Below are 60,948 nucleotides of genomic sequence, written 5' to 3' on the forward strand. Positions count from 1 at the left end.
AAATAGAAGCTGCTATGAATGAGTTCTTAAAGTGCTCAAAAAATGGAAATTCAAACATGCCATTGCAATAGTCAGAGAACACTCGTTGTAAATTGTACAGTTTGTGGTTAAACATATATAGCCAGAAAGTCCTCATTGGACATGTCTGTTTGCATCATGCTGGCCACAAAATGTGGCAATGAAATATTTTCCTAAAAACAAAAAACAGTCCATGTGAAAGGATCATTAATCCCTCAAAGGAATTCCTCTCTTCACCTTCTGACAAGCTAGGGACCCTTGGTGGAGTTGGGGGTTAAATGTTTTGTTGAGGGATATTATTTTGTATTTTTGTTTATATTTACAGTACAGTACATACATTCATAGCTGTCTATATCAGGTCTTATATTATACGTTTATACATCTTGCTGGTGTTCTGTATATTACTTTGCCTTTTGCAGCATGTGTTTAAAAGGACAAACCATTGTATCTTGAGTTTCACAACATCACTGGAGAACCAATGACAGCATTCACAGAAAAAGACAAAGGTAGAAAGGTAGAATTCAAAACCAATTGCTGCCATCATTATTCCATAATACATCAGTTTTTAAATAAAACCTACATTTTTATACCAAAGAATCTATTTTTGCACATCTGTCAACCTCTTGACTCTATTTAGCGAGCTGGATTAAAAATACTTTACATGTCTTTTGCTTCCAGCCTGTCTCTGCTCACTTTCCTTCACTCAGTCCCCTTTTGATTTTGGCAGGACTTTGATAATGTGAATGATCAGATGAGCTGGGCCTGTGAGCCAGCCTTAAAATCTGGCTATTCAGCCAGTAAATCATTTTAACATGTCTGTGAAGAGGGACGACTCCGCAGTAAAGTCTGCTTATATTACAGACTGAAGCACTCAATCTGAAGAAGATACAGGCAAAAAAAATTAGATAGAATTGCGCTATGAGTTTGAAATATTATAATTAAATTACATTATGAAAAAAAACTTGATTTTTACCTGATAGGAGAGGGACACATGAAGCCAGTTTGACATAATCTGGTATACTACAGTGGTTTTTGTCCACAAACATATTGTGTAGACAACATATGTGCAGTTTATCTTAATAGAGACCTCATGGATCTGCTCCTGCATACTTAAACTTTTAGAATACCTAGCATTGGACATATCTGGCACAGTACCAACCATTTTGGCTTTTTTTCAGAGTTAATCGACCAGTCATTTCATTTTCACATCTGTTAGCTGTTAAACTGCGTGCACCTACTGCTGTTTATATCTGTCTCAGTAGGAAACACCTGCACCACAGTTCCTTTTCAAATTGACAAGATGTGACAATGATGGATATGTGCAGTGGTCTTCGGATGAGTCTGGGTGACCGGATAACGTTTTTTTTTTCACATCAGGACTTCAAATACTATTCTCAGTATGATGGATTAACAGCAATGAAACATTTATATTATGATGTTACCTAAGTAACTTTAAAATAAAAACCTAATACATTAAACTTTACTGAGGTTCTAGTGTATCATCTGACGTTGATTGATGTACATATTTAGAACAGCTCATAGATTCAACACATTCTCTGAGAGGAATAACAGTGAATGGGAGCACATTGCATGTTTCTGTTTCTGGAACAGTTCTATGTGTGTTTGCGTTAACATCCATAGCCTTAGCATTTGTGAGAGAAATGCAACATGAGCATGGGATCTCGGGCTACTCTTCTCTCTTTCTCTTCCTGAGCTGGTGAGAGAAAGAAGACAAGATACAATGTGACAAGCATTCAGAGCCAAGAATATAAATGTAATCCAAGATTACAGATGAATGAAAAAGAAGCAGATGACTGACATGGATGAGATGAAAGAATTGTTAAAGAAGCATTCTTGTGGGACATATGCAAGGAGAGAAAAAGGGAGAGTGATGGATAGAGTGAGAAACAAGATGATGGAGTAATAGATGGAGTGTATGTATGTTGTGTAATTGATGAAGTGTAAAGAATTCCTACGGTAAGTATTATTTAAATATGCCAAGACTTTCTCTTCACCAGAATACATCTAAGGATGCAGAACACAGCTCACTGTCGAAGGACAGTTTCATATGTGCTTCTGCGTATAGTTTTAACTTTAACCCCTTTAACTTTACTTCTTTTGTACAAAAACTAACCAGAAATATTATTTTTAAATGTCCTTGTATAAACTACAGAGTAATCAGACCACAAACATATACCACATTATCATCCTGAGGGCACCAAATTATTCACACATTTATTTATACAAAAAGGAGTAAAAACATGAAGGTGGTGGGATGATATTTGGATATATATATTAGGTTAATACACAGCAGGCGTCCAGATGAAGTTGCAGAGCTGTAGCAGATGATTGGGTACATGTGTGCGTAAGTACATGTTTAATACATAAGTGTGTATTACAACTACATAAACAAGCCTTGGATTAGACTTCAAAGAGCGAGAGGATTAGCACATAGCAGCATTCCACTCGCAGCACAACATGTAATGTATTGTTGTTGTTGCCTTTATCGAAGAGTGGCAGAGATCATTTGCATTAATAATTATGACCTCTAACTAATTTGAAAATGAATCATTTAAAACTTCTCTATTTGCAGCAATATATATAATAATACGATATATTTTATCTTAACATATTTTCTTATCATATTGAATTATTAATTATATATAAGTATGTTTTTACAGTAATAACCAAGTGTGTTTGTTTTCGACTCATGGTGCAGTAAATAGATAAAATTGACTTGCCTTCCTTTGGACTTTTTCATGTTTTATATTATGCAATTTGAAATCCCAGTAGAGTAATTAACAGAAGAAAAAAAGAAACACAGTTGCAAAGGTAGAAGATGGAAAAATTGCATCAGATGAAATAAACAGGAAAAGACGACGAAGCAGAGGAAGGCAGAGGAGACCAAGAAGAAGCAAAATAAGGAGAGGAAGAAAAAAATACAACAAGATAAGTTATCTGACCAGCAATCATATTGACTGTCTCTCTCTCTCTCAAAGGAACAACCACCGAGTTTGAATCTAGCAGGCTGAAGTCTCACTGAAAATATTAAGCAATTGAGCATCCCAGAACAAAAAAAAAACAAGCAGGTTAAAGAGGGAGAATTGTGGCAGTGTTGTAGTACTCGAGATCGGTCTTGATCCCGAGACTGGTCTCAAGAACACTTTTTGAAGGTCTTGTCTTGGATTCGATCGCTTTTTTACTCAGTCTTGTCTCGGTCTCAGATAAAGAGGAATCAGGATTTTATTTCAAGACCACAACTGCCTTTTGATTATTTTATGAAGACATTTCTAATGATACACTTACGGCAATAAAAGAGGTGAATGAAGAAGAATCTTAATTTGTTTTCTGTGGGTGTTTTTTTATGGAACTGTGGATCTTTCAGATCAGTTTGAGTAGTGCCTATGGTTAGCATTTTCCATATTTTATCGTCTCATGCAGTGTGGGACTCTCGCACTGGTCTGGACTCGACTCAGTCTCAACCCCTCAATGACTTGGTCTTGTCTCAGTCTCAATATACTCCGGTCTTGGTGATGACTTGGTCTCGGTTTAGGTGGTCTTAAATACAACAATGGATTGTGGTGATGATGATGATGATGATGATGATGATGATGATGATGATGATGATGATGATGATGATGATGACGACGACGACGACGATGATGACGACGACGACGACGACGACGATGACGATGATGATGATTAAAGAGACGAGATGGAAGAGAAAAGTTAAAATTAGATACAGAGAAGCAAATCATCTGTCAGATTAGATGTAAATTTCCAACTTTAGGGCCTGAATCTACCAAGAAACCCCAAACAACCTTAACAACCTCAAAAACTCTCTTGACTACTACTGATACTGTACCACACTGTAATGCTCAGTTTATTTGATGTCCATCTACAGTCTTCTCTAACACAGTTCACAGCAAGAGCTGTCAGTTTATGTGTGTGGTGTCAGAACTCAAGCTCAAAGAGACACTGGACCTCTGAGCAGAACTTCAAACCTGTCAGTCCTGTACTCAAGGCCAACTGAACTGAAAGTACATTTTTAGATCTAATATGCTTTGCCTTTGTACACCTCCCGTGACTTACTAAATTGTTTCTCATTTAAATTTGATGTTCCTGGGCTTAATCCTCTGTTTCATTGGAATTGAAGCCCTCCATAAATCAATCTTTATTTTTATTTTTATAAAGGTTTAAATGTGTTTGCCAGAAAGCCAACAGCAAAATCACAGATGAATGACTATTTCGGGGCAGCACTAAATAAGCTGGTTTATTTGAATATCAAACACAGCAACCCGTTGAGAACAGATGTAAATCACTGTTGTGCACTAAGGCAAAATGCTTCATTTTGAAATTCTTTAAACTCTAAAAAACAATATCTAAACATAATTTATTATTGAATTATGTTTTCATTGTGTTCTGGTGTCCATTTCAGAAAGCAGGTTTAGTGAAAACTCTGAGTTTGTTAACCCTGAGATGAGGGAAACTCTGGGTTTTCCGTTTCAGAAAGGGAGGTTAATTTAACCTGAGAAGGAGGGGTTACTCCAGCCTGTTTCAGAAAGAGAGGTAACTTAACTGAACCTAACCTGGTTGGGAGCATTCAAGAAACCTCAAATTTCTCTCAGTCTCCTCCCTCTGACACAGCACTCTTTCATTTCCTCATTCAATCATTCATTCAGTCTGTCTCAGACACATTTTAGTGCAGTGTTGTCATCTGCATGAATAAAAAAATGTGTTGGTTTATTAACTGTGTTAGGCAGACTATAAAATGTTTTTTTCTCGAACATGGCATGTCCTTTTGTCCATGATCCCGTTGATGAAGAAGCTGTATTACTTCACAGAGAGTTAAACATACGTCGGAAGATGATATTGAGGCCCGACTATAGATGCATTTTCATTTCCAGATAACTACCTATTTGAGAGGTATCGTTTTTCTCCACAGTCGATCACATATGTAGATACCTTATCCGTCCTCATGTCACGTCACCCATCGTGGACATGCTTTCACATTACAGCAGATTCTTTGTGTCGCATTATGTTTTTTGAAAATTACAGTTTTCTTTGCAAAAATTGGTGATGCGGAGCATAGTCCTATTAGTAAAGCCACTGTATGCAGTTCCAGAGGGGTAAAGTATGCCGACAGATTTGTTTGTGGTTGTTGCCATGGTGAATCATAGTTTTGTGGGTCCATTCATGATGCCTTTTTATAGTGGTGGTGCATGCGCTTAACTCTGAGTGAACCTACTCTGAGTTGATTGAACCAATTGAATCAGCTGTTCTGGAACAGAAAACTCAGTTTCCCATCTCAGGGTAAATCAACTCAGAGTTCAGGGTTAGACTCAGAGTTTGTTAAACCTCCTTCCTGAAACTGGCCCCAGGTTTGCGCAATTGTACTCAGGTTTTCTTAATGTTTTATGAGATAAATGCCTTATTTTTTTCAAATAAGTGCAACCCTTTTCTCTACACCTTCTCAAAGTGATTGTACAACTTCAAGTCTTCTTTTTTACACATCTATGAATTCTGTTTGCAGAAATCTTTTTCTACATACTCAAACTTTAATTTTAGTTTAAAACAGAAGGTGATGTCTGATCTGATCATTTCACAAGCTCAGAATCCTTTAGAGCCTGTTTTGATCACATTGCAGTGATTCACACCCTGCAAACCCCCACAATTTCTGGACTCCTCTTTGATACCCAGTAATAAATCTGACTACTGTCACCATTTATTACCATGCCATTTGTCATGATCCTAGTGGTTATTGCCCATAGTTGAAAATCTATTGTCTGACTGAGTCAGTGTCTGAGTAAGTGAACTTCAGACCTTGCACTATATGACACTTTTCAGCCACAAAAAGAGATATGAGATAGCCAATCGTCCAAATGTATCCCACAACTCTCATACCACTCAGTGAAGTGTCCTTGCGGTGCACTGGGCCAATGTACAATATATCAAACCTACACATCCTTTTACAGCTTGAAATGAAATATAATCCCTGCTTCATACAAACATCTATAAAATGCAATTTTTATGTAAATATTCATCTGCCCAAACTTTGCTGTTAACTGTTTCACAAGGCCACTTTGCAGCTACTATACTGCGCATACCTCTAAATCTGCACTCTACATCTCTTGGATCAGATCCTAATTTATATTTTATGGTTGCCTTTTACCAGCAACTTTTTATCGATTTACAGGTTAGCCAACTGTTGCTTTGTTGCTGGTTTCCTTGAACATTTGAATGTTTACTTTGTACTTTAAACTGTTGGGCTGAAATGTATGGAGGATATATTTATTCATAATTCAAATTGAAAGTCCAAAGAGAAAACGAAGCAAGGTCAAATTAAAAATATTATTATTTTACTACACTACTAGGAAAAATCATGCCATAATTGAATTTAAAAAAGAAAAAGGAAATTGAAAAAGCAAAGTTGAAATGTAAAATGATAATTTGAAAATGTAAAGTGCAATGTAAAAAGTCAAAAGTCAAATTTAAAATGCAAAGCTTAAATATAAATGCTTAAACTGAAATTTTTGAACTCTTTTATTGATTGAAAATCGCAATGGAAATAAGAAAAGAGAAACATCAAATATGAAACTCAAAATATGAGATGGAAAAGCTTAAATGGAAATACTTGAATTAAAATCTCAAATAGAAAAAAAAATTATTTTATTTTAGGGTCCGTGTACTTTTTCGTTCATTCGATTTTCATTTCATAAACAGGTATTAAAAAACAAAAAACGAATGGTTATTTGATTTTCGTTTTAAAACATGACATTTGAAATTGAAATACAATGCGTTTTTTCTTTTTCATTGTCGAAATGGGATGGGAGAAATTTAAAATATGCTGTGATTTTCATTTTCTATTTTTATATACCAAAATATCTTAAAACTCAAAAACAGAAACGAAAAACTTTGTTTTTTATATTCAGAGACCGGATGTTGTCATTTCCAAGGCAACAGCGCCAGCCTAGCCTACCAGTGTTCAGCCCAGGCCAAAATTACTTTGGAAACCTAGCTAGCTATACTCTTGATAATCCTTGGGGGGAATTTTTTTTCATAATGTCACATGTATTTATTACCCTCTCTCCCTGCCTCCCTGTCTCTACCCACCGCAGACAACTTCGCCCGAAGAGAGTTGAACCAGCGGAGCAAATAGACTTTCGGTTCACGGCTGTAACGTTACCGTTACGCCACCGTTAACAATCCCAGCAAACGTTCTGTTGCTGCCGTTAAGCTTGCTGATCTGGCAGAGAGTCACCGGGGGTTCGGGATCAGATCATAGGGATCAGACCTCCAGTGCTGGGTCTAATATTCTAATATTAGCTGTTGCTGCAGCTAGCTAGCAGCTAGCCACCAGCCCTGTGACCTCGGTCCCGCGGTTCGCTCCCCGGACTGACTCTGCAGAGCTGGCGTTACCTCGCTCTATGATCAATGAGCAATGATCAAGGATTACCAAATTTCTCTCTCATATTGCTCCTCATAACCACTGAAAAACAAAAATCTAACCCAAAGTACAATTATTATGGACGTTAGCTGACATTAAGGGTTTCTGCTTCATTAAGGGAAATTAGTAGGAAAAAGCTTAACGTGGTTAACCATTAAGCTTTTTTCACGTTAAGCGATTTTTTGATCACTGTTTATAAACAGTGATCAAAAATCTAACCCAAAGTCGTTATGGACGTTATCTGACTAATAACTGACTGATATTTGATTGATCATTGTTTAGGTACATTAAAGTTAAGCTTTTTCACGTTAAGCGTTTTAGAATGTCCGGCTGCAGCTGAGGGAATCTGTAGCCTATAACTTCCGTTTTTGCCCCCTTTACATAAATATACATATGGCTATGAAATAGATCATGAAATACAGGCTTTAGTCATAATATTACTACAATAGCCTAAATACATGTATGTTTTACTATGTATTTCGAGGGACTTTTATTTATTCCATCTATTTATATGCACGTTATATTTAAGGGAAGTTTGGTTATCTCACAGACTCAGACTAAAAGCAGCAGCAAGCCTGCCTGACATCAGTGCATCATAGCATATCACTATCTGCAAATAAAATAAAATATGAATAAATCACGAGCGCGGCAGATTCCCAGCTCAGCTAGAGCGGGTAACGCCAGCTCTGCAGACGGACCAGAGTCAGTCAACACCGGGGAGCGAACCGTAGGGACCGAGGTCACAGGGCTGGTGGCTATTGCTAGCTAGCTGCAACAGCAGCTAATATTATAATAGACCCTGCACCGGAGGTCAGATCCCCATGATCTGATCCCGAACCGCCGGTGACTCTGCCAGATCAGCAACAGAAAGTTTGCTGGGATTGTTAACGGTGGCGTAACGGTAACGTTGCAGCCGTGAACCGAAAGTCTGTTTCCTCAGCTGGTTCGATTGGGGCGAAGTTGTCTGCGGCAGGTAGAGACAGAGAGTCAGAGGGAGGCAGGGAGAGAGGGGAATAAATACATGTGACATTATGAAATAAAATTCCCCCCCAAGCATTATCAAGAGCACAGGTTTCCAAAGTAATTTTAGCCTGGGCTGAAAGCAACACTGGTAGACTATGCTGGCGCTGTTGCCTTGGAAATGACAACATCCGGTCTCTGAATATGAAAAAAAAACCTTTTTTCATTTCTATTTCCGAGTGATTTTATTTTTGTTATATGAAATAGAAAATGAAAATCACAGCATATTTTTAATTTCTCCCATCCCCTTTTGACCATGAAAAGGAAAAAAATGCCTTGTATTTCAATTTCAATTGTTGTATTTTAAAACGAAAATCAAATAACCATTCGTTTTTTGTTTTTTAAGTCTGTTTATGAAATGAAAATCGAATGAACGAAAAAGTACACGGACATTTTAGCCTTTATAATTTTCAATTTTATCTTTTGAATTTTACATTTGGCAATTGCCCTTTGACATTTTAAGATTCACCTTTTCCATTTAGATTTAACATTTGGCTTTTCCATTTGGATGTGACAGATGTCAAAAGCGTATGTAAATGAGGAGGCGTGGCCCAAAGGCTGGTGGGAGGGTGATTCTATTGAGAGACTTCCAGCAGGGTCTGTGAGCATCACTGGCTGGCTGGTGAGCAAACGATCCCAGCCGCCACCAAAATAAAAAAGCAATCGATTCTAGAATCTAGATCGGGAGTTTGCCGTAGTAGCAGCAACCAACAACTGGAAACATTTTACAATTTCCGTCTGCTATTTAACAACTAAATTCCCTTCTGAGATTTTTTTATGCGAGAAATCAACTGTGTAGAGTTTGAATATGGGCAATTTTACAAAAATGTATGGCCAATTGCACATTTGCTCCGATGTTGTCGGACTTGAGAAGCTACAGTCTGACGTGATAGCCAGCTGGCGGCAGCCGGAATCGCTTGCTCGCCGGCTGGCCAGTGATGCTCACAGACCCCGCTGTCAGCGAAGTCTCTTAATAGGATCATGGACACGTTTATTTCCTGAAATATGGCTTGTTTCCCATTTGAAAACATTGTCATCAATATTAACAAGGTTTAAAATGACCCATTTTTCAAATTTGGATGTAGTTTCAAAATCGGAAATCAAATGAACAAAAAAGTATGCTGCTCCATATACAGTAACTACATGAAAACTTCACTGTTGTTACATGAAATGTCAATTGTGTTTAATTCAATTCAATTCAATTTTATTTATAGTATCAAATCATAACAGAGTTATCTCGAGATACTTTACAGATAGAGTAGGTCTAGACCACACTCTATAAATTCCAAAACCCCAACAATTAAAGTAATTCCCTCAAGAGCAAGCATTAGCAGTGGCTATTGCGACAGTGGCAAGGAAAAACTCCCTTTTAGGAAGAAACCTCGGCAGACCCAGACTCTTGGTAGGCGGTGTCTGATGGGCCGGTTGGGGGCGTGATGGACAGTGGCACATAATAGTCACATTAAAAATAATGGAACAGTGACTTCGAAGGTCATCGTGGAAGTTCATGTCATGTCGGATGCGGCGGACGCAGCAGGACGCAGCAGGATGCAGCCGGGAATTGCAGAGAATCGCAGAGCATAGCTCTGCGAAGAAGAAACTCCCCAGAGTAAACTCCCCAGAGCTAGGTTAGTAACAAGCATTTCTGGGACAGGATGCATACAAAAGGAAACAAGTAGAGATGAGAGAGCAGCTCAGTGTGTCACAGGAAGGAAGGAACTTCCCCAGCAGTCTAGAATTATAATAGCATAACTAAGAGAGGCAGGTTAAAGAGAGGTGCCTGGTCGGGCTAGAACTCTCCCCAACCGGATCGGGCTGTACTGGCCTGCCTCCCTCTACTCTCGCTATATTATTGATTATATGATAAATAAAACTGATGACTACGAAGGGAAGCAGGTGGGCCGGTTAGGCGGACGCTGCAACTCCTCACTCCTTAACTATAAGCTTTATCAAAGAGGAGGGTTTTCAGTTTACTCTTAAATGTGGTGACGGTGTCTGCCCCTCGAACCCAAAGTGGGAGCTGGTTCCACAGGAGCGGAGCCTGGTAGCTGAAGGCTCTGGCCCCCAGTCTACTTTTAGAGACTCTAGGAAGCACAAGTAGCTCTGCATTCTGGGAGCGTAGTGCTCTACTAGGACAATAAGGTACTAGGAGCTCTTCCAGATATGATGGTGCTTGACCATTTAGAGCTTTGTAGGTCAGGAGGAGGATTTTAAATTCGATCCTAGATTTTACAGGAAGCCAGTGCAGAGAAGCCAATACAGGAGAAATATGATTTCTTCTCTTAGTTCTCGTCAGAACACGTGCTGCAGCATTCTGGATCAGCTGGAGAGTCTTAAGAGACTTATTTGAGCAACCTGATAGTAAGGAATTGCAGTAGTCTAGTCTAGAAGTAACGAATGCATGGACTAGTTTTTCAGCATCGTTTTGAGACAGGATATTCCTAATTTTGGCAATGTTACGAAGATGGAAAAAGGCTGTTCTTGAGGTTTGTTTTAAGTGGGCGTTGAAGGATATATCCTGATAAAAAATAACTCCTAAATTTCTGACAGTAGTGCTGGAGGCCAGGGCAATACCATCCAGAGTAGCCATATCTTCAGATAATGAAGTTCGGTGGTGCGTTGGTCCCATCACAATAACTTCAGTTTTGTTTGAGTTTAACATCAGGAAATTGCGGGTCATCCAGGATTTTATATCTTTAATACACGCTTGAAGTTTAGCTAACTGCCCACTTTTGTCTGGCTTAATTGAAAGATATAATTGGGTGTAGTCTGCGTAACAGTGAAAGTTAATTGAGTGTTTCCTAATAATATTACCTAGAGGAAGCATATATAAGGAAAATAGAATTGGTCCAAGCACTGAGCCTTGAGGAACGCCATGGCTAACTTTAGCGTGCTTGGAGGGTTTATCGTTAATGTTAACAAATTGGGATCGCTCAGAGAAATAGGACTTAAACCAGCTAAGTGCGCTTCCTTTAATGCCAACTAAGTGTTCCAGTCTCTGTAACAGGATGGTATGGTCAATAGTGTCAAATGCAGCACTAAGATCTAGTAAAACAAGAATGGAGAAAAGTCCTTTGTCTGCAGCAGTTAGAAGGTCGTTAGTAATTTTCACCAGTGCCGTCTCTGTGCTATGATTCTTTCTAAATCCTGATTGAAAGTCATCAAATAAACTATTGCTATGTAGAAAATCACATAACTGATTAGCAACTACCTTCTCAAGGATCTTGGATAGAAAGGGAAGGTTATGTATAGGTCTATAGTTTGCTAAGACCTCAGGATCGAGGGTGGGTTTTTTCAGAAGAGGTTTTATCACAGCTATTTTAAATGACTGCGGTACATAACCTGTTAATAAGGACATATTTATCATATCTAGTAATGAAGTGTTAACCACGGGTAACGCTTCTTTGAGTAGTCTCGTTGGGATGGGGTCTAAGAGACAGGTAGATGGCTTAGCTGAGGATATCTTTAACATTAATTGTTGAAGGTCTATAGGATAAAAGCAGTCTAAGTATATGTCGAGAATAGTCGTTCTTTCTAGCAGTCCTGCGTTTAAAGGTGAACCGTTAGAAGTTGAGGGCAAAAGGTGATAGATTTTATCTCTAATTGTTATAATTTTATCATTAAAGAAGCTCATGAAGTCATCACTACTCAAAGCTAGAGGAATAGATGGCTCAGTAGATCTGTCAGCCTGGCTACAGTGCTGAAAAGAAACCTTGGGTTGTTCTTATTTTCTTCTATTAGTGATGAGTAATAGTCTGATCTGGCCTTTCTTAGGGCCTTCCTATAGGTTTTGAGATGAGATTCTTCCACTTTGGTGGAACGGCATTTACTTTCGATGTTTCGCGAGATTTGTTTTAATTTGCGAGTTTGGGAATTATACCAAGGTGCTAGTTTCCTTTGCTTAATTATCTTATTTTTGAGGGGAGCAACGGAGTCTAAAGTCGTCCGTAGGCAGGTCGTAGCACCACAGAATACGGACCTGGAGCCCTGTAAATAACAACGAATATAATTGGCTGTAATGTTTTCCATTTTGGATGTTGAAGATTAAGAATAAGACTCTGAAACAAGTTATAATTTAGTTTAGGTTTAGGATTAATTAACAGGCTTGAATCAAAGATGGCTGCAACTCCCCTCCTCGGCCTGAGCCTCTAGGAATTTGAGTATTAATATGACTGGGAGGAGTCGCTTCATTTAGACTAACATATTCTTCATGGCCCAGCCAGGTTTCAGTAAGACAAAATAAATCAATTTTATTATCTGATATCAAATCGTTTACCAATACTGCTTTAGAAGACAGAGATCTAATATTTAATAGTCCACATCTAATTTTCCTATTTTGTTCTATCGTTGCAGTCGTTTTAATTCTAATTAGGTTGTTAAGTATAGCGCATCTTTTGTTTACCTTTGATTTAACCGATCTGAGCCGGGGGACAGACACCGTGCTTATTAGACTATGAGTGGGCGACTGCTCCAACGGAAGCACAGAGGGGCGCGTAGCACTGCACCTCTGATTACCAATATCAAACTTGGGTTGTCATGGTTTATGACCGATAATAGACTCAGTCAGATTTTTTGATATGAGAGCGGCTCCGTCCCAGGTGGGATGAATGTCTCTCCTAATCAGACCAGGCTTTCCCCAGAACGCCCTCCAGTTATTCACATAGCCCACATCATTAGCTGGGCACCACCCCGACAACCAGCGGTGGAAGGATGACGTACGGCTGTACATTTCATCACTGGTCAGGTTTGGCAGGGGTCCAGAGAACACTACAGAGTCCGACATTGTCTTTGTGCGATACACAAAGTGACTCAACATTAATTTTAGTGATCTCCGATTTACGAATTACTACCCCCTACGCGGAAGTATGATCTTACTGTATTTACGGTTCTTTTAGCCAGCAGCTTTAGATGGGATTCTATATCGCCCGCCCTCTAGCCCCGGGGACACATATGACCGCAGCCGCTGGGGCCGCCGGCTTCACATGTTGCAGTATAGAGCTCCCAATAACCAGAATTGGCTTCTCAGTGGGTGTATCACTGAGTAGGGAGAAACTGTTAGAGAGGCGAAGATGATCCGGTTTAGAGCGACCGTCATCATGTGCACTCCCTGGTTTAGATCTAACGCTACGCTTCCCTCGGATAGTCATCACTTGCCCGGCTGCTCAGGGCCTACCGGGGGACAGCTAGCAGAAGCTACAGAAGCTACAGTATGTTGGCCTGCTTCAGCTACGTGGCGCTGGCTAGCTACGGAAGCATATGATTCTGATTCCATGATGCGTAGCCGTGCCTCACACTCACTAAGCCTTGCCTCCAGAGCAGCGAATATAATACATTTATTACATGTATTGTTATCACTAAAGGAGGCAGATGAGTAGCTAAACATTTGACACACAGAGCAAGAGAGAGCAGGAGAGGGAGAGGAATTAGCCATTGCTAATGGCTAAGCTAAAGCGTTTTAACAACTGTAAGATCGCAAGGCAGTCGCTGTAAGGGAAGCGAAGTATAAGTGCTTGAGTAGAACAACTGTAATTCAAATGCAATCCAGGCAAATAGCTGCTAATTTAAACAATAAAGCAGAGTTGAGTAAGTTTTTGCTGGAGCAGCAAACTAGCGTTTGGAACCGAACACGGGAACTCCGGAAGTGACAATACACTTACCGTACAAGTCAGCACGTCAGCCTACATCATCAGTTTCTATCATCTAATGTGAAACAAGAGTCTATATCAGCTTCGCTACCAGGCTGGCTTGATGTCAAGCCCCGCTTTCCAGCAGGCAGCAGCGAAATGCTCCTCAACTCAGTGTACTTCCCAGCAGTCACCTCCCCCTGCTTTCCATAAAGTGCCTCTGCACCCCTTTCGTTTTAGACGCTCCCACCAGCCTTTGGGCCACGCCTCCTCATTTACATAGGCTTTTGACATCTGTCACATCCAAATGGAAAAGCCAAATGTTAAATCTAAATGGAAAAGGTGAATCTTCAAATGTCAAAGGGCAATTGCCAAATGTAAAATTCAAAAGATAAAATTTCAAATTGAAAATTATAAAGTGCAAAGGCTGAAATAAAATAATTTCATTTTTTCTATTTGAGATTTTAATTTAAGTATTTCCATTTAAGCTTTTCCATTTCACATTTTGAGTTTCATATTTGATTTTTCTCTTTTCTTATTTTCATTGCAATTTTCAATCAATAAAACATTTCAAAGATTTCAGTTTAAGCATTTATATTAAGCTTTGCATTTTAAATTTGACTTTTTACATTGCAAATCAAATTATCATTTTACATTTCAACTTTGCTTTTTCAGTTTCCTTTTTCTTTTTTAAATTCAAATATTTCCTAGTAGCATAGTAAAATAATATTTTTAATTTGATCTTGCTTCATTTTCTCTTTGGACTTTCAATTTGATTTATGAATAAATATACAGCGAAAGTATTCGGCCCCCTTGAACGTTTCGACCTTTTGCCACATTTCAGGCCTCAAACATAAAGATATAAAACTGTAATTTTTTGTGAAGAATCAACAACAAGTGGCCCAATTATGAAGTGGAACAAATTCATTGGCTATCAAACTTTTTAACAAATAAAACTGAAAAGTGGGCGGAAAATTATTCAGCCCCTTTACTTCAGTCAGCAAACTCTCCAGAATTCAGTGAGGACTCTGAATATCCAATGTTGACCTAAATGACTAATGATGATAAATAGAACCAGCTGTGTGTAATCAGTCCGATAAATCACCTGCCTTGATAGTCTCAGAGTCCGTAAAGCGCAGAGAGCATCATGAAGAACAAGGAACACACCAGGCAGGCCGAGATACTGTTGTGGAGAAGTTTAAAGCCGGATTGGATACAAAAGATTTCCCAAGCTTTAAACATCCCAAGGAGCACTGTGCAAGCAAATATTGAAATGGAAGGAGTATCAGACCACTACAAATCTACGAAGACCCGGCCGTCCCTCTAAACTCAGCTCATACAATGAGAAACTGATCAGAGATCAGCCAAGAGGCCCATGATCACTCTGGATAACTGCAGAGATCTACAGCTGAGGTGGGAGACTCTGTCCATAGGACAACAATCAGTCGATACTGCACAAATCTGGCCTTTATGGAAGAGTGGCAAGAAGAAAGCCATTTCTTAAAATATCCATAAAAGTGTGTTTAAAGTTTGCCAAAGCCACCTGGGAGACACACCAAACATGTGGAAGAAGGTGCTGTGGTCAGATGAAACCAAAATCGAACTTTTGGCAACAATGCAAAACGTTATGCGTAAAAGCAACACAGCTCATCACCCTGAACACACCATCCCCACTGTCAAACATGGTGGTGGCAGCATCATGGTTTGGGCCTGCTTTTCTTCAGCAGGGACAGGAAGATGGTTAAAATTGAGGGAAGATGGATGGAGCCAAATACAGGACCATTCTGAAGAAAACCTGATGGAGTCTGCAAAAGACCTGAGACTGGGACGGAGATTTGTCTTCCAACAAGACAATGATCCAAAACATAAAGCAAAATCTACAATGGAATGGTTCACAAAAAACATATCCAGGTGTTAGAATGGCCAAGTCAAAGTCCAGACCAAACCAATCGAGAATCTGTGGAAAGAACTGAAAACTGCTGTTACAAACGCTCTCCATCCAACCTCACTGAGCTCGAGCTGTTTTGCAAGGAGGAATGGGCAAAATGTCAGTCTCGATGTGCAAAACTGATAGAGACATACCCCCAAGTAACTTACAGCTGTAATCGCAAAAGGTGGCGCTACAAAGTATTAACTTAAGGGGCTGAATAATTTTGCACTTAATATTTCAGTTTTTATTTGTTTAAAAGGTTTGAAATATCCAATAAATTTCGTTCCACTTCATGATTGTGTCCCACTTGTTGTTGATTCTTCACAAAAAATTACAGTTTTATATCTTTATGTTTGAGGCCTGAAATGTGGCAAAAGGTCGAAAAGTTCAAGGGGGCCGAATACTTTCGCAAGGCACTGTATCCTCCATAGAAAGGATGCTGTACACCAAGTGTTGTTTGGGCTTAAACTTTACACATGCCACTCCCTGGCTCCCAGCAGCTGTTTGTATTCATTTTACAACACTTTATTAGCCTACAAAGTGACCAAGGCTATGCCATTGTATACCTTCATGCCGTATCTCCTGGCCATAATTCCACCAACATGTCTTCATACCTGGAACAACAAAAAAGGTGTGTTATCCTTCCAAACGACTTATATGACTGTTACAAAACATTATTCTGTATTCAGAGTATATTTTTTATCTGCTATCTATGGTTAAGATTTGTTGAAGTTTAGGCACCGAAAAACTCATTGGTTAGGGAGGTTAGCAATAGATCATGGTTAAAGAAACTGTGACAATGCCAACCATTGGTGGCTGTTAAAGTCTTAGTATGCTTCAAACTTACTAGTTTTTAGTGTTGATATCGGTTTCAAATAGTCACACTTAAAAACTGTCGTAGAAAGGGGAGGAATGGGAAAAGTCTTATGAATGGGGGATAATGGTGCACACTTGTGGACAGTCTCTCCTTGAAAGCATGGTATTGCACTCAGTTATAGGCACAAAATGTGACCAAAGTAATGTGAAGAATGGAAAAAAGAGAGCTTGAGAGAAGCTCAAACACCCACTTCCACACTTGTTATGATTTGAAAAGTGATCCAACTGAAATTGTTGGGTCAAGTCCTTCCATGATTGCGCCTTTGGAAAGGGGGTTTCAGATATTGTTACGAGCACTTCTTTTCAAGCATAATGACACCTTTAGTAGGAGATGGGAACTGATGTCAATGTCAGGCAATCTGTACTGTTAAGCATCCACTCTGACCTCCTCCTAAAAGGTTTTACAGTGCGACAACATCAAACGACATGCGCATTGTCTGCCTTTGTTTCCGAATGAGGAGAATCATATCCTCATGACCACAAGAGGTCGCTTGTCAGGAGAATGTTAAGATTGTCATTTAAGTGAACAAACTGCAGATGCTGTAGTATTTCTGGTGAGGACAGTGTCAATTCAACCCATACTCTCTTCCCCACAACTGTACTCAGTCCAGCCCTGACTCCCATCTCTCCTCTCACACTCCAGTTCCTTTTGCACTTAATTCAGTGGTAGGGTCTCACTCTGTTCTCTGGCTCTCTTCTGACTCCATCTAAGCTCTGACTTACTTCTCTTTAAAACATACTTTCTATCATGCATTCATACTCTATTTCAGGTTTACCTTTTCTCCTGAGACTGCAAATCAATTTGGTTATCAATAATTCTCTGCACCAGTGTCACTGAGTCACTTTCCACGTTTTGTCACACATGATCCTATTTCTAGAAAACTCTTCAGGGAACCGGATTGCAATCCATTTGTCATGTTGAACTTTGCCAGAGATCATCTCTTGGTTGTAATGAGATTGCATCTCCATGGACTATAAATTATTTCTGAGAGTTCTCAGCTCCCATGATATAAAAATGCCAGCCTAGCTCTTAAGGGAGCAACATTACAATCAGTTTTCTAATGCTGAAGTGAAAATATCAAGAACCTTCAATGTTGATTTGCCCAAAGGCCCCTGTGGTTCAGTTGAAGCTCATTATAATGTGTACAGATATTAAAAAACTATAAAACTATACTGAATCTAACACTGATGTCTGAACTGAGTTTCTTTCTCGCTTTTATCCCAAAATAAAAGCACTGGTCCTCCACAAACTCTTGTTTTACATAACAGCATGATAGAGAGGTGATTTATGTGTCATTTTGTATTCCCAAAGGACCAATTCAATAAAAGTAAGGAATACGAGGGTTGTCAGTTAAGTCTATAGTAGCACAGATGAAGTTATGACGACATTGCAAAATGATTGCAATGTTGTAAGTCCATGTGGGATGGCCACTTGTGCATGACAATACAGTTAAATAAATGGATAAGTACTCAAAGAAAGATTGGAAAATAATGGCCAAAGTGATCCATGTACAGAGAGACGCATAAGCTGATATGGTTTAATAATGGACAATGTGTATGACTTTAGGATTTATGCTAAATATTGTCACCTATGTAGCCATTATTTTACATTCATTTCTTATTCTAATTTACAGTAGTTATCCAAAGATGACTTAATAATTTTTTATCTGGAAATGCATTCTAGTGACTTGCCTTTAAATTATTTATGTGCATACAGAAGGACTGCCTTTATTTAGGTTATTTATGATTACTTTGGCCTAAAACACAATATATGATTGATACAAATGGATATTAACTGCATTTTTAATACATAAGACATACAATTCTTTCATAACTTCAAAATGAATGTAAATCAAAACAATGAACTGAAAGGCGCTAAAACAATGTATAGAGCTGAGGGGAACTGCAGAAAAGTTTTCTTTTGGTTTGTTGATGAGGAGCGACCCCTTTCACATTACACTTAGTCATTAGATCCATTGTCAGTACAAAAAAAGTGCAGCTTTAAGAAACACATTTATCTAAAATGTATGACTTGTATGTAGTGTGTATGTGTAGGCTATATACAGTACATAATATACAGTATATATAAGTATGCTGGTGAGTTGTACTGCTGTTCAACAAAATGTACCACATAGTTTAACTTTGTCTGTGAACACGTTTTATATTTGTTATTTTAAAGGCCCTTGTAGGGACGGACATTGGGAATTAGCTATAAATGCTGACAGAGCCGGATTAACCATTGGGGCAACTGGTCACTTGCCCAGGGGCACAGGACATCTAAGGGGCCCTGGACTCCGTCAAATAGGCTATTATGTTAGATAACATTATAAACGCAGTCTTCACTTTTCTAATTATATGAGGATTTTTGCAACCCGTTCCATCAAAATATTATGTTAAATCACATCAAAAACCGTGTCTGTAGCTTTCTGCATAGCGAGCGAGGAGAGAACGAGCTGTCACAGATGGTGGTAAAGTTAGTTTTATATCGGAAGGTCAAGCTGAATAATATATTTTTTTAATGTGTCGAATATCCAACGTCCAATATAAAACCAACTTTACCACGGTCTGTCACAGCGAGTCTACTGCGGTGCGGTGGCCCTGCATCCTGGCAAACACTGGAGCGACTGAGCTGCACCCCGAGCCTATGACAGTGAAGTCAGTATCCCCAGGTGAAGCTTAAACACACGTTTAATTTAAAATTTAATTTGTAATGAATGTAATGTATGGTAAAGGCGAATCAGCATCAACAACAGCGCGTCTATTACGTCAGCCAAAAGTCAAATCGCTCCCTCATGATTTGTAGAGCTCTCAGCCCTTTGATTAGTTTTGATATTAGTAAAGACAAGAACAGCATAATACAAAATATTACAAACTGGCATGTTTGAATTCATAACGTTTACAGAGGTTCGCCGTTTCGGTGGCGTTACGTTACAACACACCACACAGTGCTTGCTGAGACCGATCATTTGTATTCAAATTCTGAGTAGTGCACAGGAGGAAGAGAAGGAGGGAAATGAAGAAGGAGAAGGCAGTAAACTGGAGAGACCAGGCTGGTCAGAGCAGGAGACCACAGAAGGAGATGCAGAAATAAGTGAAAGAGAAGAGGGAAAGGAAGAATTGACTGTGAGGGAGGAAGAGGAGGCTGTAGATTCAGAGAGAGGGACAGAGTGAGGAAGAGGAGGCTGCAGATTCAGAGAGAGGAAGAGGAGGCTGTATATTCAGAGAGAGGGGAAAGAGTGAGGAAGAGGAGGCTGTAGATTCAGAGAGAGGGACAGAGGGAGGAAGAGGAGGCTGCAGATTCAGAGAGAGGAAGAGGAGGCTGTAGATTCAGAGAGAGGGACAGAGTGAGGAAGAGGAGGCTGCAGATTCAGAGAGAGAAGGGAAAGGCTGTATATTCAGAGAGGGGGAAAGAGGAGGAAGAGGAGGCTGTATATTCAGAGAGAAGGGACAGAGGGAGGAAGAGGAGGCTGCAGATTCAGAGACAAGAGGAAGAGGAGGCTGTAGATTCAGAGAGAGGGACAGAGGGAGGAAGAGGAGGCTGTAGAGTCCAAAAAGAGAGACAGAGGGAGGAAGAGGAGGCTGTAGATTCAGAGAGAGGGACAGAGGGAGGAAGAGGAGGCTGTATATTCAGAGAGAGGGACAGAGTGAGGAAGAGGAGGCTGTATATTCAGAGAGAGGGACAGAGTGAGGAAGAGGAGGCTGTAGATTCAGAGAGAGGGACAGAGTGAGGAAGAGGAGGCTGCAGATTCAGAGAGAGGAAGAGGAGGCTGTAGATTCAGAGAGAGGGACAGAGGGAGGAAGAGGAGGCTGCAGATTCAGAGTGAGGAAGAGGAGGCTGTAGATTCAGAGAGAGGGACAGAGGGAGGAAGAGGAGGCTGTAGATTCAGAGAGAGGGATAGAGGGAGGAAGAGGAGGCTGTAGATTCAGAGTGAGGAAGAGGAGGCTGTAGATTCAGAGAGAGGGACAGAGGCAGAGAGTGATCAGGAGGATGAAGATGACAGGGAGGAAGAGGCCAGTTGTAAGGCCCATTTGTTAAAATAAAATAATAAGAATATATAGTAGCGCATCAACATAAAATATATATTGATATAGTTGAATGTGAAACAATAAACCTGATGTTGACTTTGATCTACATGCTACAGTGTAGCCAATGGTTGACTATGGGGGGCCTTGATTCTTGTTGCCCAGGGCACATGGAATTGTTAATCCAGCCCTGAATGCTGAGATACGTTGCATTCAATAATAGTTATGCAACTCGCTACAGTATGTATACTATACATATTTGCCACTATCAAATAAACAATAACTAAATTGAATGAAATAAAAAGAAACTGTCCTTTTGTGTTGAAAGGAATATATAATTAGGTTTGACGTATACTTGGATTGGCTGAGTGTGTCTTCAGTGTACCATTTATTGTGTTTTGCAATAAAATAAAGCGGTTGCAGTGTGATCCTGTTACAGTTTTTTTACAATTGCTTACACACTAAAATTAAAACTTTCCCACAGTTAGCAAAACCTTACACTCAACGAGCAAAACACTAGCCTAGATTTGCACAACTGTAAGCACATTGTCAGCTTCACACTTTTTGCAAAACATCACACACAGTGTTTGCAAAACACTAAACACACTTGTATGCATTTGACACAGAAATTTATCATGATGTCATTTCCTTGCAATTTCAAAGCAAAGGCTTTCAAATGAACACACATATGAACCAATTGGTTACAGTAAGCACTATAAAATACAGCAGGTAAGTTCACGTGCCTTCAACCAAAATGGAAGGAGTCAGAAGAAGAAGACTGAGAGTGAGAGGGGGAATCCACATAGGAGGAGAAGGAGGTAGATGAAGAGGAAAAGGCCCAGCCAGAGGTAGAGGCAGAGGTGGAGGTAGAAGAAGAGGGAGAGGGAGAGAAAGACCTGAAGAATATGCTCAAAGAAGAAGAGGACCAAATTTCTCAAATGAAAGTTGCGCAACACTAGTGGACCATGTTGTGAACCACGGATTGACGCTGAGGGAGGCTGGACTAAGAGTTCAGCCTCCCTCCCTCATCTTAGCAGATATACAGTGGCATCATTGAGGACATGTCATGAGGACATTCAACAAGGAAACAGGTAAAAGAAAATCGGTCTACAGTTACAGTAATCAGCTCCTCATTGTATGCACCATATCAGCACTTTTGATACCCCTCCCTGTGACATTTGAGGATTGAGGGTCGAGAACGACAAGGAGGCCCATATTCACGCAAGGGTTTACGATCTCCAGCCCCAGGCTCAGGTACCCCTCATTCAGGCCATGGAGGACGCCTGTGACCAAGTCGACGCCGCAGCTTTGCAAGGATGGATTCGACATTCAAGACGGTTGTCTTGCCAATGAGGATATTGCCTGTGATGTTGATGAAATTCTCTGGCCAGATCCTGCTAGGCGAAGAGATAATGTCTAGTATTTTCTGTACTTTGTCAGATCATTTTTTTGTTTGTTGTTGGTTTTTTTGTAATTGTAACCTGTACTGGATACCGTATTTTATGTTTGTCTGTTGTTTGCTGAGCTAGCAGTGTTATGCACACTACTGTAGTAGCAAGAAAACTTGTGATTCTCCATGTTGACATGTTGACTGATTTGGGTATATGGAGAGAAATAAATTATATTTTCCTCTTTCTGCAGCATTGGTCTTGTGTAGTGTTTGGTGAACTTATTGTTAATTTCTCTGTGTACTTCATTTACAGTACTCTAATCACTGAGAAGTAGAATTGCTAAAAGTGTTTTAGGTTAGCAACAGCAGTGTGTATCTGGTTAAAACTTAATAAAGTCAAATGAAACGTGTGTTTCATATGGTAACAAAATATGTTTTTTATAAATTAGTGTATAGTTTTTGCAAGAGTGTTTCATTTTGCGAAGGTGCAAAGGTGTTCTGCTAATTGGGTGTGTGGTTGTGCTAATTGTGTGTAGTGTTTTGAAAAAGACTGTCCCTGTTTTCAAAATTGTGCTTAAGCAATTGAAAAAAACTGTAATGCTTTTAGCGAGATATTCTTCCTCCTCCTGGCCTACATTTAAAGAATACACTGGAGCTGTGGTTCTTTCTTATTGTATTTCATGGAAGCCAGGTCATTTCAAGCAGAATGGCTATGTTAATATAACTGCCTCACACCCCTTTAGGTGAACGTGTTTTGCCTGAAGCCCATCATCCCGGCCGAATTAGGCGAACTAGATCCCCTCTCCACCTGTCTGATAAATGGCTTGGGCCCAATTCCCTCGCTTTGCTTTTTAATGCTGTCGCCTGTCTTTGATGTCATCAGATAATTACTCTTTTTAGAACTCGGAAAGGGCCACTCAGCGCTCATGGGATGGAAGAGTATCCATGGTGACAATTTTTGTTATTCCACACTGCAAACAACTGTTTATTGTGCCCTGGAGGAGGAAAACGCTTTCGTGTGGAGATACTGCACATCTGGGGCCAGGGAGAAAGGGAGATGGAGAGACCGGGAGAGACACCGAAATAGAAAGGGAGAAATGGAAGAGATGAGACGCAGAAGATCACATTTGTGTGAGTGACAGAGAGAAAGAGAGACAGGCACTTAATGGATGGTAACTGCTCAGGGAGAGAAAGGAGAGCTTGGTGAGGGCTCAGTGAGGCTAGGAAAGAAAAAAAATCACTCAGGATTTTCTTTCCTGTGTTCACAAAGGATCTTTATGTGCAAAGCATTGATCGTAACCAGGCAGGAGGGATACTGATACCCATGCTGGATAAATGGATAGATGCCAGGATGATACCTGTAGATGACAGATTGTAATAACGTATCTCAAAATAAACATATGATGTATTACAGCCATTTTTCTTGTGTACTTCTACCAAATGCTTTAGCTACCCTTTTCCTCACATATTATTATTGATGAATACACACACCCACAATGTATGATTTCAGCTCAGCCATTTGTATGGCTATCATTCTGCTGTATCCCACGGTCCCATCAGTCTCCCTCTCTTTTCCTGTATTAGATTTGATGACTAAGCTATACGTCAAAGCACTTTTAATTACAATCCTCTTCACACTCCAGTGCAACAACGAAATTAGCCATCTCACATTTTTACCACTGAATACTGCCAAATGCAATTATGGCAGAAATGCATGGCTTCCAGGTATGTGATTGACCTGCTACCGTATAAACTTCATTGTAACTCTACAAGGTAATGAGAGTCATTTTATTAATGTATGTGATTAATTTAGGAAGCACATAGTCTCAGTTTGCCAGACCTTTCTCCACAGCGCTGCGGAGGAGGGTCTGGCTAGTCCACACAGCATTCCTGGATGGGAGAAAAACGTGCTCTGGTTTATTGGCATTTCTTTAAACCAATCACAATCGTCATGGGTGGTGCTAAGCACCGAGCAGAGCCACAGTGCCGCTGCAAAATAGCCTCGGGAAGGAAAGTTCAAAAGTTGTTTTAGTTTTGCAACAGAAAACTCAGATTGGACATATAGTCTAGCTAGCTGTCTGGATTTATCCTGCAGAGATCTTAGGAGCAGTTAACCATAGTCCTCATAAATTGACCAGAGTTTAAAATTTCAACATCAAGAAAGCGTAAGGTAACGGACAGCTGGTCGAAAAGAGTGAAGTCCGGCAGAATTTCCGGCGGCAAAGGAGCAATCCCGGAAGTGGAACGTTGTGGATATAGACTAGGAAGCACATAGCTCCCAGTAAAACAAGTGACAGAGCTAGGGACTATTAGATGGCCTTTAGTATCATGTATTTTGGGAAACTTTTACTTTTTTCTGATTTTACATCTATATTGCAAACCCAATTTAGCTCCATACAACAGTTATTTTAAAGACAGAAAGAATAACTGATCAACTGAGAATTTTGACTGTAGTTCACAGCAGGTTTAAAATTATAGGTCGATGTGATGGATTTGTTTAAAGAAAATAAGACCTTCACAGAACAACACATTTTGAAAAAGGGGATGGATTACATATTTCCTGTAAACAAGTTTGAAGCCGTATCGTGTGAAATTGCTCCCTGTCTACAAAAAACTGCCCACTTCATGTTTCTTGTTGTGTATGCGGAACCATTACCAGCAGCACTTATTTCAGTGGATCCTCAAAGATATCCCTGGGGTCTGGAGCAGCAATCACTTTCCAGCACTGCATCTTAATGACAGAGGAGAGGAGAGATTGTGGCTCTCTAAAGAGTTGGGAAGAGGATTGTGCTGAAATAGAGTGCAGTGGATAGGAGACAAAGTTAGAAGAAGGATGGAGAAGAGAAGAAAGGATATCTCGATTTTGGATCTTCACCCTCCAGCAGACTCAGCCTTACCTTTTGTCTCTCTGCCTCTTTGTTTTCCTGAGATTTCTTTCTTTATTTCCCAATTAAAGGTTGATTTTTGAGACTGTCCTTAGAAAAAAAAAAAAAAACTGATGTCAGGTGACATTGTTATAGAGCAGATGGACAAGGTCGGGGTAGATTGGCAGGTCAACAGACATGGTGCTTTGACATGAGAGATGGCTGGTTGATTTTTGTTTCCTTTTAAGAGTCAAAGTTGTTGATTTTTTAAAGCATGACAACGATCAACGATCATTCCCTGACCTCAACCACAACCATTACTGTAAACACGATGACAAAGCTCCCCAAACCTCAAGGAAGTATAGTGATTTTAACCCAAGCCAAGATGCTTTTCTAGACTTAACTAAGTACTTATTTTACAATGTTGTCAGATCATAAAACCGATTTATTTTTAACAGTGAATTGTTATGGTTTATGGAGGCACAGACAAATTATGTTTTCCTGATGATAAGGATGCCAGATTATAAAATGCTTGTATAAGTCATTATCGACAGCAGTTACAAGCTATGGATTTTGTTGTTCAATTTGGAGGATTTTTATATATATTTTTGTAGTTTTCCTGGTGGTCAGGGAAAGAGGGTGTTGTATGTTGTATGTATTGTAAAGCCCTTTGGGGCAAATTTTTCATTTTCGGCTTTAAGTTTAAATAAAACTAACCGAGGAGACAGGAAGAGAGGAGGAAAATAGGATAGAATTACTGAAAGGGTGAACATTTGAAAAGTTCTATGAAATGAAAGAGTACAAGAGGGAGAAAGAGTGTAAGTGAAAAAATAATGATAGGAGGGTGCTGCTCCAGCACCCTCCTATTATTTTTTTTACAGAAGGAAAGGCAGGAGGGAAAAAAGAAGAGAGAACCAGAATAAAGTCTACAGTGGTATGTGTGCGCATGTGTGTTTTTTCCCCCAAGAATGCATATGTCTGCTTGCATAAGTAAGAAGTAAGAAAGCCTGAGAGCATTTTAAGAGCCAAACCTCTCTGGTTTCCAATTTACAGAAGTCTTGCTCTCCCCCAGGAGTTTCACACAGTGAATTCTTGTCATTTTGTGACACTGAGTTTTGCAATCAGTGCACTGTATTGTTCACACATCTCTGATAATTCCGGTCTGGTCCTGGTGGAAGAGCAGGAGATTCCTCTGGGGTTTTGAGGCTCAACTTTATTGATACTTGGTGAGAAGAGAAATGTTCTGGTTTAGCAGGAGAAGAAATAATCTGAGATGTATTATTTCACTGTCTGCAGCCCCTATCCATTTTCTTATAATTTGTCACTGCCACTCAGCTGATGTGTTCCAATTTTTCTTAAACATTTGCACTTTTGAAACATGACAATATATAAGGCTGCTTTACATCAAAGAAAACCCATCAAAGAAGATGTGTGGTGTGCAAAATCATATTCAGGATAGATTATCAGTCAGGAAGCCTGTCTGCATAATTCATATTTTGTCAAACAGCATATTTTATCCACTGTATACTTTCTCCTTTTCTGTAGTTCCCCTCATGTGTCATTCTGGGGAAAGGAGACCTTTGCGTGAAGCATATTATTAAACTCTGTGTCAGGAATGAAAATTCATCCTGCTGAGGTGAACATTAGTGACAATAATTTTTGTCACACGAATAAAGAAATAAAAATCAAATGGAAACATGCTGCATTTATAACTCTCAGCATCTCATTACAATCATTTATTTACATGCCACATTATGTAGAATGTGTGGCTCAAATGCATTTACTGTATACTTATTCAAATGTGGCCTTGTCAGCTTAATGTCACAGGATTATCAATTTATTCAAGGAACTATGAATGACCCTCTTCATCCCCACTGTATTTAACCCAAATAGTTCAACCACATGTCATATGCATATTTCTGCATTACATGGAATCACTTTTAATCTCAGTGGCCAGTCTCTATGGAGTATTAAAGCATAATGAGCAGGCACATATAAAAGCAGGGCAGTTTTCTCCACTTCATATTGCACATTTCACACGCAGTGGCAATTCAAAGTGCTTCGTAAATTGCATAAAAGAACTGAAATATGATCATTAAAAGTAACAACAAAAACAAACTTTTAACATGAGATTGATGAGCAGTTGTAAAACCAAAGTAGAGCCGAAAATAAAATAGTCCAGGCAGGCTAATAAACATTTGGTGTTCTAACAGTCTGCATACAACAAAGCTGAGTTCTGCATTCTCATTGCAACACTGCACCCACCACCTCTTCAGTCTCCTGTTTTTTTTTTTACCTCAAGAACCTCAAGAAAAGTTTTTTTTAAAAATCAGTAGAATGTGTGAGTCCAAACTCTGCTGCAGTGTAAAATAGGTTCTATTGTAGGTTCCTTGTCACAACAGTAGCAGCAAAATCATGTTTTAGGATTTTCCACAGTTTAAACGTAGTGGTCTTGCCAAAAGCATTTTGTTGATTTTTTGTTCAAACTTTAACCAGCTATGATGCTTTTGTCATTTCTCATTATATGTGGTCGTGCCCCTTTTTGCCACGCTTCTTTCTCCCCCTCCTCATGGTAATTGACAGCTTAAGTCGAGTCTGCTTCTTCTTCTTATTTACTGTGTTTTTTCCCCCTCTGAGACCTTTTTGCATCAAGAATATGCAATTAAAAAAAAAGTTTTTTTCCAACGGGAAACAAGTTCACAGGACCTTTTGCACCGGTACGTGTGAGTGAGTGGTAGAGTGGTAGAACACAACACCCTGGAGATAAAAGAAGACAAGCTGTCAGCATGAAATGTAAATCATAACTGAAATTCTAATACGATCAGTGTATTTGTGTCTGAATGCATCACTTATGCATAAATACACACAAACACACATGCACAAACTGCTCAGCAGCACATCTGTGAATATCCTCGGAAAAGGAGGATTGGAGAATATTTTGGTGCAGTTTAAGAGTAGGGATCACTATAATGGTATACAGAAATTGCACTGACTCTGCAAACTTTGATAGTACATTTCTCCTGGGTCTACATAATTAATGGGAGCTGAGGCAGCCATACATTATCAATATACTGTATGTACAGTATCCATTCCCATTTTGTATAGTGTTCCCTCACTTTTCTTTTTTTGAGGGTACTTTTCTCTGCTTCTCATCCATATGTGCTCATTTTCACATATTTTATAATTCAATGACGACTGAATTTTACCTTTTAAACAACAAAATATTTTCATCCCTACACTAAATCTACCAAAGCTCTGAAAGACAAGGCATTTCAGGCATAGTCGGCCAAAAAAAGCCACTTCATGTTGGCACAAGTTTAAAAGCTTTTTAGTAGCTCATTAGGTGAGCAGCATTGCAACATATGCCTATCACCTTACAACCACTGCAATACATTTCTTTCTTATTGTACAATGATGCAATTTTGAGTTTCTCAAAGTGTAATGGTGTGTAAATTGTTTTGTGCTTTCCAACATTACACTATTATAGTGGCGTGCTATATGTTGGAGGATTAATGTAAACTTTCAAGTGACTGGAATATTTAATGTTCGATAATTGAATTGAATTGATATCTTGCACAAAAAGACAGACTGTCTGGTAGATAAAGAACAGAAAAACGTAAACTGATGCAGTGGAATACAGTTACAATCCACATTTCTTTTTGTGTATTTATTTTTATTGTTTTCTCAATCCACATTTCTTATCACAGCTAGGTTATCTTTAAGGAAATCGTCATTGCATGCTCTGTTTTGATGATACAAAACATTATTTAGACCTTTTTATTTTGAAATAAATAATTAAATTCAGTGATGAACATATACAATATTGTGATTTACTAATAAACATGATGCATTACCTTATTGGATACAGCTGTTTTGCATGCTACTATATGTGAAATCTTGAACCCAATTTCAGGAATATAGCATGTTGTGTTTAGAGTTTTGCATATTGAAACTGCTAAATTAAAACAAAGCAGTGGTAAAGTATACTTATAATACTAATAGTGAGTAATATTGGTGTTGAAATGATTAAATTTGATCAAATGGTTTGGAGCCAGCGGATACTCCTGAACCAAATAGCTATGCCTCTCTTCATGACTTTTCTCTTTTTTTTTTGTCTATCTCTCTCCAAAACATTTAAAGGGTCTCTCAATATTTCAGACGAGAGGTCATCTGACAGGCTCTGCTGCTCAGAAAAACGGAACAAGAGCGAAAGGTCAAGGATTTCTGCCAGCCAGACAGCAAGTGGGTGCTGCTCTTCTCTGACCTGTTTTTTTTCTGTTGCTCTTAAGTGGAAAGTCTATGAGACTAGATTGTGGAGAGAGGAGAGGAGAGTTGCTTGGGGAACAGAGAGAAGTAAAAAGGTGAAAATTGAAGAGCATGGGAGGTGCAAAAAAGAGAGATAAGGACAAAGGGGAGGGAGACAAAGTGCAAAGACGAGAAAAGGGGCTAGGAGTTGTGAGGATGATTTATATGTCCACTCTTTGGCTCTCATCTCTGCCAATTATTATACTAGACAGCAACTTCGCATTGCAGAGAAAGACACAGGGAATCATTTTGCTTTTAAATCATTTTAATCAACAGCAGCCCATTGGTTTGGAACCAGGGGGGTGGAATTTGTTAATTCTACTGAGTACATATTGATCTTTTTTCCAGGATTTCCTCCTAGGAAGACACCTGAATACAGACTCAAAACATGCTGTAGGGATTTCTTATCCTACTGAGGAACCACTTAGGGTTAATCACATCACATCTTCATGAATGGCACAGTTACTTATATAAGGATCTTCCATATGTCCCTAATATGACGTTGTGGTGTGAGCGTTCAATTACATGTGTTTCTGTTTGCATAGACTATCATGCATGACTACCTACAGAGCTCTGTGCATGCACTCTCATATACTGTACTATGACTTGCTGTTAAATGCCATGGTAAGAGGATCTTAAGATAAGACCCCTGGCTGCTGTTAGCACTGCATGTATCTAAATGGCCTCCTTTAGAGGCTCAATTTGCGAATGATGAAGTGTCAGCGAGCTCTAATACTTAGATACGTGGAGCTGCAACTGGGCTGTGACAGAGACTAATAGATAGACTTTACAAAGGGGACTGCTGCTGCTCTCCACTAACACATATACACAAATAAATCACACACACACACTAAAAATACAAATGAGAGCATGCTACACTACATACTGTAAGCACACAGCTTGTTTACTAGGTCTGACAATCTCATATAGGCATATTTACACCCTCAGGGTGCCTGCCTGCTCATTTCCAGAGACGACACATTCAGATACAATTTACACTTGAGGAAAAATATACAGCATGTGCTGCTGTACATAGGAACATGTAACTGTACTGTATGTATTCCATCCCTGAAAGAGTATTGCCTATATGTGCACACAGCAGCAGTTTCCCCAAGGCCTTCAGCTTAAATTTGAGCCAGGACTTTGGTTATCCTTACACATACTGAAGATTTGCACAAGCCTGAATGTTTGGCTAAAGCCTGACGCCAAAGACAATATTTTAATATCAAAACTAGCTCTCTTTCTGTCTCTCTCTTTTTTCCACACGTGGCCCCACCATGTGCCCTGTTCACCGTCTTCCTGCTTTAATATATGGGCATATGCATCACAAAGCATTAAATAAGTGAAGCAATTGTACTAGCTAAGACAAACAGCGATAATGGTAAATGTAGCGCTCACCAAACAGGCAACCATTTCACGCAAATCTTTAAACCTCTCCCCACTGATAAAGTACACCCTAAAACAATGTTTACAATAAACCAGTGAGCAATTGCTTAATGAATCAAGAAAGGGGAAGGGTTTATCTTAGATTTGACCAGTCGTCTTATTTTGATATGAATATTATGGCCCTTTTTTTAAGATTCTGAATTGTTGTTCACCATTGCGTTGCTGCTTTTGCAAATGGCTAATAAAGTGAATCTGAATCTGAATTTGACAGTGAAGAAGTGCAGATGATCAAATATTTCTAATATGAGCCTCTTTGCCTGTTTCATCTAGACTTCTTTACTTTATTCATGTATTTAGGGGGGAGAATATACAATACACATTAACATCAATATGATGTACAGTAAATGTGTCAGATTTAGCAGAAGGCTGATTTTCATGGGCAGTCCCTGGGCAGGTTGATTCTACACATTAAAAGAAAAAAACACACACACACACACACACACAAAGAAGACTAAGGTGTAGTCTAAGTATCTCACTGTCTACGCTCTGTAAGATGCTCCACCATCACTCTGTAGTGACAAAAACAGGTATAGGTTTTTGCAAACGAGACACGATAAGGTGGGAACAGGACTGTCAATTTGGCTTAGGAGAATATCAGTTTGTTTCTGTCTGTGCATAATTGTGTGTGTGTGTGTGTGTGTGTTCATAACTGCCCAATTAATGTGCACATCTTCTACCAGTTTCAGTATCTTGTTGGCAATTAAGACAACATGACTGAAAGCAAAGACGTCTCAGAGGATACAAAACAGCAAGCACTGAGATGATGTTGTTATTAAAGATGTGTGAGGCAGCAATAAAGCCATCGTTACTGAGGGCACAGACACTTCTAAATTAAAAAAAAAAAAAAAATACTGCCACAAAACATACAAAACTAATGTTGTGTTTTTTTTTTTTTAAAAAAAAAAAAAAAAAAAAAAAAAAAAAAAAAAAAAAAAAAAAAAAAAAAAAAAAAAAAAAAAAAAAATAAAATAAAAAATAAAAAAAACAAAAAAATTACAGAACACATGGTGAGATACTGTGAAAATGCATTGCAAGAGTTGACAGGAAATGAAACGAAACCAGCAGGTGCTTTTTTTTCTTCTTTTTTTTGTTTCAAGTTCATTTTAAGGCAATAGATCTTCCTCTTGGCAACTGATTTTGTTTGCTGACAGATACTTGAAATGATGCAATAAACCAAGTGATGTTTCTTCTCCAAAATCTCTGTCTCTCACTTTGTCTCTCTATCTATCGCTCTGAGCTCTGTCTTCTAGCGCCATCAACAAGGTGCCAGAGGCAGTAAGGTAAAATTTAAACCTGTGCTGCTTTTTTAAAACCACCACTACAGCCTTAAGAGAAACACACACACACACACACACACACACACACACACACACACACACACACACACACACAAATACACTCATGAGATGGGGTCTGTGACAGGTTTTACACTGTGATCGTGGTTTTACAACAAAAAAAGCGAACTATTGCTCTTTTATTGTAAGTGTGTAAAGTTTTACTGCAGATAGTTTGGGACAAATGAGGAAACCAGAGGAGACAAGCTGGCGATATCTTCCTCTTGTGGCTCTATGAAAAGTTTGATTTCTCTAATGAAATACAGTCAGTTGCTCTTATAGCTTAATGTGGACTGTGATGATTCATCATTCTGCTTTTTTGTTGGACCCTTTGATTATTATTATTATGCATGGTTGTTCCATTCTGTTTCCTTTTGTGAAGTTATATTATTTGAGTAAAGATGTTAGCAGCAATTTTCTATATTAAATATAATACAGTATATTTTTCATTTTCCCGAATAATTGCTTTAATAATTCAGTAAATCGTGATACAAATTCGGTTAGCACAATCTGACCACTATGGCGACAGAGTGTAGAGGGTAGATGACAAGTGCCTTCGAAATGTAGCCCAACCTGGTTTTATGGAAGTGAATAATAAACCCTTCAACTGTCTTTCAAAATACAAAGACAATGTCAATTTGTCTAATGTGTGTGTTGATAGAGATTTTTAAACTTATTGTTTCATCAAGATACTTTATAAACAGTTAAGTAATTTAATCAAGTGGTTTCCTCCTCCAAACGCTCAAAGTTCTTGTAAACACATTAATATAATTTATTTTGACTTTTTACTAATATTTATTGTTTTGTAAATGTTTGGATAATTTTACAATTTTTGGCCTTGAACACTTATCTAAATATAACCATCTGAGAAGTTGTGAACGTCTCTTTGGTGGAGATGCTGACAGCTCAGACATCTGAAATGTGACAGAGGAACCACAATCAGACACAGCTTTTTGTAAACCAAACATGGTGTGGATCGCTGGTTTAATCTTTAAGAATGCATTGTATTTTATAAGCTTATATGTAAAAATAAGAAATATAACTGTTGTGTAAATGTTGTGGAGAAAAAGTACAATATTTCCATCTGAAATTGATAAAATTGAAATACCTCCAAAGTGTGGTACATAAGAAAATGTACTCAACTTTTCACAACTGCTAGGTCCAGACAACCATATTAGTAATTTCTAAATTTAATTTCTAGGAGGCAGGGTTGACAATTTAGTGGTGAGCAGTAAACCAATGTTTTTTTTTAAATAGTCATCCGCCAACTAACTCACATTTTCTACGAAAGAGGAACTTTAAATGCTTGAGGAATCTTAAAGTGTCTTCTTCTTCCTCTGGATGGAGAGATTGAGCTTCTCCCTTCTGGACAGAAATTCCAGCTCTAACAAGGTGGGAAATCCTTTTTCTTTCATGCCATTAAACTGTTGTGTTGAATGCTCAGGATGAGTCAGCTGATGGTGAGTCTCCCATGTAAAATTCGTGGAGTAATGATGATGATGTTCAAACCACTGTTGATGGGTTGGATGATGATGGATAGATGTTTTATGTATCTTATGTTTCAGTCAGTATCAGTTGTCTGTTTGACCTGGCTACAACACAAATTTCCCCTTAAAGACAATTAAGTTAAAATTAAAGGTGGCGTGTCAACTGACATTTTAGCCTTGTAAATAATGACAAAGATTTTAATTTCCCTCTACCCCTCTTAACACACACAACACACACACACACACACACACACACACACACACACACACACACACACACACACACACACACACACACACACACACACACACACACACACAAGCAACTGAAAAGTATTCACTGCCTCCAGGCAAACAGAGAGGCGCTTGTTTTGTTTGAAGTGGCCTTTGTTCACACAGTCAGAGTGTGTGTCACCTAATTAATGTTTGGTACACTACCTCATCCATTCTGTGTCTACCCACATATTTTATCCCATCAAGGTTTTAGCTAAATGGCACTTTTTATAAAGCGCTGATTGATCCTCTGGGAAAAGAGGTCGGGAAAAAAAGGAGGATAAACGAAGCAGCTCAAATGTTTGTCTCTTGTTGAATGAGATGCAGAAGAGTTCTTTAAACATTTCAAAATCTGAGGTGAAGTGTTTCTCTGTGATACTTATAACAATGGGCACTGAAGCACAACTCTTCATCCCACTTATGCTTTTAGATTGTTTGTGAAAGTGGGAAGCGCAGAAAGCACTGGAGCATTGTTTACTCTTACCTTTATTGTTTTTGCTGTTGTCCTTGAACAAGTGATGCCTGCCCTCCATCAAGGTGATGAGGTGTGGTGAGAGAGAGAGAGAGAGAGAGAGAGAGATTTTTGTTTTCCCTGCATATTGCTTAATAACTTTTGTTTCATATTTGTGTTTGTTGCCATACAAATAGATGTTTATAATTAATATAAATCATCCTAATATTGTGTTAATGTTTATATTACTGTTTATTGTGTTTTTCCAAATATTTGGACAAATTCTATGTTGAAGCTTTGGCAACATTGTTACTGAAACTTTCATGCCAATAAAGCCCCATTGAATTGAATTGAGAGAGAGAGAGAGAGAGAGAGAGAGAGAGAGAGAGAGAGAATCTTTACAACAATTTGTTTCTAAACGAGGTAAACTGACCTTTGTAATAAAAAATAACCGCTGTATCTGAAAACACCCAAATCCTCATCGCGCCACACCAAAAGGTGTTTTCTGGTGCTTTTCTCTTCCTGTTCTCTCTGTTCTCTCTCTCTCTCTCTTCTCTCCGTCCAAGCCTGAGAGAGAGAGAGCCTTCGGCGTGTGATGGGCTGTGGGCTGTGAGATCCTCTGACAGATCAAAAAGGCTCTAAAGTAGGAGGGGGCGAAGCAGAAACATGTGCTGAGTGTTCAGTCATTTCTCTCTTTCTCTCACTTTCTTCTTGCTTTTGCCTCTCTCCTCTTCCCATTGTCTTTGAAACCTTTTTTTCCATCTCTGTCTTTCTTGCTCTCTGTGTTGCTTTCTGCTCCTCCCATCTTCTCCACCTCTTTACCTAAATATGATTTTCCTTCTTTTTGTATTTCATAGGATTATTTTTTTATTTTTTAAGTACTTACTTACAGAAAAAGGAATTGTTTTAGATTGATTGGTTGTAGACTCATACATTACTTACATTGAACAAATGACAATGATGTAACATATATAAGTCCTTTATGTCCTTTAATGGAACACAAATTCAGTTCAAAACTTGCATTAGGCCAAATGCCAAAAAACATGCCATAATATTTGGTATCAAATACAGCCTTAAGTAACAGTTTATGTGTTAGAACTTCCCTTAACATAGTTGAAATATTTACACTTATTTGTTATACAAAATGTATTGTGGTGCTGATGATCCACATTACTAGCAAAAAAGTGTTTTTATCGTCAATGAAAGAAATTCTTATCGTTATGCAACAAATATTTTTAGAATGTGATCATTGTTTATGAAAATATCAGCAAAGCAGTCCTTCCTTTGAATGCAGCCTACATTTGTTGGTTTATTTAGAGATTTTGAAGCACTTTGTTATGACAGGCTTATGTTAGTCAACTGATCTTAGATGACAGCCCATTTTAATTAACTATTTTTAATCATTTTGAAATTAACATCAGACATGCATGTACATTCACTTTAATTATTGTTATGATCCATATCAACTATGCATTAACACCTTGCCAGTCTACAGTACATGCCAACTTATACTGTACCTCTGTCTAAAGTGATCAATGAAGAACATCCATTTTCAAAGTTGTAGGATCAGAACACCTTATCACTGGATCCTTTGATTAGTTCAAAACCTTTTTACTGTCCCACCTCAAAACTAACTCATGCAAGTTTAATAACAAAAATAGTAAGAGCATTAATTAAGTAATTAGGATTAGCAGATTACTTCTTTTATTGTCTGTTCGTTATGCAATCTCTGTGGTATCACATTGTCAGGTGGCCACTGCTGTTTGATATTGATCGGTAGAAAGAATTACAATTATGTACCCAAACTAAATGTCAATTTAAAATTGACAGGGTTGCTTTTGGAATAACACGTGTTATTTCCTTTGTGACTTTTCAATACAAAATCTATAAATATTTAATGTCCTGTGTGTTGTTAGAGGAAAAAGTTGACACCGCTTTTAGTGTTGAAAAATGTGTTATAACAGGAACTCTGCATTTGCAATTGACCGTTCTTTAACTGGCTGTTCATTCTTACTAAAATGCTCCTATAGGACCAATAACAACCTACTGCAGAATCACATACAATTTCCCCACAGTTTTAGGCCAGAGGGCAGTGTTACACATGTAATAAATAATCACCCTGTTTGTGCTGCATTTTTATATAATCCTCTCTTCTCCTCTCCTATTGGGTCGAAGGAGATGCGCCTGCGTCATCACACTGCTCCCACCTACCTACATTACGTTTAAGAATCCTAGAGGGAGTGGGATTACTAATGCAAGTTCTGCAATCTAAAGCTTTATATTACGGCATAGTTAAAAGGAGGTCAGCTGCTTTGTAATCCCATGAATTAGGACCAAAATGCAATGATTTTAATGGTCTTAGATACAGTGTGACTCACAATTAAAAAATATACTCTACAATGCATAGCGGCTCACACCTCATTCTCTATGGGCTTCTCTGAGACCGTCATAAACCCAGAACTTGACCTACAGGTCACAGGTATGACAATAATTTTTCTTAAAGCCTTTTGAGCGCATTAATGTCACACTGATGCACTGCAGAGCAAAAATGATCAGATGGAGAAAGGAAATTAGTGTCGTGAGAGATAGAGGCTTTTAATGAAGTCCTCCTTCCAGCTCAGTTTTCTCCTGACACAATTATCTGTTACACATTGTGCATTTAGGTTAAGTTTTTTTTAACTAAAATCAGCTGGTTGTGGTTATGGATGCCTAATCTAGTTTAGTATCAACATTTGGTAAGAAAATGATGTACTTTTTAATGTCAATATGAGTGCATATTGGGGCTGCCACTAACGGTTATCTTCAATATCGATTAAGCTACTGTTTTTTGTCGACTAAGTATTTTATAATAAAAAACAAAAGAAAAAATAAATATCTGTTTTTACCTGATCAACAGTCCCAAAACCAAAGATATTTTGTTTACTATGATGAAAATTACAAATGACTATGTGACAGAGAAAATCATCAAATCCTCACTTTTGAGAAGCTGGAACAATATGTTTAATTGATTATCAAGAGTTGCAGAATAACTTTTCTGTCAAATGACTATGAATTGATTGACTCAACATTTCAACTCTAGTGCAGTGTTACTGTGCTCCTGAGACCTCAGCATCACTGCTGTACTGTGTTTTCTGTAGCATACATGCATGGGTGTCTAAATTGCCATAATGTACATTACTTTCTGGTCCATGCTCACCCAACCTGCCCACCACCTTGTCTGAACCATGATGCCTTGGGCTTGATGCGTTGCCAAGACAACAAGCCAAATAGCCACCCATCTTGTGAAGCGTGTAGGACTCATTGGGACTTCTTCCTGAAAGTTGTTTTCCTCCTTCCTCTTTAAACGTCTGACAGTCTTTATCTTTGTATCTACTGTGTGGATAAGTGGATTTGTGTCTGGGATTTGCTTGATTGAAGAGAGCAGTTATAGCAGTGAGGTTTCCTGTTATGTCGTCTATTTCTCTGAGCAACCCTCTACATTATGTGGTGTTATACTGTAAGTGTATGTACTAAATTTAGCACTGCTTTTCTTTATGCTAATGATGTAATGTAATGTGTCTTCTTAAACACTCAATGCACTGGATAGGAAATGGTACTGTATAGTCTAATATAGAAGAAAATGTTTTAATGCTCCCCCTCGATTTTTCTCTTGAGAAATCTTTCTTTCTCAGTCTGTTGTTTCTGTATTACACACACACACACACACACACACACACACACACACACACACACACACACACACACACACACACACACACACACGCACAATCTGAAATAGAGAGATGGGATTGGGGTAGCTCTCGAATAAGAAGAGAGAGAGGGGGAGACTGAGAACATATACCAGCCTCCTTTTAAAAAAAAAAAAAAAAAAAAAACGAGATGGACTTAATGAATAGCCGGTGTTTTTTTTAGATACCCATGTGCTGTAAGTAAGTAAACACACCATGCACTGATAACCTGATAACCATCATCACCAGTGTTGCCTGTCAAAGCAAATTGATAAGTGCTCAGTGCTTTGTTTGCTCAACAACAGTCAATGATTCATTTGTTACATACGAAGATGTATGATGAGACAGATCCCAAGTGAAACTGTGATTTTTCACAATAGCCCTGATCTCTGCTTGTTTCATTACTTGTTTATTTTCTAAACATAAATTGACTCATATTTCTTAACAATAATCTTTGATTGCTTTTATTGTTTCAGTGCTACAAACCTCTTGACGTAGGACGGAAACCCCGCGTCTCATGATAAAATGTATGGAATCAGCATATGACACGTGTTGCATGGCAATACAACAATTGCTGCCGTCGCATATAGGATATATACTGTAGCTACAACACTGACTAAACATGAGCTTGTACATTAAAAGCGAAAGTTCCTGTCTCATTTCATCGGCCAGTGACCCCGCGGGTTTTCTTTCTACACGGGTCTCGAACACACACCGAAAAGAGACTGTCCCTGAATGAAAGTCTGTATTATTTCCCCCATACAGTCAATGAACATTTCCTGCTGTCAGTTAATTTACTCCACATTTAAGTAGACAAATGTTTTCAACTGTGTGGTTACGGTCTGTGGAATTTGCATCTTATGATCTTCTTGAAAGCACTTTGGAAGTCTTTGTTGAAGTAGGCATATATGATGGGGTTGAGGAGAGAGTTGGAGTAGCCCAGCCAGTTTATGACTGCGCCCAGCCAGTCAGGCATGTAGCAGCTCTCTGCACAGAAAGGCAGTACAAGCGCGACGATGAAAAAGGGCAGCCAGCAGAAGATGAAAGTTCCCATGATGATCCCCAGTGTTTTCACCGTTTTACGTTCCCTGGCCAGCGCGATCTTTCTCTTCGCCCCAGAGGTCTTTTCATTCATGTTTTCAAAGCCCTGCGAGGAGGACTGAGGGGTGTTGGGCAACGGCAGGTGCGTCTTTGAGTTGCTGATAACTTCTATGATCTCAAGTGACTCACCCTCCTCTCCGTGCTTCACCGCGCCGTTTACGCACGGAGAGCTGTGTTTGGACTCGTCGCTGCGCTTCCAGCCTTTGCCCTCGGCCTCCCCGTTGGTTTTCTTATGGAAGATGGCCGGAGACACAGTCAAGCACTTTTCTGACACTTTTGCTTTCTCGGTTTTCTTGACTGTTTTTCGAATCCGAAACCGTGCAGCCTTGAATATTCGCCCGTACAGGACCAACATGAGGATGAGAGGGATGTAAAAAGCCCCAAAGGTGGAGTAGATGGTGTAGCCCGGGTCTTGGCTGATGATGCAGGCGTCGGGGTTCGCCCTATCTTCCGCGCTTCTCCAGCCTAACATAGGCGGAATAGAGATGGAGAAACCAATTAGCCAAGTCACGCTTATCAAGATCGCAGCTCGCCTTGGTGTCCGTTTATTTACATAGTCAATTGGGTCTGTTATGGCCCAGTACCTGTCCAAGGCAATGGCGCACAGATGCAGGATGGATGATGTGCAACACAGTACATCCAGTGAAATGAATATGTCACATATCTCCTGCCCCAGTGTCCACTTGTTCAAAACCTGATAGAGGGCGGCCATTGGCAGAACCAGTACCGATACCATAAGGTCTGTCACAGCCAAGGATCCAATCAGATAGTTAGCCACATTCTGGAGAGATCTCTCCAGGGCGATGGCTGCCACGACGCACGCATTGCCAAATATGGAGGCGAGGATAAGGGCCCCCAAGAGCAGAGAGGTGATAATCTGGTAACTCAGCTTCACATCTGGAAGAGACCCAGACCCCGTGCCATTCTCACCCCCGTCCCAGTCGGTAACCACGTCCACCCCATCAGGGTAACCGCTGGTCGCGTTGCTGTTGTTGTTGTTGTTGTTGCTTGTTGTTATAAAATCCATAATGCGACCACACTCAGAGCGCGACTTTCCCAGAACAGTGGGGGACACGCAACTGGAAAGATAAGCAGGACACAGTCAGCCCCTCAGACTGCTGCCGCTGTGCATTTTACCTGGGTCCATCGGAGTTACTGCGTTCGTGCCGTCGCTCTCAGGACGCATGACTCAGACGTGTGTGAGGTGTGTGTGTGTGTGTGTGTGTGTGTGTGTGTGTGTTATAGCCTGTGAGTGTTAACAGACGGGTGCGCTCCCTGGTACTGCGAACCCTCTGAGCTTGGTGACGCCGTGAATTCATTTATACCAGCAGATTTGGGTACGTCAGACCGTGTGGAGGTCGCCCTGGAGTTTTGTGCCTCTGCTTTTCTCGTTGCTCCGTTTTTCACTGCAGAAAGCAGATGAGAGCGCAGAGCTCTCCTCTTCTTAACTCTTACCTTTATTTTACTCTTTGGACTCGCTGAATGTAACAAATTGTGGATCGTTTTTGTTCGTTTACATCTCAAATGATGTAATTCAGGACTAATACTTATTAACTGAGTTATTTAAAAAAAATAGCAAAACAAAATCAAATCTAACGGCGGGATATGCGAGGTGGAAATATTAACTGAGAAAATAACTTAATATTTTTATCACTTCTAATTAACTTTCTTGTTTGAGCCAACTTCATTTTAAACAGTCGTTTTGACAAGTAAAAAGACCTTAAAGTGAACTCGGAAACATGTGGAAATAAAGCGTTTAAGGGCGCAACAACGCAATTCGAGTCAGAATGGAGAGAAAGGTAACACGTCCAGGGCGTTGGGAGCGAGAGGCAGTTTCAGGACTAGGGACAGCGACAGTCCAGAAAGGAGAGCTGCTGCCATCTGCTGCCCACAACGGGTACAGCATAAAATGATGAAGACTGTTGTATCAGTATTTGGGGTTTAAGGCAAGTAAGATACCGTAGGAAGGATAAGGAAACAGGAGGGGGTTGAGCTGCCGAGGGAGATAAGTGAGATGGTTAAAGATGAGAAGCAAACTGTGTGTGTGTGTGTTTGATGATGTCAACACAGGTTTAAATGTTACCGTACTGCCTCTGGCACCTTGTTGATGGCTTTAGAAGATGGAATCAGAGAGGGAGAGTGATAGACAGAGAGACAAAGTGAGAGAATTATGTATTTACTCTCTTATTTCCTTGTTGTTGTTTGGTATTTTTTCTATGCTTTGGCTACACAGTAAATTGATTTTGTAATGCAAATAAAGCAAATTGAAATTGAAAAAAACTGAGGGAGTGACAAAGAAAGAGAGGATCCCCTAGAAAACAATTAAAACAATAGTTGTTTTTGGCTCATGTTCGAGTATGTTTGAGCCAACTAATAATGTCAGCCGAGAGTCAGAAAACAGCCTAGAATAAAAACAGCTAGTGAGGAAAAACAAGGGAGGGAGGGGTGTCCAGTGGTTTGAGTTCATAAAATAATTTAACCCAGAATAAATTTAAATTTGTGTCCAAGTACAACAGTATAGACGGCATATAAATATGGGCAACATGTCACTACTAACCCCCACTAAAGCTACAAATTACCATTGAAATTGACTGACCCTCCTGCTGCTCTCAAAATGAAAACGAATATGTAACTAGCTTATGCCCTTTAGCTATGTTTTACACTAGTAACATTTTTTACTAGACATTTAGTCACAGTCACACATGGATGTGTTTTATCAGATGGCAGAAGTTTGAAGACTTTGCCTGACTGTGCAATGTTGGCTAACTAATGCCTGCCGCAAGCTGCACTTAATATTCAAAGTGGATTTATTCATTTAATGAGCTCAATACAAGTACATGTCTCAGCCCTATACTATAATTATAGTATTTTCTGTATGACACTTCTCATGTATGTGATCGTCAATTGACGTGCAGCAGACAATGTGTGTTGTATTTTAGTCTGGTTTGTCAGTAACAATGAAAGTCATGTTCTTTTTAATGTAAGTGTCCAACAAACTACAAGAAACATTAATATTCAGTCGTCAAAGTATTAATTTATTTAAGCTGACTGATAGAACACTGTAAAAACATAACACAAAGTACATTACTCCATTATATTTAAAGCCAGTGACATAGAGATGGTAAACAGTACTGGGCAGAAAGCGATACCACAGAAATGGGGGAGAAAAGAGTGCATTAGGAGAAAGAGAGATGGGAAGCACTTATTGTCAGACCAGCAGAGTCTGGCCCTGATCCTGTTCTTTACTTGTCAAGGCAACAGCTGCACTCACTGCAGAACAACAGCCACATCCAAAAGGGAGACTGCTTGGTCTGATTCTCTGCTGAAACCTTCTCCTTGTCCTCCTGTTTATTCTTTTTTGGGAAGTAATAGAAAATGAAAACAACACGTCAGTACAGAAACACAAATAAATGTCTACAGTAAGATCAGGAGACGTCTTCAAGTCATAAACAACTGGACTTGTTTGGTCCAGAAAATGCATCATCACTTCTCTCATGAATCAAGAAGCACAGGATTGGTAATACTTGGCTTTTGATGCTTTCAGAATATTAGAGATGATTAGATAATTACAGAATAAAGGGACAGAAAGGACAGAAAAGAAAGTAGGCAGGAGAGAAGTTCAAAACTAATGAGAACTTGGATGAGAGATAACACATTAAGTAAAGCTGAGACAGCTTGTCATACATCCTTCATACTGTCTATGCTGGTCTGTTCCACCTGACTTAATATCTGTCATCTCATCTGGTCAGAGCATGTCCAGTCTATTCTTGTGTACTTTTAAAATGGTTTCACTGATTAAAATGTCCTTGTAAATGCACCCTTACCTTTGAGAAGATTTTACAAAAGAAGCGGTAGAAGTGGTTGTTCCTCTTTGCCTTGGTCTCCTCAGCATCACTTTGGTTATTGCTGAGACACTCAGAGTCAGTCTGAGACTGCTCCACAGAGCTCTGGCTGAAGGTTTCTTCATTCTCCTCATCAGAGTCAGTGGACTGTTGACTCAAAGAAGAGCTCACCTCTTCCTGGGACTCATCAGTCATAGATTCAGTCAGAGATGGGTTCTCAGGCCGCTTGGACCAAGCAACCTTAACCTGATAATTTGGTATAATTGAGCTGGCAGAAGACAGAGATGAAAGAACATTTCTGGTGTCATCTGGTGTCTGATCCTCGTCCTCCACATAGTCCACCAACACTAGCTTAGTGGACCTAAGGTCTGCTCCCAGAGCTGCAATGCAGGAGGTGGTGGAGGGCGTCTCTTGAGAACAAAGAGCGCCCTGTTTGCTCTCTCTAGTGCTCGTAGGTGTCAAGTTAGTGCTGGCTGACCTGAGAGTCTCATCCAAATGTTGTAGTGGAGCTGGCTGAATCCTATTCCTCCACCTTCCACTGAAACACCACTTCCACTGGGACTTCTTATTCTTGCCTTTAAAGACGCCGTCTGAATCGCCTGTCTGAATCCTCTTCACTGCAGTGCTTCCTCCTGTGAGAAAGGATTTCATTGTTTTGATAGCTCGCTTCAAAGTCTTCTTGGCTGCTCTGTCCTTTGACGCCAGGCATCTGGCAGCAGCAGTGATCCTGGAGGATCCCCTATCCAGAGAGGCTTGTAAGGCCTGCGGCGTCTTTACGGCCTCAGTGGACTGCGGCGTCTTTACGGCCTCAGTGGACTGCGGCGTCTTTACGGCCTCAGTGGACTGCGGCGTCTTTACGGCCTCAGTTGACAGCGGCGTCTTTACGGCCTCAGTGGACTGCGGCTTCTTTACGGCCTCAGTTGACTGCGGCGTCTTTACGGCCTCAGTGGACTGCGGCGTCTTTACGGCCTCAGTTGACTGCGGCGTCTTTACGGCCTCAGTGGATTGCAGCGTCTTTACGGCCTCAGTGGACTGCGGCTTCTTTACGGCCTCAGTGGACTGCGGCGTCTTTACGGCCTCAGTTGACTGCGGCGTCTTTACGGCCTCAGTGGACTGCGGCGTCTTTACGGGCTCAGTTGACTGCGGCGTCTTTACGGGCTCAGTGGACTGCGGCGTCTTTACGGCCTCAGTGGACTGCGGCGTCTTTACGGCCTCAGTGGACTGCGGCGTCTTTACGGGCTCAGTTGACTGCGGCGTCTTTACGGCCTCAGTGGACTGCGGCGTCTTTACGGCCTCAGTGGACTGCGGCGTCTTTACGGGCTCAGTTGACTGCGGCGTCTTTACGGCCTCAGTGGACTGCGGCGTCTTTACGGGCTCAGTTGACTGCGGCGTCTTTACGGCTCAGTTGACTGCGGCGTCTTTACGGCCTCAGTTGACTGCGGCGTCTTTACGGCCTCAGTTGACTGCGGCTTCTTTACGGCCTCAGTGGACTGCGGCGTCTTTACGGCCTCAGTGCACTGCGGCGTCTTTACGGCCTCAGTGGACTGCGGTGTCTTTACAGTCTCAGTGGACTGCGGCGTCTTTACAGTCTCAGTGGACTGCGGCGTCTTTACAGTCTCAGTGGACTGCGGTGTCTTTACAGTCTCATCAATCACCTGGGAGATTAGCATCTTGTCTGCCTTAGTGATGGCTGTGTTGGAGGAGGAAGAAGAGGGACATAAGGCAGGTACCGTGCTCTCATTTGACCTGATAGCAAGACTGGAGGTTGTTCCTGTATCGGTTGTCCGGACATCCTCGTTTTCTCCAAAATCATCGGCTTTTGTCTCGAAGTTCTCTAGATTAAAGAAGTTTTGGCATACTTGTTTAATCTCCTTGTCGATATTCTGATCAAAAGGTGTGATCATATCTGAGATGTCTGAATCCAGGGAGGAACACCAAGAAGAGGGGTATGCCAACCCGCTCTCATCACTGATGACTGAATGGTTCCTCAGCCCGGTGACCTCTTGGTCCTCTGAAACATCATCACGATGCATCAGCTCATCAACATCTGCAAGATCCTCAGTGGTCGCTGAGCTCATGGAGAACAGAGGAGTGCTGGAGATGTCGTCCATGTCCTCTGCTTCTTTGTCCAAGTCACTTGAAACAGAATTCTAGTGGAGCAACGCAGACATTGAAAAAACATTTAGCTCTGCTAGAAGAGGTGTTGAATCCCTTTAAAAACATACATTACATATGTGTTTGTGGCTGCATGTATTTTAATATTTGCTTGCATGTATTCACACAGTAAATGCATTGAGTTTACTTAAATTTGCATGTAATGTATGTTAAATTAAATAAGCTTGGTATATTTAAAAATACCTTAGGCCTACTTCAATTTGCAGATGAGTTTAAGATATTCAGATCACTGTAATAAAACATTTAGCTTTACTCTAGTTCTTTTTATTAAATATGCCTCACGCACAAGATTTCTGGTATGAACAGACACAACCTGTCCTCCAGATCACCTTTACTAAAAATGTCTTAATCCCCTTTTTTATGTTTTTAAATTGTGTAAATTCACTAATTAGAATTTCCTTGTAAAAGCACCCTTACCTTTGACAAGATTTTACAGATGAAGCGTGAGAAGTTGTTGCTCCTCTTTGCCTTGGTCTCCTCAGCATCACTTTGGTTATTGCTGAGACACTCAGAGTCAGACTGAGACTGCTCCACAGAGCTCTGGCTGAAGGGTTCTTCGTCCTCCTCACTAAAGTCAGTGGACTGTTGACTCAAAGAAGAGCTCACCTCTTCTTGGAACTCATCAGTCGTAGATTCAGTCAGAGGTGGGTCCTCTGGGCGTTTGGCCGAAATGATCTCAACAACCCGATAATCAGGTGGAATCGAGGTGGCAGAGGACAGAGATGAGAGAACATTTCTGGTGTCTTCTGGTGTCTGATCCTCGTCCTCCGTGTAGTCCACTCTCTGTAGCTGAGCGGACCTAACATCTGCTCCCAGAGCAGCACTGCAGGAGGTGGGGGGCATTTCTTCAGAACAAAGAGAGCCCTGTTGGCTCCCAGATGACAGGTCATTCAAATGTTCTAATGGAGCTGGCTGAACCCTATTTTTCCGCCTTCCACTGAAAAACCTCTTCAACTTGCCTTTACATCCTCCTTCCATCATCACCTCTTTACTGTCATGTTCTAAATAATTGTCTGTCTGAATCTTAACAGCCTCAGTGGACTGCATCAGCATCTTATCTGCCTTAGTGATGGCTGTGTTGGAGGAGGAAGAAGAGGGACATAAGGCAGGTACCGTGCACTCATTTGACCTGATAGCAAGACTGGAGGTTGATCCTGTATCGGTTGTCCGGACATCCTTGTTTTCTCCAAAATCATCGGCTTCTGTCTCGAAGTTCTCTAGATTAAAGAAGTTTTGGCATACTTGTTTAATCTCCTTGTCGATATTCTGATCAGAAGGTGTGATCATATCTGAGATGTCTGAATCCAGGGAGGAACACCAAGAAGAGGGGTATGCCAACCCGCTCTCATCACTGATGACTGAATGGTTCCTCAGCCCGGTGACCTCTTGGTCCTCTGAAACATCATCACGATGGATCAGCTCATCAACATCTGCAAGATCCTCAGTGGTCGCTGAGCTCATGGAGAACAGAGGAGTGCTGGAGATGTCGTCCATGTCCTCTGCTTCTTTGTCCAAGTCACTTGAAACAGAATTCTAGTGGAGAAACGCAGACATTGAAAAAAATGTTTAGCTCTGCTAGAAGAGGTGTTGAATCCCTTTAAAAACATACATTACATATGTGTTTGTGGCTGCAGGTATTTTAATATTTGCTTGCATGTATTCACACAGTAAATGCATTGAGTTTACTTGAAATTAAATTTGCATGTAATGTATGTTAAATTAAATAAGCTTGGTATATTTAAAAATACCTTAGGCCTACTCCAATTTGCAGATGAGTTTAAGATATTCAGATCACTGTAATAAAACATTTAGCTTTACTCTTGTTATTTTCATTAAATATGCCTCACGTACAAGATTTCTGGTATGAACAGACACAACCTGTCCTCCAGATCACCTTTACTAAAAATGTCTTCATCCCCTTTTTTATGTTTTTAAATTGTGTAAATTCACTAATTTGAATTTCCTTGTAAAAGCACCCTTACCTTTGACAAGATTTTACAGATGAAGCGTGAGAAGTTGTTGCTCCTCTTTGCCTTGGTCTCCTCAGCATCACTTTGGTTATTGCTGAGACACTCAGAGTCAGACTGAGACTGCTCCACAGAGCTCTGGCTGAAGGGTTCTTCGTCCTCCTCACTAAAGTCAGTGGACTGTTGACTCAAAGAAGAGCTCACCTCTTCTTGGAACTCATCAGTCGTAGATTCAGTCAGAGGTGGGTCCTCTGGGCATTTGGCCCAAATGATCTCAACAACCCGATAATCAGGTGGACTCGAGGTGGCAGAGGACAGAGATGAGAGAACATTTCTGGTGTCTTCTGGTGTCTGATCCGTGTAGTCCACTCTCTGTAGCTGAGCGGACCTAACATCTGCTCCCAGAGCAGCACTGCAGGAGGTGGGGGGCATCTCTTCAGAACAAAGAGAGCCCTGTTGGCTCCCAGATGACAGGTCATTCAAATGTTCTAATGGAGCTGTCTGAACCCTATTTTTCCGCCTTCCACTGAAAAACCTCTTCAACTTGCCTTTACATCCTCCTTCCATCATCACCTCTTTACTGTCATGTTCTAAATAATTGTCTGTCTGAATCTTGACAGCCTCAGTGGACTGCATCAGCATCTTATCTGCCTTAGTGATGGCTGTGTTGGAGGAGGAAGAAGAGGGACATAAGGCAGGTACCGTGCTCTCATTTGACCTGATAGCAAGACTGGAGGTTGATCCTGTATCGGTGGTCCAGACATCCTCGTTTTCTCCAAAATCATCGGCTTCTGTCTCGAAGTTCTCTAGATTAAAGAAGTTTTGGCATACTTGTTTAATCTCCTTGTCGATATTCTGATCAGAAGGTGTGATCAGATCTGGGATGTCTGAATCCAGGGAGGAACACCAAGAAGAGGGGTATGCCAACCCGCTCTCATCACTGATGACTGAATGGTTCCTCAGCCCGGTGACCTCTTGGTCCTCTGAAACATCATCACGATGGATCAGCTTATCAACATCCGCAAGATCCTCAGTGGTCGCTGAGCTCATGGAGAACAGAGGAGTGCTGGAGATGTCGTCCATGTCCTCTGCTTCTTTGTCCATGTCACTTGAAACAGAATTCTAGTGGAGAAATGCAGACATTGAAAAAACGTTTAGCTCTGCTAGAAGAGGTGTTGAATCCCTTTACGTAAACAGAAGTAGAGCTAGCCTTAGTTTAACATTTTTGTGTTGATAATTTTAAACAAGTATACGGTGTACAGTACAGGATATCGCTGTACAACAACATTAAGGAAATAATTGTTGAATTTTATTTGGATTATGGAACCGTAGTCTAAATCAAACATTAGATCTTAATATTTTCTTCTTAATGTAGTATGATACATGTCCTTATTTGTCTTTTATAATTAATTAATTAATTATAACATCATTTTTATAGTATGGCCGTGTGCTAATACCGTAGATAATGGAGATGATAATGTGTCATAGTTGTAAATCATGACTCTATAAATGTTGCTAATAGATACTTTTCTCCTTGTATTTATATATGTGATCAATTTACTTATAAGCACATGTGATTGTTGGACACATAAAAACTTACATTACACGTGTTTGTGGCTGCATGCATTTTAATGTTTGCTTGCTAATGTATTCACACAGTAAATGCATTGATTTGACTTGAAATGGAATTTGCTATGTAAAAAAAAATGAAAGAAGCTGGGTATACTTAAAAAAAACATACTCCAATTTGCAGATTAATTTAAGATATTCAGATCACTGTCATAAAACATGTAGCATTACTTGTTTCTTGTTCTTTTATATTATATATGCCTTACGCACAAGATTTCTGGTACATTGTTTAGATATCATGGATGTAAAGTTTTAATCTTGGCTGTTTAACGCCAAACAGAATGAACAAACACAACCTGTCCTCCAGCTCACTTTCACTAAAAACTTGATCACCCTTGATCACCTATGTTTTCAAATTGGGCAAATTGATATCTAAACTATAAACCAATTTAGTTCTTAAACTTCTATACAGAGCATCTACTTACCTTCAGATGAACTGGATTGACTTGTTTTTCTTTCTTTTCTCTGAGCTTTCTCTCTTCAGGTTTTCTCTTCTTAAGTACAGAAAATCTGTGCTAAAATGTTGTGTTCACTGTGAAGAAGAATGCTAAACTGAACTGTTGTGTGTAGTATGGAGTTAATACACTGTGAGATCATAGAACCCTCTGTGTTCTAATAGAAGTTCTGTGTTCTAATATAACTTGTGTCAGCATTTTTTTAATTTACATTCCAATTTCTATGGTGTGTGTGTGTGTGTGTGTGTGTGTGTGTGTGTGTGTGTGTGTGTGTGTGTGTGTGTGTGTGTGTCTAGAGAGCCATACAGAGGTTTTTCAGTATCACAGAGACAGAGTGAAGTTTGACAACTTCATGGCCAGATTAACCTGCTTGGAAAAATGTTGTATTTATTCTTTTTAACAGCACTTTATGTAGCTTTATGTAGCAATATGTATCGTGTGAAGGGTTTTACACTTAAGTAGTACAAATTCCATAACAAATGTGCAATTCTTTAAATTACTTACTGTAACACACTATGGTCTGGGGATGTTGGGGCCCTGAGGGGTCTGGGGCCCCTGGGCATTCAGCCTTGGCTGCAGTGGACAGAGAGACCAAAATGCAAGTCATTCAAACGTGATTAATTAAGACTACAGTGTAGGAGATAAACAATTGAGATATTTGTGATTATATTAGAAAAAACAAGTAGAGATAACCGGTTAAAAATGATTAGGAAAGATTATTACTTTATTTTGAACTATTTACCAACAGTACAAAAATACATGAGAAAAGATGACTTAATAGGGATTTCAAAAGTGATTTTCCAGTCACATTTCCTGAGATATTCTAGTGCTTATTAACCCAAAAGCCAAAGGCATAAACCTTAGTATTCAGCCTGTTAGGACATAATTAAGACAAACCAGTGAGGCATTATCAGAGGATCTGTGGAGCTGTATCTAAAATGGTAATTTATGCCTTAGAATGGGCTATGTAATTCACTGTGATCATTTTCTAAGAATGTGTGAATAATAGTTATGTAAATAAGGCTGTCAATTTACATTTTATCAAAGACCAAGACCTAAACAATGATGCAAAGTACCAACTTATGCCATTCCCCTCAATTAGACATTACAGTAACAGTTGCATGACCTATTATAATAAAATGTATACTGTGAGAGAATACATATAGAACTTTAAATATTTCTTGTTTTTTTATTCAACTATTTCCTGTTTCCTGTTAATTCTCTATTTGGAAACTATAAAACTGTCTGTCAGAACAAAGCACTATTGAAGAAGTTATCCTGATCTTTTTCCTCAAATACATTTTGATTTTCTTCAAGTCCAGGCACTCACTCACTCACTCACTCACACACACACACACACACACACACACACACACACACACACACACACACACACACACACACACACACACACACACACACACACACACACACACACACACACACACACACACACACACACACACTCTCTCTCTGTGCTCTATTTGTAAACCCCAGAGTAAAAAAAGCTGACACCATATTAGTGGATGTGAGAAAAAAAAGGTGGCTCTGGTTTTTTCACCTTATTTTGTGTATTCAGTGGTTGTATAGTAATGTGTTTTCTATAGGTCACACAGGACAATAGTGAGGCCATGAACAGTGCACCTATTGTAATGAGGCTCACCAGGGGGACTTTGGCTTTGTCAACAGCATGGAATGTCCCAGCGGGCTAACGGGCAGGATAGGCCAGGCCAGAGGCATGCACTGCTCACCTCCTCTACACTGGAACAGTCCCTCTAAAGAGCTTGCACCTATACATCCAGAAGTAGTGGGAGGCAGAGAGAAGACTTTGGGGAAGATGACAGGGGAAAGACCAGGCTAGTTGGTAGAAGTTGCTTCAGATGTGCTCTGCTGGTGAATGAGGGGCTCAAAAGCATCACCATGAGCTCCCATTTGGAACCCTCTGGTGTTAATGGATCAAGCAGAGTTGGAGGTCGTGGAAATGAAGATGATGGTGAAGAAAACAGCAACAATGAGACTTACACCCCATGCTTAAAGACAGTGAGACCTAGGCTGAGGAGTGCAGATCCAGCCGGAGAGGGAAGGTCGAGCAGTGTGGAGCAGCTGGTGAGACCTGCCCTGCCAGGGAGGAAAGCACACAGAAAGACCTGCATCAAGGACAACAGAGGAAGATGGAGAGAGGGAAATCAAGACAGGGATGAGGAGAGACAAAATGTTGAACACACAGGAGGCAGGGAAAGAGGAAAACAAAGGCAGAGAAAGACTGAAAGAACTGGTACACATGGAGCTGGAGCGCAGGACAGACAGGGAACAGGAAGCGCTGAAAGTTTGTCTAGCAGTAATTCTGAAATCCAATTAAACAGCCCTTTGGAAGGATCGAACAACTTGCAGAGAGGATCCACGTGCCCTAGACCTCTCAGTATTGGCTGCACCCGGAACATCGCTGCCAATTTAAACCCCCAATCCCCTCGGCCAGCAATGAGGTCCATGTCTTCTGCTCTCCCTCAGCCTCCCATCCAAACCAGATCCACACCTCTGTCCCCTCAGAGACTTTCATCCAGAACAGCAGCAGGAGACCTGCACTGCAACCCATTTAGTTCACCCAGAGAGACAGATCCATTCTGGGTGGAGGTGAGAACAGGGACAGCAACTGGACGATTGTCACAAAGCCATCTGACACACATCCCATCTCTCACCAACTCAGAGCTAGGAGAAGAAGAAGAAGAGGAGGAGGAGGAGGACGAGGAAGAGGACGTGGAAGATGGCGAGGAAGGAGGCAGTGGTGTGACGGAGGTGATAGGTCAAACCATGACATCAGCAGTGGTGCCGCCTTGTGTTCCTTTTCTCCCTGAGAGGAGGATGAATAAAAGAGAGAAGAACAGGATTAAGTGTCTGAGGAGGAGGCAGAGGAGAAGGGAGAGGTGGAGACAAAGTCAACTGCAGGAGAGCAGACAGGTAAATGACACAAATTACTGACAATGACAATGAGTACTGAAGTCACTGTTCTTTTACCAAATGTTTTACCAGTGATTTTAGGATTAAGATCAGGCAACTACCTTATATATTTTAGTGCTGCTGTATAAGAAGAACCGCAGAGCTGATAATTGAATCATTGAATAATTTATTTTTCTCACCCATTTCCCAATTAATAATATGTTAATACAATGCAAATAATGTCTCAACTATTAAAGCACTATGATATTTTATGTGACACTGAGAAGTACAGTAGGGGCACAGTAAGGGCACTTATAAATTTATTACTTTTCATTTATCATTTACCAAACCAAATATTCCGTCTTCATGTGTAGTCTTTATCAGTTAAGAAGCTTTAGGATACTCTTCAGTTGCTCAAGTCTCAATGCACTTCAGCCTTAAATTACCTAACTGATCCACTTTTGTATGTTTGTGTGTATGGTAAAATACAACATGCACACAAATCAGACCTAAATATTGCATGTTGGGTCCACTTTTCACTGTATTTATTCATGGCACTTTATGTGACTGTGTGGCTACACGTGTATTTTTGCGTCTGTGTGTTAATTTAATCTAAGTCTGACTGTCGACAGCCCTATCAGCACCCAGCTCCTCTCAATAGCCATTGTACAGTTTAAAGTGGGGTTACATCTGAATTAGTTGCATGATGAGGCTTGGGTGGAGAGCCTTTCAAAAGCAACCAGACAACAGAGCAGATTCTGTTTTTGATTGGCTGCTGCAGATCTGCAGTTACGTTGGTGGACTGAAATTATTCTGACTGCTGAGTTAGAGAAAGCTGAATAAAATTAGTTGCATTGAAACACAGAAAATAATTTCCCTAATTCGATGCCCTCCTGCTAATTATATTGTTTTTAGTTAAGATATTCCTCTCTCCCTCAAATTGCAGTTAATGTATGCATGATGTAGATAAATAATACACATACTATCTGGCTCTAGCAGATATAATTGTGTATATTATAATGTGGTGGATTATTTCTGTGGGGGAGAATAGATGGCATGTGCCACCATGAGGAGAATGCAAAACGAATGAAATGCAAAAACAAATGTTTTTCCATTTTTCCCAATTTGTGCTACAGTTATCACGTGTAAATTAAGGGTCAAGAGCCAAATGTTAGAAACTCAAAGTTCTTGTTGAGAGTTAGATGATAAGATTGATAATGTTTGAATGTTATACAGTATATGTAGCCCAAGTCAAGAGGGGATAAGCTTATCTTAACTTAGTTTATCATAGTTTACCTTAGCGTAAATACTGAAGCAGGGTATAACAGCTAGCCTGGCTCTCTCTAAAGGAAAACAAATATGGCTATCTACACCTCTAAAGCTCACTAATGGACATGTAATATCTCGTTTTATTTGTGAACACAAACAAAAATGTAATAAATAAATTGTGGTTTTACAGAGAGTTGTGTTTTTAAATGTGCATTTTGATGAGATATATTTAAAAAATAAAAATAGTTAATGATAAAGATAGTCAGAGTCAGGTAAGCTTGACATGTTTTGAAATCTTGTATGTGAATAGTTATGTTATGACATCACATACATGTAACATAATCTAGCGACATCTAGCAACGCTTTCGAGCAAGCTACTTTCCATAGAAAATAGCTGGCAACACTGGACCAGGCACCTGGCTGTCTCACAGTGAAAGCAATACTCTAGGAAGTTGTCCAATATGTTTGTGCATGAATTAAACAAATACGATACAGCACATTAGTTTGTGAGCTTTAATGGTGCTGGTACATGTTTGAACTTTGGAGAAAGCCAGGCTGGCTGCTTCCACCTGCTTCCAGTGTTTATGCTAAGCTCTATACTTAATGCACAATGCGAGTGGTATTGGTCTTCTCACCTAACTCTCAGAGAAAAAGTGAGTAGGCATGTTTGTTTATTAATTCAGAATAAATTAAATGAGTTTGCTTGGTTATTTATCAATATCAAGACTTATTGAGTGTGTATGCTATGTATTTCCTCAGCTTTTTCCAACTTTGCACTCGCACAGTTACACTCATTCTCATTTGGGAGCTGCTCACTACAAGCACAGCATTTCACCTATTAGCCACTGGGACTTAAGGATACTTCTCAAGGACAGCTCAACAGTAGTTTTTCTCATTCACCCTCTCATATTATTATTATTATTTATTATTTTAACCCTTTGGTCACAAAGCCTTGTTTAAGTACATGTTTCACAATGTGTGTTTCCAAATATGATGCTTTATTTGTTTCCCCCTTAGCAGATTTCATGCAACTTTACTGCTTATGCCTTCATTGTTTGTGGAAATGGTTGTTTTAACCCCCCTGATAGAGTCTCATGTAATTTTTGCACTTTGTAGAGAATATACACTAGGCCAAAGGTCAGAGCGTGTATTATTGTCATGCAGTTTTCCACAGGAAGTGGGTTCATCCTGGGTAATGGAGAGGCAATTAGTGTTGGATTGTTCAGTTACTTACTCCAGCTACTGCTCAGAACCTGAAATGTGGTTGTGGCTGAATGTAGATCTGCAGAAACATTTATAGCTATTGTACAATAATTATTATTCTTTCAAGTTTACACAAACCACATTTGTGTCAGGTTAGTCAAATGAAGCTAATACAAGTTAAGGTAGTAAAAAGAAAAACGTTTACTCCATGTCTACTAAAAGATTTTAATTTACTTTTACTTCCCAATGATAAAGAATAGTACTTATTTATTGATGTACACATTTAACAGTGCAACCAAGACAAAGGTGTCATGTTACAGTGCATGTTGTCACAGGAGAGCCTCAGTGCCCATGATTGCTTGGAGCTGTACACTCTGTGTTCTCTCCTCTGTGTTAATGACACACCTTGGGAGGCAGGACTGGTGCAACACCGAAGTCCCTGGAGTTCCCCTTGGGCGATAAAGTGGTAATTACTCTGGAAGCACCCCCTGGTCTTTTTTAAGACTGAGGCTTCAGACACTAATCCTCTGAGTCTGCCGTCACAGGTCTGAGTAGGAGGACTCGAGGGACCCCAGATACTGTTCTCAAAACGGGTTTTTGTACTTCCTCTCATATGAATTTTATTTGGAATTTGGAAATGCTGAGTGTGGATTTAGGTGCAGAGGCACCTGGGAGGGAGGGCAGTTGACTGCTGAGGGGATGAGAGGGATTGGAGCAGTGGGGGTGGCAGATGTATTGTGCCATATGAAATGAAAAGATACAAACTAGATTAAAAGGGTAAACTGAAGACAGGCCATCTGCAGCGTAAACAAAATGTTTTATCTTACAGAATTGTGTATGCATGAGTCACACTGTGCCTTATGGAAAAACTCTACCTGAAGAAAGTAACAACTCTCTGTTTGCTGTAGAGTAAGGGGAGTTTGAATTAGGGCCAGCGTCAGGGTCAAAATGCTGTATTTAGCAAACAATGTTTATGCTCTTCCATAAGAAGTGAGAAAGTGTAGGTAAGTAGATGTTTTATTCTGCTGAGCTTACATCTAAAACCCTCATGTCCTCACACATATTATTATGCTGTGCAGGTGGGTGTCAAAGACAATTTACACTCATCAAATGTGTGTATTAAAGTGAGAGTATTTTAAACAGAATCTCAAGAGGACTGCAGTAGAGGACGTTTTCACTTATATTTATTGCCAGCTGGTGCGATGACATAGTGATAATGTATGCTCAAAACCTCATATGTGGGGGGTCAGCTTTCTGGATTTGTCTCCTTTCTTCTTTTACTTAATATGTCTGTCTGCAGAAGCTCATTCCATGTAGACATGACCCTTTAGAAATGGGTTTGCCATCATGGTTTTAGATTTTAGAGATAGAAGAAGAGATAAAATACGTTTGGTGCTAATCTGATGTTAATCTCGTCCAAAACACTTTTTACTTTTTACAGTATACAAAGGCTTGCAGATGAAGATGTGCATGTTTGCAATATATACACACACAGAAATATTTATCTGCATGAAGAGATCTACAAGAAAATATATGCATGGGCGTTGATACATCTATCAACATCATTTATCTTTTCACCATATGCCTTTGCTCGTTACCCAGAGTTCAACAGGGAACCCATCCAGCAGCAGTAGTGAGGATGATGAGGACATGAGCGCTGGTGACAGAGAAGGTTACATATGCGCTGTGTGTTTGGATGTATACTTCAGTCCTTACATGTGTCACCCCTGCAACCACATCTTCTGTGAACCCTGTCTGAGGACGCTGGCTAAGAACAGCCCCACCAATACCCCCTGCCCCCTCTGCAGAACAATCATCACACATGTCTTCTTCCAGAAGGGTGAGCTAATGGGCAGAATGCACTTGCCATACAATTCACATGATTTGAAATACGTATCAACTCTACTTATGACTCTGCTAAACATTTTAGATTACATAATGTGAGATGGATATATTTAAATATGCCAGTAAAATGTGTAGTTTAGAACAAAACAATCATAATGTAACAGTAAATTAGCAGCTAGGCTATATGTGTATTCTTATGTCTGTTGGCTGTTGCATAGATGACATCTAAGCTGCAGATTGTTCAGAGGGCCCAGCTGCAGATGTCCCGTAGGGAGCAGAGTAGACGTTTAGTTCAGCTCTGACCAGATGAGTCACCCCGACTGAGAAGACAAAATCAAACAAGATTGGAACACTTTTATTTAGTGCTTTCTGAAAAGGGTTAACCTGATGAGTGGGAAATGCATTGCAATATGACAAAAGAGATGTTTTTAGCAATTGCGGCACCTGTAGACAATGAAACCCTAATCTTATGTGTATCCATGTGATATCATTACAAAATAATCTTACATAATCTACTGTAATAATAATAATTTTGCACATATGCTCTATAATGACATACTTATTTTATGTAACCTTGTGATCACTGCAAGCTGATTACATGGAACGTAGTCTGATCTATGAATAAGTAATGAAGTTCTGTGATTCACTTTGGCCTACTTCTAGATGTATGTAGGAGAGAGTGAGCGGCAGGGACACTGCTGTGGCCATTAAAAGACAGGAGTGGCCATGGTTATGAGGACTGCAGACACACTAAGGGCTCTTGTGAGTGATTAGGTGACAAGGATTGTAGATTAGATTCTTGTGTTGATTACCAAAGCCAAGGTCACACAGAAACAGAACAAGGAGATAATGAGTAAGTCTGGTGATGCTGCATCTGCTGCTGCTTCTTTGAATACATTGAATCAATCAAACATAATCTATCCAGGCTATAAAGAAGTGTAGGTGTGAATAAGATATTCACGTTTTATAATATTTAGTTTGTTTCCTTGTCTTTCTTACAGAGCTAAACCAAACAGCAAGAACATTCTTCCCAAAGGAATACCTTTCCCGGAAACAAAACTTCCAGAAAGCAAGTTGTGCAAAGTGGCCGCTCCCAAGCTGCCGGAAACTCTTCCGTATCTTTGGAGGCAGGTTTTTAAATACTTATACACAGAATTCTATCAGATTAAAATAAACAGATTTGGCAAAATATCAGCAGCAGAAAGACACAATTGCAATTTTACTGTAATGCTAAAGTAAGATTGTAGGTCTTGCCAAGACTTGTGACAGAGTAGCACATGCTACGTATTTATCCTTAAAGTACCTCAAGGCTTCAGAGGTAGATTAAACCCAATGCTTTAATTTCATAGTATACATAATACACATTTAAGTTGCTGCCTTTGCCAGGCACACATGCAATTTCTTATTATAGACAAAATTCTTGGAGAATATCTTGAGGGGAAGCAATGTTCCCCAATATTAGTTTATCACCTATGTACAACTACTGATGTTGTACCATTATATAAAGTAATATACTGTAAATCTCTTTGAGTATTAAACACCCTACCCTTATGGCAATAATTACTTTCAGCAAAATATGGGCTCACAGCTTCAAGGAAAGCAGTAGCACAACATGGATGAACTGTATAAAGGCAATATAACTTAAATACATAAATAATGGTAGTTTGGAATATAACTGAACATATAGAGGTACAGTGGAAAAGTTGATAATGCTGCAGGAGATGATTGAAACACTTTTTTCTAAGATACTCAGGTTATGATTGAATCCTACACCCCCCTAGGAAATGTGTGACTACCCACCAATCAAACTCCGTACAATTTAAGTATTTATAAAAAGGTCACAAAATTACACATTTTACTTACTCATAATTTACTTGTTCAGTGATATTTTCAGTAAATGTTATCTCCCACTTGATGGTCTAAATGTTCCACAGCCTTCTCTATACTGTGTAATTCTGATGGAGAAGACGGACTCCTTTTTATTTTACTTTAGTATTAGCAGTTTACTTTATTTCAGCAGATTTTAAGATACTGGATGTTGTCCAGAAAAAAATATCGGATCACTCTTAAAAAAATAACAATTTTCCAGACATATTACCGAGGACGTGACCTTGGTTTCCTCAATAGTAGCTACCTTCCTGACAATGTGATGTCAATGCTTTTTTCCCACTATAAAAACTATTAGATTCCATTTTACCTGACATTAATTCAAATAAGGAGAAAACTACTGTAGAAATATTTCACTTGTGAAAACCACCAAATGTGATGCCTTATTTGTCACCCAAACCAGGCTTCCAGAGGCAGTCCAGTCCCATTGCTAGACGCCAGTTCCCCCATGGAGGAGGCTACCGTCTGGATGCTCTGGACTTTGAGGATGACTCTCGAGGCTGGCGTTTTGACATGGACATGGTCATCATCTATATCTACTCAGTCAACTGGGTTATTGGCTTCTTCATATTCTGCTTCCTTTGCTACCTCTTCTTCCCTTCTTTTTGACAGTCATAACTTAAATGATGGAGCAACATGGAAAGAGGAAAGGTTGAGGATACTGAAAGATGAGGGTAAAGTAAGGAACTAAGATGAAGCAGAGGCACACAAGCATATATATATATATATATATATATATATATATATATATATACAGTATATATATATATATATAAGGAAACTACAGTACAGGCCAAAAGTAGCCACCCTTTGCTTTTTTGATCGCAAACCCTTGGTGTTCTCTCAATGAGCTTCATGAGGTAGTCACCTGAAATGGTTTTCACTTCACAGGTGTGCTTTGTCAGGGTTAATTAGTGGAATTTTTTCCCTTATTAATTAAAAAAGCAAAGGGTGGCTACTTTGAAGAATCTAAAATATAAGACATGTTTTCAGTTATTTCACACTTTTTTGTTAAGTACATAATTCCATATGTGTTCATTCATAGTTTTGATGCCTTCAGTGAGAATCTACAATGTAAATAGTCATGAAAATAAAGGAAACGCATTGAATGAGAAGGTGTGTCAAACTTTGTGGCCTGTACTATATATTTATATATATATATATATATATATATATATATATATATATATATAGTACAGGCAGTAGTTTGGACACACCTGTAGGCTTTAATGAGAAGACAAGCAGGTAGGGATGACGCGATGGAGGGAAAACAATAGCTGGTGCCAGCTTGTTGTCTCTCATTAATAAATGATTGAAATAGAGAAATGGTGTAGGAGGATGTTTGGGAATCTAATGTTCTCTGTCTCCACATGTTGCGCATGTAATGTGGGTTGCACAACATGTCCTGTTCCTGTATGGATGGGAGATAATACATATGTGTCACGTATAACATCTAGGTTGTAGTGTTTTACATAATTTACATACAGTCTATTAATGCTTACATTTTTGATTAGCAGCACAGCCAACTAGATTACTCCTAGTCTGATTACTTTCAATGACATATTAATGTAAGTACTAGAAATAACAAGTGGAAAATTCCAATTAGGTTTTCTTCAATTTCATACTTACCAGCCCAAAACATTACCTCATTTTGAGATTTGCAGTCATGACAAAATATATGGTAATGCTTTAAAATACGACAAACATCTTTGTATTCCGAATTTTTCACTTATGAATTCAAACAGTATTTTCAAATTTAATTTAGAAACTTCTGTTGGACAGTGGAACCAATTTGCAATATATTTTATCATTGGGAAACACAAGCATGAGCAGCTGCTATAATGAGGTAGAGATGCTTGTTTATACTTTTGCCCAAAACACAAGAACATACCATTTCAGTACTACCACTGGTATTGCATATTCCAATGATAATACTGTAATGTAAATCATAGTTTATTATTATTATTATTATTATTAATAATAATAATAATAATAATAATAATAATAATGACTAACCCACAATAAAACAAAAAAAGACTAACATGAGTGAACACTTTTTGGGTGGATTTTCATGTTTATGCATCCTCAGAAAACTTCTTTAAATAAGAGATGTGCTCTTTGGTATGGGTTGAGACCATTTGTTTATGGTTTTATGAACCTCTGTTCCAATTTACCGCCATACACCATATCCTTACTACTAAAACCTTTTTAATTGGCACTTGTGTTATAATATACAGTATGTCTTGCTAGATGTTTTTCAACGAGAAGGAACTTTGTGGTTTTTATTGTTCTTAAGCACCCCCTGGAGGGAATAATGTTGAAATAAGTCACTGTATTTTATTTCAAAAGTTACACAGAAACACATACATACAGGTATGTAGATGTGGCTTTGATATGAATTTGTACATTCAAGCGGTTTCCAATT

The 60,948-nt window shown here is 39.6% G+C and overlaps 3 protein-coding genes across 3 annotated transcripts; 1 reads left to right on the plus strand and 2 right to left on the minus strand.

Moving 5' to 3' along the window:
• Nucleotides 1-38,664: 38,664 nt before the first annotated feature.
• htr1aa (5-hydroxytryptamine (serotonin) receptor 1A a) lies at nucleotides 38,665-40,581 on the minus strand. Its single transcript, XM_039802262.1, has one exon. It carries the CDS (start codon nucleotides 40,342-40,344, stop codon nucleotides 39,052-39,054), a length of 1,293 nt encoding a protein of 430 aa, XP_039658196.1. The 5' UTR covers nucleotides 40,345-40,581; the 3' UTR covers nucleotides 38,665-39,051.
• Nucleotides 40,582-44,548: 3,967 nt separating this feature from the next.
• Nucleotides 44,549-49,582, minus strand: LOC120561045. Its single transcript, XM_039804013.1, has 4 exons — nucleotides 49,356-49,582; nucleotides 47,317-48,423; nucleotides 45,752-46,867; nucleotides 44,549-45,309 (listed from the first exon to the last, which is right to left on the minus strand). Exons 2-4 carry the CDS (start codon nucleotides 48,403-48,405, stop codon nucleotides 44,554-44,556), a joined length of 2,961 nt encoding a protein of 986 aa, XP_039659947.1. The 5' UTR covers nucleotides 48,406-48,423; nucleotides 49,356-49,582; the 3' UTR covers nucleotides 44,549-44,553.
• A 1,522-nt stretch (nucleotides 49,583-51,104) lies between these two features.
• Nucleotides 51,105-59,257, plus strand: si:dkey-250l23.4. Its single transcript, XM_039803739.1, has 4 exons — nucleotides 51,105-52,340; nucleotides 56,394-56,631; nucleotides 57,638-57,763; nucleotides 58,927-59,257. The coding sequence occupies exons 1-4, from the start codon at nucleotides 51,306-51,308 to the stop codon at nucleotides 59,130-59,132; spliced, it is 1,605 nt and encodes a 534-aa protein (XP_039659673.1). The 5' UTR covers nucleotides 51,105-51,305; the 3' UTR covers nucleotides 59,133-59,257.
• The last annotated feature ends 1,691 nt before the right edge of the window (nucleotides 59,258-60,948 follow it).

Source organism: Perca fluviatilis, chromosome 6, assembly GCF_010015445.1.
Source record: "Perca fluviatilis chromosome 6, GENO_Pfluv_1.0, whole genome shotgun sequence".
Taxonomy (NCBI): Eukaryota; Metazoa; Chordata; class Actinopteri; order Perciformes; family Percidae; genus Perca; species Perca fluviatilis.

Bases quoted from the DNA above. Each gene is read 5' to 3' on its own strand.
- htr1aa (XM_039802262.1), bottom strand. From the start codon at position 40,344: ATGGATTTTATAACAACAAGCAACAACAACAACAACAACAGCAACGCG.
- LOC120561045 (XM_039804013.1), bottom strand. From the start codon at position 48,405: ATGGACAAAGAAGCAGAGGACATGGACGACATCTCCAGCACTCCTCTG. The intron at 46,868-47,316 runs GTAAGGGTGCTT...TTTCTCCACTAG, and splicing joins TCTGTAAAATCTTGTCAAAG to AATTCTGTTTCAAGTGACTT. The intron at 45,310-45,751 runs GTAAGGGTGCTT...TTGCTCCACTAG, and splicing joins TCTGTAAAATCTTGTCAAAG to AATTCTGTTTCAAGTGACTT.
- si:dkey-250l23.4 (XM_039803739.1), top strand. From the start codon at position 51,306: ATGAGCTCCCATTTGGAACCCTCTGGTGTTAATGGATCAAGCAGAGTT. The intron at 56,632-57,637 runs GTGAGCTAATGG...TCTTTCTTACAG, and splicing joins ACATGTCTTCTTCCAGAAGG to AGCTAAACCAAACAGCAAGA. The intron at 57,764-58,926 runs GCAGGTTTTTAA...CACCCAAACCAG, and splicing joins ACTCTTCCGTATCTTTGGAG to GCTTCCAGAGGCAGTCCAGT.